The following is a 72,089-nucleotide window of genomic DNA, read 5'->3' as shown; positions in this document are numbered from 1 at the left end:
GACGAAAGTATTGAATTGCTGTGTCAGCTTGTCCGATACATAGCAACTCACTATTTGTTGAATTCTTTGCCTTAATTTCTTCTTTGGATTGGCTGAATTCCTGAACTCGTTTTTTCTTCTAAAAACTTAACCAAACTACATTAATTGATCACTTACGTTGTGGTTCATTGGTTATTTTTTCTTTGGTTGTAGGCTTGTGGTTAAGTTGACCAATTTATTAAGCTTGAGTTCTTTTGTTAACGTTCCCTTTTAATAGTTTTCTTTGTCAAATTAATTATTTTTTAAGGTTTGGAATTCAATTTGTGGTTTTTGATATTTTGAATGTTTTACTTTTCAAGATATAATTAGAAACGAATATAAATTTATGTTAGTAATTAACTTCCAAACTTTTTGAAAAAGATAAATCTATAAAATAAAGAACGAACCCCCATGCCCCTTCTATCCATTTCGTTTGACCGCGCATTGTAAACTACCAAACCATGACTACAACACTGCCCAAGAAAACCGGAAATTATACGTGCGTCACCTTATAAAGGTTAAAAAAAGTGTTATTGATTTTGTTATTGTTTAAATAATAAAATCAGTAAAAAATTACTTAAAAATTTATTTATCTAAATATTATTTTTTTAATATTTTCGTAAAAGTACCAAGAATATAAATCGGTAGTGCATAATAATTTCGATTTTTTTTAGCGGCTAATAATATTCCAGTCATTTTTTTCGAAAATCCGGTTAAAATGTAATAATAAGAAAATTGATAGTGCCTAATATGTTTCCGATCATTTTTACCGGTTTTTTTATTTAAATAATAAAACCAATAATATTTTTTAACTGTATATTAAAATTGTCGCACGTGATCATTCTAAAAAAAATGGCTCAATTCAATTGTCATTGTGTGAAGGCCATCGGCTTTTTCAACCAAGTACATTAATTTTCAAATAATATATTTGAGTGAAAATACCAAACCCTTCGACTTAAATTTTGATTTATAATATATATATAATTATTATAATATTAATTTAAACGTATTTAAATATTTATTGTCTTTAATAATTTAAATATTATTTTTTATTTTCTATAGCCCCACGTGTTTCGATTTGTGTCTTTCATTCTCATGGTCATCTGTAAATACCATAAAAAAGAGCCAAATTATGAGATAACATAAGCACCCAAAAAAACATGGCTCTTTCTTCATCTTCTTCCAAGTCCCTTCCTCCTCCTACTCCACCTCGCCAAACCGCTCTTTTCACTCCAGTAAGTTTATGTTTGTTTCCTTAGAAAAAAAATGGGTACTTTTTCCTTTTTCTTTATTTGGCTGGATCTGATAAAGCTATTTCTTTTGTTTTTTTTCTTTGTTCAACAGATTCAAGAATGTGAAAGGGAGGAACAAGAAGGTGGTGCCCCAAGCTTAAACAAAGACAAAGGGTTGACGCCGAAGCACCTCTCAACACCTCCTAATGACAAAAACATTGGAAAACCCAACGCCATGAAACGTCGGGAATCAGGTGGTGGTTGGGATGGTTCGGTTATTGCAACAATTGCAGGCCAAACTTCTTTTCCATGGCAAGCCCTAACGGATTTTCCACTCCGTTTCATTCTTTAACAAGGAAGAGTCCAAAATCAACTGATATGTGTACAGGCAATGAAGAACACTGGAAATTTGCTGCGTCTGAACTGTCACACAAGCTCATTCAAGCTACAAGAAAGAGAGATGAATAATTGCAGGAAGCTTCAAGGTTAAAATACTCCATGGCTGAGCTTGAGAAGAAGCTTAACAAGCTTGAAGTTTATTGTCACAATCTCAAGTCTAGTCTAGATGAATGCAACATCAACTCTCCTTATAGAATTGACAAAATGCATAGCATTCATCAAGTGAAGAATCAAGATGGAGTTGTTGGAGCTAATGAAAAGTGATTAAACAATTCTTGGTTTCTGTCTCTGAAGCTAGGCTTCAATCAGGCTTTTGAGTAGATCACTGATCACCATGCAATTAAGGCACATGGTACCAAAGTTTACTAGACTGTGTGCTTTATAGCCGTATGACACCAACATATCTCACTCCAACAACCCCAAAAGCCTTCTTATTTACCTCGAAGCTTTGTTGAACAAAGCTTTCTTTGAGGATTTTGAATCAAATGGGTTTCAAAAGAGTGCAGTGACCCTAATATTGAGCCCTATTGATCGTTGTGAAGCTAATATGGCGTCATTCAAATATTTACAAGGTATAACATGGGAGGAGGTTTTGAACAAGGGAACAAGGCATTTCAGTGAGGAGTTTAGTAAGTTCTCTGACAGGAAATGAATGAAATCGTGGGTATGTTGGGGGAACAGAGCTTGGCCTGAGCCATTGTTACAAGCCTTTTTGGTGCGTCAAAGAGTGTGGTTGGTGCACCTATTGGCCAACTCGGTGCACCCTGGCTTACCAACATTCAGGGTAGATAAAGGGGTAAAGTTTGATTCAGTATACATGGAGGAAACGGATGGAGAAAGAGCCAGAAATTTGGTTCCGCGTAGGGTTCGGATCATGATCACACCAGGGTTCTACGTCTATGGCACTGTAGTCAAGTGCAAAGTTATTTGCAGTTACGCCAATAATATGGTTTAATCTCATCTTCTTAGGCTGCGTTTGGTTCACGGAATGGAAGATTACCAGTGGGAATGTAATATTAACAAGAATAAGATTACTGGGAATGTTTATTTGTGTTTGTTGGCTTGCAGGAATGTAAGATTACCGTGTTTGGTTAAAAGAATAAAAGATTATTGTAATGTATATTTGACCAAATTGTCCTTATTATATTTATTTTTTACAAGTTGGAAAATATTATATATTTCTTTAAAAAATTTAAATTCATAAATCATAATTGTTTTTAAAAATTGAAAATGTAAAAAGGTTTAATGAAAGGGTAAAATTTTATTTTAACTTCTGAACTTCATATAAAATTTTAATTATAAATTTTTTTTGTAAATCTAAAATAGTTTAAGGATAAATTTGTAATTTAACATTCGTAGAATTTTATTATTCAATGACAGAAAAAGGATATTTAAAAAATTTAAGGGCATTTTAGTCCAAACGCCGAGAATCCAACAATACCTAAGGAAATGGAGGTAATGACATTCCCGGTAATATACCCCAAAAATTCCACTATTAGTAATCTTACATTACCGGGAATGAGATTCCCGAGCTAACCAAACGGGGGAATGTGGATTCCATTCCCATGGGAATCCCACATTCCCCCATCCAAACACCATCTTAGTGTTTAAATTCAACTAGGTTGCACCTTTGTAAGACTTTTGTGCTAGTTTTTATGTGATGGCCATTTATTAAGATCTATCTTTTCTTTTTTTTTGGGGGTAGGGATGATGTTTTTTCCCCAAACAAGGGGGTCCTTGGATTAAAGTAAGAGAAAATAACATCAGTGACCAAAAATGCTTTATAATATACGAATTTAACCAACTTTGTTTGGATTTTTCAAAATGACCAACAAATTCGCAACGCGAACTCCAATTTCGCAACCCAGTTTCCAATTTCGCAACGCAAATTTGTAAATCGAAATACAGAAGTCAAATTCGCAACGCGATAGCCAAATTCGCAACGCGATAATCAAAATTCGTAACGCGATAGTCAAATACGCAACACGATAGTCAAATTCGCAACACGGAATTTCAAATTCGCAACTGAATTTCAAATTCGCAACATGTTTTAGTTTCGCAACACAATGTTTGGGTAAACAACGCACAACAACTCATACCTAAATCCCTAAATCGCAACTCATTCCATCTCATCTATCTCTCTCCGGCATCCGTTCCTATATCCAACGACATCCTTCCCCGTCTCTATTTTTTACATAATTTATTTCTATATAATTTCAATGATTTTGTCCCAAATTATCAACTATCACTTAATAAAGGTATGTTTTTCTCTAAGTTAGTGATGATATCTAGTTTATAGCTCGTTTGTTTGTAAATTAATTTACAATTTGTAGAATGAAATCATCTAATGTTGATCATGTTTGGATAAATTTGTGTTTTGGAGGGTCATGGGAGAATGTGTTGAGTTAATCGATTGACGAATATGGCCAAGAGGGGGGTGAATTAGCAATTAAAATTTTGGTGGAAGCTTTTGCAGAAAATTGAAAGAAATTTGCACATCGATTTAGAGTGGTTCGACTTTCTCAACCAAAGTCTACGTCCACTACCCTAGCTATCCACACTAAGGATTTTCCATAAATTCACTAATTTTTCTTTCTTTGAGGACAAACAGTAACCTTACAACCCTCAAGAATTATACCCCAAATTCTTGATAACACTCTCTCCAAAGAGAACAATACAAATTTGCAAACTTATGAAATCCTCAAAGGTAGATTGTTTGAAAAGAACACTCAGAATGAACAATTGATCACAATAAGTGTTCTTGAAAGCAAAATGAATATTGAATGAAAAATAGGCTTGAAATGCTCAAACTTGAGGTTGATGCTTTCTCTTTAATTCTCTTTGATTCTAGTTGCTTGATGTTTCTTGTTATGATCAATGGCTTCTAAGCTTGCTTAAATACACCTTGAATCACTTCTGAATGTTGGGGATCATTAATGAAGTTTTTGGAGCGTTTGTGAAAACAATCAATATTTCTGCTTGGAGCGTGAGGGGAATCGGTACCCCTAATGGGGAATCGGTTCCCTAAGTGTAAAATTTAAATATTTCGACCGTTGAACAGTGGGGGGAATCGGTACCCCCTGGGGGGAATCAGTTCCCTCCGAGCATACTGGAATTCTCGGAACCAAACCATTCAGGGGGAATCGGTACCCCCTTGGGGGGGAATCGGTTCCCTCTGAGCAATCTAAATTTTGGCTTTGAAGGTTCGAAATATTTTGTAAAATTGTTTTGAAATTATTTTAAGACTAAAACTTAATTTTACACTTGAGTAAGGATTAAAAATGACATTTGAAATTTGGAATATTTTGATATTCGAATAATTATATCGAATATACTTAGAAAATCTTTTTGGAAAATCTTAAAATTCATTAACTTAATTTGTTATATCGAAGTATCAAAATGTATTCAACAATCTCCCCCTTTTGATATAACAAAACATTTTGGTAATTTTAAGATTTTGAATCAAGTTTTGAAATTACTCTCCTTACTCTAACACTACTCTCTTTAAAACGCTTTTACATTTTTCCCCTTTTGTTAATCAAAAAGACTTTTAAAAGATATTAAACAAGGTTTTGAAATCATTCAGCCAACTGATTATATATATAGTTTAAGCTGCTAACAATCAAGAGAAACGTTAGCCATTAGTTTCATAATCAATATTCATAAACAATGTGACATGGTAAAATTGGTCATATATCTAACATGATGTAAATGATGCAATAATGAAGAAATTTAACCACAAAATATAAGTTCAAACATCCATAATCCATCAAATAAGTTCAAATTCCAACAACAAAAGAAAACAATCCAAAAACATTCAAAATGTTTAGACAATAGCTTTAAGTTCAAAGTACTAAAGCAAACACAGAATCAAGCATCCGTAGGAGGATCGGAGGAGGAAAACGAGCTCGCATAGCGGCCATCTCATGAGTGAGTTTATAATACGAGCGTTGGTTGCTTCATTGTTTGCACGCATCTCCTGGAGAATTCAATTGTTGAGCTCCCATTGTGGAAAATGGGACTCTATAGAAGAAAGCGCGAATCTATGGTAGCATATCAGAAATCGAATGTCTATAAGATTGAAAATATGGAGGCATTTGATTCGTTTGTTGTGCTTGCTCCTCGGGCTGCTCGGCTCATCTTCGGCTTCATCGATGTCTCGCATTAATTGTTCAAGCTCGGATCATCGTCAGCTTCTGGTGGAGCTCGTGAAGAACTAGCTCCCGGAGTATTTTCAGAAGATCGAACCCATTCACCGGTTTCCTTATCTTTATCATCCGCTCTCGTTAAGGAAAAAAATTAATTTGTTTCTTTAGAGGAAAGATACATCTAGACCTACTCTAAGCCCGACTTTAGAAAAAAGATTACTCAAATGCAACCGTAAACTAGAGATGAACAGAGTTTCTTGTTAGGAACAAGATTTACGGTTTCAACGATTTCAGCAAAATAATCTGAGGTAGGTTTATTTTAATATTGTTTTGGAACAATGTAACCACCAAATATCTAAAGCACGAGAGTAGTAACGACCTCCGGATGGTCAAAACCACCAAGAAATCATTAGATGAAGAAAACGCTCATGAAGGTCGACACTCGCACTATCCCTTCTTTTATAACGAGAACTAAACCTTTTTTCATTTGATATACCACATTATCTAATCCTAATGCTTTGGCTATGTAAGCCGAGTCAATATGTAAGAATATTCCTAGGAGTAGGAACGAACTCCTATAGTTTCAGTTTGAGCTCGATTTTTGACACAAACGGCATTAGAATAAAAGATGCGAACAAGTTTATGGTAAACTATAGGTTCAAGGTCACAAATTTTATCAAATTTTCACTCTTGTAAAAGAGGAAGATATTTAAAATCGATATCTATAGCTTGATGAGAAGGGATACGTTCTTCTTAATTTTGTAAGAGTCAAATATTGATAATACCAAAAACGATGATTTCTAGGACCAGAATGATTGAAGCACGAGTTTTGGATAGTCATATTAGGATCAATGGGATTAGGATTAGGATTAGGAATTGGAATTTCATGAATAGGAGGAGGATTGGAGGTGGGTTGGATTGACGGTTTGAGTGACTGGATGATGACCTAGCACGTTAGGATTGGACATGGTTAGGAAATCGAATAGAATGGATACTGTAATTTAGAAAACACATGTATGCAATTCAATCAATCCCAAAACTCAATTGAGTCCTCAATATTTCAAGGTTCTCTAAGCCAATCCTAATGGGCAAAGTTTTTTGAAAACTATTGAAAAATAAGGTTTTGAAAAACAATATATGTATAGTTTTCATAACAACAATATAATTCAATTAAAACACAATAATTTGAAAACAAATTTTTTATTTGAAAATTTCAAAATTTTTGGAAATTCTTGTTTTTTATGAAATTAGTTGTAATATCTAGTTTCTAATCACTAAACAATCAATGCCGATCACTATTTCTATCTAGAACTGATTAAACTAGTCTATGTTCAAAATCAATGAAATAGAGAGTTTAGAAAATTTACCTTGAAAGATGAGATGAGTGGATTTGATGTTGTTGTACGATTTTAATAATGCTAGCTAGTTTAGAAGATGATATTTGAAGAGAATTCCGATTAAAAATGTTGTTTTGAGGTAAAGTGGAGATATGGAGAGAGTAGAAGAGGAGAACGGTAGTAATGAGAGAAGAAGAGGGTTTGAGATTTTTAGGAGTTCTGCCCGTGTTAAAATCCAGAACCCCAGGGGGTATCGATTCCCCTAAGGGGGGAATCGGTTCCCCTTCAAAGGGGAATCGTTCCCTCATGAGGGTATCGATTCCCTCTGCACCAAAATGCTAAAATCCGATTTTAAACAAACAACATGCTAAATTAACTTCTCTAGTGGTATTACAACTCAATATTAAAAATTAATCATGTTCAAACAATCAAATTAATCTTTAAACTATTTTGAACATAAAGTTAATTTTCATCAAGAATCATAAACTCCCCTTAACTAATAGCAATGAATGCAATCAAAAATTACTATTCTAAGCGTTTTTCATTTAGTCTTAAAAGTGCTAAAATTTTTAAACACTAAATGAAGATAGGTTGGTCAAACCTAATTCTCTCCTAAGGTCCAAAATCTTTCATGTCTAAAGGTTTGTAAAGATATCCGCTAATTGGTGCAAAGTATCAACAAATTCTAGAACTACATCTTCCTTAGCGACATGGTCTCTAATGAAGTGATGTCTTATTTCAATGTGCTTAGTTCTAGAGTGTTGGATGAGATTTTTAGTGAGACAAATAGAACTAGTATTGTCACACTTGATAGGAATGGTACCTACTTCAATTCCATAATCAAAAAGTTGTTGTTTCATCCATAAAACTTGTGCACAACAACTACCAGCTGAAATGTATTCGACTTCAGTGGTAGATAATGCAACACAATTTTGTTTCTTTGAAAACCAAGAAATCAACATATTTCCAAGGAATTGGCAAGTACCGGAGGGTTTTTCCTATCTAATTTGCATCCTCCATAATCCGCATCAGAAAAGGCATGCAAGCTAAAGCTAGAGTCTTAGGATACCAAAGTCTTAAACTAGGAGTGTTCTTAAGGTATCTAAAGATTCTTTTAATAGCTAGTAAATGTGATTCCTTAGGGCATGATTGAAATCTAGCACATAAGCAAACACTAAACATAATGTCTGGTCTACTTACAGTTAGATAAAGTAGAGATCCAATCATTAACCTATATAATTTAACATCTACACATTTACCTCCTTCATCCAAGTCAAGCTTTGTAGAAGAGCTCATTGAGTGTCATGAGGTTTCCATTTTCCAGTCCAAACTTCTTGAGCATATCTTTGACGTACTTAGCTTGATGATGAAGATGTCATCTTTTCTTTGCTTGATTTGGAGTCCCACGAAAAATGAGACTCCCCCATCATGCTCATTTCGAATTCGCTTTGCATTAGCTTAGAAAATTCTTGGCAAGAACATCATTAGTAGAACCAATATTATATCATCAACATAAATTTGAATACTAATAAATTTACCTTTATGCTTTAAAAACAATGTAGTGTCAACCTTCCCTTTTGAAAAACCTTTTTCAATTAAAAAATTTGACTGTCTTTCATACCAAGCTCTAGGAGCTTGTTTTAAACCATAAAGTTCTTTGTCAATTTAAGAACATGATCCGGAAATTTGAATCTTCAAAACCTGGAGGTTGTTCCACACACACTTGTTCTTTATAAAACCATTTAAAAATACCTTTTAACATCCATTTGATATAGTTTAATTCATGAAAAAATTCAAATGCTAATAACATTCTAATTGCTTCCATCCTAGTACAGGAGCGTATGTTTCATCATAGTCTATGCCTCTCTTGAGTATACCCTTGAGCAACAAGTCTAGCCTTGTTACTCACTATTACCACTCTCATCAAGCTTATCCTAAATACCCATCTAGTACCTAAAGTAGATTTATTACTAGGCCTTTCAACTAATGTCATACTTTACTTCTCAAATTGATTTAATTCTTCTTGCATAGCCATAATCAATGTTCATCTTTTAATGCTTCTTTAATTCTTAGGCTCTATGCATGAAATAAATGCAACATAATTACAAATATTCTAGAGAAGATCGAGTGTTACCCCTTGGATGGATCACTATGATCTCACATCCTTGACATAGTTGTACTCTCTTGGATAAGATACTTCCCTTTCTTCAATGGTGGATTCTCAAGAGGATCATGAGTTACCTCATCTTTTGTTTCTTTCTTTGATGATGGTTCTTCAAGTCATGTCTAACTTCATTGTATTTATAATACCTACATTATCATTCACACAAAAATCCTTCTCGGAAGGGGATTATCATCGAAAACAACATGTATAGACTCTTCTAAACTAAAGTTCTTTTTAAATACTGATAAGCTTAGAATTTAAGGAATAACCCAGAAAAATTCCTTTATCACTTTTAGCATCAAATTTGCCAAGGTTTTCTTTACCGTTCAAAACAAACATTTACATCCAAAAGGATGAAAATAGCTAATGTTAGGCTTTTTATTTTGAAAATTCATATGGTGTTTTCTTTAAAATTGGCCTAATCATTACTCGATTTACAACATAACAGCAATATTTGTAGCTTCCGCCCAAAAATATTTTGGCAAATTTTTCACAAAGCATGGTTCTAGCCATTTCTTCTAAAGTTCGATTTTCCTCTCAACAACTCATTTTGTTGAGGGGTTCTAGGGCTGAAAAAATAGGCTAATACCATTAGAATTACAAAACTCAATAAATCCAAGATTTTCAAATCCAGTGCATGATACTCTAACACTAGTTATTGAGTAACCTTTTTCATTTTGGATTTTTTGAAAATGTGATGAATGTTCTAATGCTTCATCTTTAGTGCTTAAAAATAGAACCCAAGTATATCTAGATAGTCATCTACCAAGACAAATGCATATTGTTTTCCACCCAAACTAGTAGTCAGTGGCCCAAAAAGATCTATATGGATTAATTGTAATACTCTACTAGTTGTACGTCATTAATGGATTAAGAGAAACTCGTTTTGTTTTCCTTTAGCACAAGCATCAAAGATTTATCATTATCAAATTAAGCTTAGGCAACCCTCAAACTAAATCACCTTGAATTAGCCATTGCAAAACACTCATATAGATGTTAGTCTCCTATGCCATAACAACTATCATGTTCATCCTTAGCAACTAGGCACAAATTAGTCATATCAATAGAATCTAAATGCACCATGTATATGTTTCTTTTCTTGAAACAAGCATAATCCGATTAGATGCAATGTCAATGAATTACAACCATTAATATCAAATATGACATTGAATCCCTTAACACAAAATTGACTAATACTCAATAGATTATGCTTAATTCATTCACATATAAAACATTCTTAATTTGTATGAAGAGGTATTACCAATAATACCAATACTCAATGTGACCTTTGAATCATCACCAAAAGTCACTTCTCCTCCATTTTTGGCGTTAAGCTCAATGAACCGGCTTTTGTCTCCGGTCATGTGTCTTGAGCATCCACTATCAAGGTACATGAATTTGGATTTTTTCCCGTGCTTGTAGCAATGCTCATTTCCTACAAACATAGATTAATTCTAATTTTTGGTACCAAATTCTTTTGGGTCCATATTCATTAGTTTCCAAAATCCTAGTCCCCTTAGGTATCCATTTGTGTAGATCCTATCTTAGTAGTAATGAGCTCTTTAGGAACCCATATACTTCTAACAATTTTTCATAGAGGTTCTTTGGGGACCTTTATGATTGTAGTTTTAAAACTTTTTCTAACAAGTGGATTTTGAATTTCTCCATTTCAAAACGTTTTGTTCCAACTTTATTAAAAGAAGCTTTAAGATTATCAATTTTCTTTTGATGATCATCATTGACCTTTGAAAGTAATTTTGCAAATCCAAATTTCTTTCAAATTCTTCTAGTTTGATTTGCAAATCTTTGATTTTACTTTCAAGTTGTGTTGCTTTGGATATGAGTTTATTTTCATTTTTCAATTTTGAAACATCATTTTTATTTTAAAAAATTTATCATAATCAAAGCCAACCCATTATATTCCTCTAATAGCTCATCATAGGATAAATCATCAAAATCAGATGAGTTAGAGGTTACCTTAGAATCTTCCCGAATGCCATCAAGCACAAGTTTGTACTTCTTGTTCCTCTTCATCGGAACCTTCTTCATCGCTCCATGTAGCCACATGAGACTTGTGCTTATTCTTGATTGACCTTTTCTCTTTAATTATGGGCACTTATTGACATGCCCGACTTTTACATTCATAGAAATGATCAGTCCTTCTCCTTTGGTTCATTTTGAGGCCTTTATTTCGTTGAATTTCTTCCTTGGTAAGGTCTCATCATTTTTCTGATGTTTTTCTTCTTCTCCTTCTCCTTTGGGTGTCTCTTCAATCTTATAAAGGTCCACCTCATCTTCAAGCATCATTTCATGAGTGAGGAGTGAACCGATTAGCTCTTCAAGAGTTAAGGACGTTAGGTCCTTAGACTCGATGATTGCCGTCTTCTTTGATTGCCATGATTTTGGAAGGGAGTAGACTAACTTCCTCATAAGCTTTTCATTTGAAATGATCTTTCCATATGATTTGAGACCATTAACAATCATTGAAAATCTATCCTTCATAGCTTTGATATCTTCATTTGGTTTCATCCTAAAATTTTCATAGTTATGCGTTAGAATACTAATTTTAGATTTCTTTACCTCATCGGTACCTTTGAGTGACTTGAAGTTTGTCCCATATTTCTTTGGCGGTTGTACAAGATGAAACTCTTCCGTATTCGTCTGATCCAAGAGCAAAAAATATGATATGAATGGCTTTGGTGTTGAGGTGGAATATTTTTGTCTCTCATTCACTCCACAATCTTGGATGAGTGAGAGGCTTAATGTATCCTTCTTCTACGACATTCCATGCTCCCATGTCACTTGCTTGAATGAAGTACATCATCCTATTTTTCCAATAGGCATAGTTAGCCCCATTGAAGAAAGGAGGCTTGTTGACAGGCATCGAATCGAGACCGGAGTCGAAGTTTGAAGTAGAGGCCATTGATGACTTTGATCATCGATGTAACTCTTCCCGAATCGACTCAAGAGGCGATTAAACTTTCAAATGAGTTAGGCTCTGATACCAATTATTGAGTTAATCGATTGACGAATATGACCAAGAGAGGGTGAATTGGCAATTAAAATTTTGGTGGAAGCTTTTGCAGAAAATTGAAAGAAATTTGAACAGCGTTTAGAGTGGTTCGACTTTCTCAACTAAAGTCTACGTCCACTACCCTAGCTATCCATACTAAGTATTTTCCACAAATTCACTAATTTGTCTTTTTTTTAGGACAAAGAGTAACCTTACAAACCCTCAAGAATTATACCCCAAATTCTTGAGAACACTCTCTCAAAGAGAATATACAAATTTACAAACTTACAAGGAAATCCTCACAAGGTAGATTGTTTGCACAATTCTAGAACAAAGAAAATAACACTCAAGAATGAATACAATTGAGCACAATAAGTGTTCTTGAAAGCAAAATGAATATTGAATGAAAAATAGGCTTGAAATGCTCAAACTTGAGGTTTGATGCTTTCTATTTGATTCTCTCTTGATTCTAGTTGCTTGATGTTTCTTTGTTATTGATCAATGGCTTCTAAGCTTGCTTAAATACACCTTGAATCACTTCTGAACGTTGGGGATCATTAATGAAGTTTTTGGAGCCGTTTAAGTGTGAAAACAATTAATATTTCTGCTTGGAGCGTGGGGGGAATCGGTACCCCTAATGGGGAATCGGTTCCCTAAGTGTAAAATTCAAATATTTCGACCGTTGAACAGTGAGGGGAATCGATTCCATCCGAGCATACTGGAATTCTCGAAACCAAACCATTCAGGGGGAATCGGTACCCCCTTGGGGGGGGGGAATCGGTTCCCTCTGAGCAATCTGGAAATTTTGGCTTTGAAATGGTTCGAAATATTTTGTAAAATTGTTTTGAAATTATTTTAAGACTAAAACTTAATTTTACACTTGAGTAAGGATTAAAAATGACATTTGAAAGATTTGGAATAATATTTTGATATTCGAATAATTATATCGAATATACTTAGAATTTTTTTTTGGAAAATCTTAAAATTTATTTAACTTAATTTGTTATATCGAAATATCAAAATGTATTCAATAGAATGTTCATGGTGTTTTACAATATGTGCCTTTACCCATGAATCTTCAACTAAAAATGTCATTAAAAAAGTTAACTTATGAAACTCTAATGTTACGTGTTGCAAAGAAATTGAATTTAGAGCCTCTAAGTGGATTTAGGCTATCTTTATCAGATAAAAGATAACGTTTATTTGTTAACCGACAATAAAGATGTTGAACGATTCATTGCTTACATTAGTGTTTCGCAAGAAGATGATGTTACATTGTATGTTGTTGAACCTAGAAGTAGTGAAGTTGGGTCACTAGCGGGTAGTAATCAACTAAGTTCTTCAACCCAAAATTTAATGGTTCCACCATAATTTCATCACTAAGTAAATTTTGTTTCGCCACATTTCCAATACCAAACACAATATCAAACACAATCTCAAAACCCACAACCTTTTCCTAATCCTAATCCTAATAAACTTTCAGCACCAAATTCCAGTTTTTGTATTAACCAGTTAGACGATTATGAGCCAACAGAAAAAATTGTGAGTACTAGTCAGTATTCAAAATTTGATCTTGGTCAATACTCGTACTTTGATCTTGGGGAACACTCCGGATTTTGATGATGTGATGGAAGAAGAAACAGACCCTGCATGTAATAATTTTGATATTGGTCAATACCCGAATTTTGATGATGAAACAGCCGCTACCGAGGAAGATGTTATTGATGATAATGAGGAGGAAGTTATGACTGTGAATGAACATGTTAAACATACATTCTGTAATTCATATAACCCTAAAGAAGAAGAAGAAGAAGAAGTCCCCGAAGAAAAGAAAAAGAAGAAAATGCCACGGGAGTATAACTGGAATATGCCAGAATTACTTCAGATACCGGAAGAAGAGTTGGTAAAGATAGCAGTTGATTGTTACACAAAAGTTATTCGTATCAAGAAAGATGATTGTTTTGATACAAAGGAAGACTTGAAGATAGCTTTGTATACGAAATGTATGGAAGATTACTATCAACTAAAAGTTAACAAATCAAGCAAAGATCGTTTCGAAACAAGGTGTATGATTGACAAAAACTGTACGTGGCGTATGATTGCAAAGAGGATAAAATATTGTGAAATGTTTCAAGTTAGGACTTTTATTGATAAACATACATATTCAAGAACCCAAGTTTTTCCTCACCATAGGCAGGCAAACAAAAAGGTGTTGGGTGGTTTTCTGGCTGAGTTAATGTTTTTGAATGGAAGGGTATATCGGGGACATGAAATTATGACTGACATGAATGCTCGATTCAAGATTAGTATCTCATATTCTCAATCTTGGAGAGCCAAATGTTATGCATTGGAATTGTTGTTGAGGGGTCGCCAGAAGCATCGTTTGCCCAACTGCTGGCTTATTTTCATAATTTAAAGCTGAAAAATCCTGGGGTCGGTAACTCATATCAAAACAGATAGAGATGGACGCTTTGAGTTGTTGTTTATCGCCATTGGTGTTGCGGTTAGTAAATAATTATAATTTTGTTGACTCATTTTTGTTAGTTGCATGCATTTCACATTTAAATGATTATATTTCTTGTGTATATGATATTGTAGATTCGTTCGTTTATTACTTGCTTGTGCCTAGTTATTATAGTTGACGGAGGACATTTAAAAGGTCGATACCTTGGAGTAAACTTATTAGCAGTAGCCATGGATGCTAACAATGGGATACTGCCAATAGCTTATAGGGTTGGCAAATCTGAAACCTCTGATTCATGGACATGGTTTATGGGGCATCTTAGGGATTACATAGGTCCTATTAGTAATCTGACAATCATATCTGATAGGTCAAACTCAATTGGCAATGCTGTTAGAAGGTGTTTCCCAAATGCTTTCATGGACTTTGTGGTGTTCATTTGTACAAAAATCTAAAATCAAGGTCTGCTGGTATAAAAAATACAAATGGACATACTGGAAGGCTGTAAAGCTTATCGGGAAGTGGATTTTAATAACATATAAATTGTTTAAGACCTGTTTTGCCTCATGTGCTCAAACAGTGATCATACTAGGTTGCTTGTGGATCACCAGTGCCATCACAATCATCTTTTCCTCTACCAAAAAATGGATCCTCATCAAAATCCAAAGCTCATGTGGTGCAAGCAAAAGGAAATCAAACTCGCAATCAAAATCAAATCCCAATCACAACGGCTTCACCTTTGAGACTTATTAACTTAGGAGATTTTTAAATGCAAACCGTTGTATTTGGTATTAGTGTGAATGCATACATTTTCAGTTAGACATTCATTAGTAACTTGAGTTTGAACATTGCTATGATCTGTTCAGTGTTATCATGTTGGGATTTTCTCTTGTGTTGATTGCTTGGATAGTTGTTCTTCTCCTTCAAGTGTCCTTAGCTTGTATTTATAGCTTGGAATGTATTGATGTTGTATATAACTTGATGTTGTATGTTGCGATCAACGTGAAAGTTAAATTCGCAACGCGAAAGTCAAATTCGCAACGCGAAAGTCAAATTCGCAACGCGAAATAAGCATTACGATAGTCAAATTTGCAGCGCGAAAGTCAAATTCGCAAACCGAAAATCGCGTTGCGAATTTGGATTTCACATTGCGAATTTGACTTTCGTGTTGCGAATTTAACTTTCAAGTTGTACATTATTTGAACATTATTATGGGTACATTATTTGGGAAAACAATGTTCCAGACTCGTTAGAAATAACCTTTTTTCATCGAATTAATTTCGTTTTTGTGGGTACATTATTTGAACATTGTTATGTATAAATTTGTTGTGTATATATGTTTTTGGTTTGATTATATTGTAAGTATATTTTCATTCAGATGAGATGGGTTGTGTATAACAAACAATCTATCTCTTCCATGTGAGTACTTTATTCCAACCATGTGACAAGTATGACAACCCCATCAACTCACAACTCAGCTTTGAACTCAATTAATATTGTCTTTTAGCTTGATGGTTCATAAAGCATGTTACTTGAACAGTATGAATCAATTATGCAATTTTCATGTTCAATTTAACACTGCATTTCAAATTCATTTCATATGTAATTGTAGTTTGAATTTAAATTTCGATTTGAGTTTGAATTTCAATATAAATTTCGGCTCCACTATAAATATTAGCCCAAGCCAATATGCATGTTATCATTGATTATTCCTAATTTCCATTGTTTTTTTTCAACTTTAAACGCGAGGAAATCCCGACCATCGTAATTTTTGTCAACTTTAAAGCATCAAACGTTTCGGGCATATGATCGGGTGGTATACGAGAAATGCAACAAATGGCAACTAAAAATCCTGATAATTGAGGGCTACAACTTGTAATAATAACAAAAATAATAAGTCCGAAATGCTTCGAGTACCACCCAAATCATGAGTCTGAAATGCTTCCGATGCTCATCAGAATCCAAAGCTCATATGGTGCCAAACAAAAGGAAATCAAAATCAAAATTCATATGGTGCCAAGCAAAAGGAAATCAAAATCTACAACTTGAGTTTGAACATTGCTATGATTTGTTCAATTGTATGTTGGGATTTTCTCTTGTGTTTGATTGCTTGGATAGTTGTTCTTGCTTCTTCAAGTGTCCTTAGCTTGTATTTATAGCTTGGAATGTGTTTGATATTGTATATAACTTGATGTTGTATGTTGCGATCAACGCGAAAGTCAAATTTGCAACGCGAAATAAGCGTTGCGATAGTCAAATTCGCAACGCGAAATAAGCGTTGCGATAGTCAAATTCGCAACGCGAAAGTCAAATTCACAAACCGAAAATCGGGTTGCGAATTTGGCTTTCGCGTTGCGAATTTGTTCCTTCAACATATCTTTTTTGCCTTCAAACATAATGCAGATTGAATTTTTTAGAAACAACAAATCAACTTTTACAAATCAATTAAACAAGCAAAAAATAATCTTATTTACATCAAATTAAACAAATCAACTTTTACAAATCAATTAATCAAAAAAATAAATCTTATTTCCTCATCAATTAAACAAATCAACTTTCAATGTAAAATTCAATTAAACAAAGCAAAAAAAGTGTACCCCAGACTGTTGTTTATGCACAAATACATCAATTTCACACAGCTCACCTCAGGATTAACATGCAGAAACCAAACAATTGCTCAAACAACACTTTCTACACATCTAAAACCAACAAACAACAAATTACTGAATACTAGAAACTCAACCAAATATTTCAAACCAATTAAAGAGTATATATGTTAACACTTGCTCAAACTTACCAATTGTTTATGCACACTTTTAGCTCGCGGATGCAGGTAGGCAGCGTCTCGTATATATCGATCTGGCCATATAATGCCGAAACCACAAGCCTACTGCACCTCTATCTCTATCTGTGGGAGGTAGATACTGTTTACTTCCTGTCGTCAAACGTTCCAAGGACAAGCATATGAGAGGACCACAATCCCCTCTGGCTCCCTGCATTTGTTGTGGCACAGTCTCATCTCTGATTATTGTAATTTTGAACTTCTTTGGCTTCTTGTTTCCATAATTTGTCCAATAATCAATCGCATCCAAGTATTTAGCCAAATGATCGCTCCATCCCTTTGTAATAATATCTCTCAAATCAGACAATGGTATGTAATTCAACATGCTGTCATATACCATTGTCTTTAGGGATGGGAGCTGAAGCTCGACGAAAAGCCAATGACGACGTTCCAAAACAGGGATAAACACCTGCAATCATAAATAATTACGCACATCAAATAAAATTTATGAAACCTTTAAAATATTCAAAAAAATAAATACTAACCTTATCGACCTCCCACCACGCAGGATAAAGTTTAGCTTTTCCATTACCTAACTTATATGAAGCATCTCTCTGATCCTTCAGGTGAGTTGCGTGAAAAGACGTCGGCATAATAGTCCATCGAGTATTTCTTTTCCTCAATTTCCTTATTATTAGAAGACGTGACACATGCATCAATATGTTGTTTTATAAAAAAATAAATATATTAGTGAATTTATTAATAATTTAAAAAAAATTAATCAAAATGCAATATAAGAAGAATATAAGACTTACCACCCCTTCGAGATAGCCATTATCTTCAACCCCTAATAAAATACCCCACCAAGACCGTTCAAAATAAATCAATAGCATCGTCGATTTGGCATAGGTCAGAATAATACCCCTTGCTCCGCTCTTGTAGATAAAAATCAACTACGGTCTTAGCCCAAAGGGTATTATCCGTAATGTTTTCGGTAGTGTTTCCCTCTCTGCTGAGGAATGGTACTGGCCGGTAGCACATACGAAAGCCAACTCGCATCCATCATATCGGGCACGGGAGGGGGTTTATCAATATGACGACTTATGACGCCATGTGAATCGGGCTCTTGAACGGCGGGCAGGACCTCTTGAACGATGACATGGGCCTCTTGAACGGTGGGAGGGGCTTCTTCGATGATGAGAGGGGCCCTTGAACGATAGGAGTCGACTCTTGAATGATGATAGGTGCATCGGGCTTATTCTTACGGAGTCTTGGCACTAGTGGGGTGAACGGAGACGTAATGGCACATGCACGACGTCTGATGCGTGAACCCCGTCGTGCAAGAAAAACCTGACATAAGTATCTACCTTATCGGGCCGCTGAAAATAAATTAATACATAAATCAGTAAATAAATAAATAAATAAATAATGCCGAAAAAATGTTATTTGCATTTTTAGTATAGTATTAAACAAATTTACCTCATTATGTAGAGTATGAACCTCATTCTGCAACAATAAAACAATCTCGCGTAGAGCGACAACCTCATCACATAAAGTAGATACCTCACCGCGTAGTGCACCATTGTCATCGCGTAAAAAATCCACCTCACCACGTAAAGATCAAACATCATCACGCCATGCACCATTATCTTCACGTAAAGTACCGACCTCATGACGCAAAGCACTGACCTCATCACATAATTCCCCTAACTCATCTCGTGGAGGTGGAGAACAGGGAGATAAATGCCGTGGCCTCTTTGTCGGTCGCCTATCATGAGGTGATGGTGGAGAAGAGGCTCGATGATGTGTGAAAATGGTGATGGTAGAGGTAGAGAAGAGGCTCGATCAGGTGATGGCTCCGGGTGTCGAGCTGTAGAATCCCGATCAGGTGATGGCTCTCGAAGTAGGGGGTGCTCATCATCCGTCCCATCAAAAAACGCTTACTAGCGCGCCACCAATCAGTGGCAAGCTAAGCCTCTGTGGGTGTCAGCCTCTGTAATGGATAGTTGGCCTCCTAACAATATAAAAGCTCAAACAAAGTTAAACTTGTACTAGTAATAACTGTTTATATATGGTATTATTTGTGTGTTAACTTACATCATTCATCGTCGTATATGGGAGTAACTCTTCCCAATCCAACATGCGGATCCTCTTCCAGGTAATAGCCCTAGGAATATCATTTGATCTTTTTATCGTATATGTCTGCATGCTGGGGAAAGCCTCAAATATCCAAATCTACAAACAATATAATACACAAACATTAGTAATTGTTAAATAATTAATTATAATTTTGGAAACATTATATAGAAATTCTTACCTTAAAGGCCCAAGTAAAGCCTGTCAAAGTGTATTTAGAACCATCGCCCAGCAAACTTTTTCGGTCCCAAAGGCAGACGAAAACATCTTCCAAGTAGCTTTCCATAGATATGAACCCCACGGAAACATGTTCCATAAATTTAGGTCCTTTACCAATAATATTAGGTCCTCGGAGATAGGTTGTCTGCCCTCTTTGCCTAAAAAGTCGGCATGCAAAAGTAATAAATGGCATACTCGGACAACATCAAGGTCATCCATCCGAGTAAAACCATCTTTATCAAATAATCTCTTCAAGTCATCGACGTGTAAACTCGGCTTCGACTTTGCTAGCTCAGGAAAAACCCGAGATAACCATGAAGGGCGGGCGATATGACTAGTGTACCGACCTATATCATCGTGTTCGAAGCGTAGACCAGTGATTAAGCAAAACTCCTCCCGCCCAAAACAAGTATGTGAACCATATCTCCTCATCACCACGTTGTATCCCCTCGGGTAGATCGTTAGGCATGGTCTGAAGAAACAAATGTGTCAACATAGCATCTCCACCCGTATGTTGCACTTTCAGCCATGACCCGAAGCAAGTATCCTCAAACAAATTTCTTTGTAGAGGTGTAAGCGTCGACGCAATTTTAGTGGCTAGGCTTAATTTATTCCTTAAGGTCAATGCAGCCGAAAAAAATTTCTACAAAAAAAATTAACATACAGTTAGATATACCAAAAACTCCTTATTATACACTATAAACAGACATGATATTAAACAGTGAAAACAAAGCCAAATATGTTTCAAACTAGCACGGTATTCAACCAAGTCATTATTCTATCATAGTTTACAAAATGCATCAGATAACATTCCAGAAGTAAGCACTTATATAAACATTTAAAAGGACAACATATAGGTTTAGTGCAGGTTCAAGGACAACATAAAGAGTAGTAGTTTATTCTTGAAACTTAAATTAGCAACACTGTGAAGTTAGTATTTGTCTTTGTTTTTTGTTGAAGTAATGCAATTCATTCAAGTTTCAATTTGCAGAATAAAAGAAGTTTCTGAAACTTAAATTCGCAACGCAAAAATGAAAATCGCAACGCAAAAATGAAAATCGCAACGCGAAAATGAAAATCGCAACGCGAAACTAAAATCGCGTTGCGATTTTCATTTTCGCGTTGCGATTTTGGTGTTGCAATTTAGGGTTCTTCAACAAAAAGACAAAACAAAGACAAATACTAAGCAGTTTAGCAGTATTGGCAGCAACCGAATGAATTTACTAAGCAATCTCAATGAAATGGTTAATCTATATATATTGAAATTACCAGTAAATTTATTATCAATATAAGAAAAATCTAATAATAATACAAAAATTTCAAAATAAAAATAAGAGATTAAAAAAACTAACCCTCGGTGGTTGATTTTCCATTTCTGTTACTAAGCAATCTCAATGAAATGGTTAATCTATATATATTGAAATTACCAGTAAATTATTATCAATATAAGAAAAATCTAATAATGATACAAAATTCAAAATAAAAATAAGAGATTAAAAAAAACTAACCCTCGGTGGTTGATTTTCCATTTCTGACAGTGAATGGTTGTGAGGGTTGCTCTAGAGATGAGATAGACGGATTTCGTCGGGATGGGACGATGTCGCCGTAGAGAGAGATGAAGATGGGATTGAGTTGTGATTTAGGGTTTTAGGTTAGAGATGATTTGCGATAATACTGTTTACATTTGTGTTGCAAAATTAATATTGTGTTTCGCGTAAAAACATTTGACTTTCGCGTTGCGAATTTGACTATCGCATTGTAAATTTGACTTTTGTGTTGCGATTTACAAATTCGCGTTGCGATTTACAAAATTCGCGTTGCGAATTTGACTTTTGTGTTGCGAATTTGACTATCACGTTGCGAATTTGACTTTGTGTTGCGATTTACAGATTCGCGTTGCGATTATAGATTCGCATTGCAAAATTGGAGTTCGCGTTGCGAATTTGTTGGTCATTTTGGCAAATTCAAAAAAAAAAAAGTTAAATTCATATTATATAAGCATTTTTTGTCACTGAGATTATTTTCTCTAAAGGTAAAGATTTGGCATTTTCTTGTAACATTGTACTTCATTTTAACCATTTTCAATTATTTTAATGTCACTCGCCTGTGTTGAAATGTGGATAAACTATCTTGTGAATGATTTGGATCTCTGATGTTTGGTGGTTTATTATGAAACAATTTGGTGCCAATTCCCTTCTTCCTATGCATCAACTTGATTTAAACACATAATTTATCTATCTTTTTGAGAGGGGAAAAGGCCTAGAGAAGCAACTAATAAGGACAAAGATTGCTGCCATGAGAGCATTAGTTGGGTTATCCCTAGTTAGGATGTGTTTTCGTATTTTGTTCTCTGGCTTTAAGCCTGCGGTTAAACATATAGTTACCCATATTTTACCTCCCTTTAACCTTCCACAATTAATTAATCGAGTAAATACATAAATGACCTATGATTGTAGGACACTACTTTTAGTAGCTCAACTATTGAAAGTTACAAAATAATTCTGTAATTATCAGATAATATTTTGTTGACTTCCTAGACTATTAAAATTTACAAAATAGTATATGATTATTCATATGTTCTAAACTTATTCTTTTTCGTTGAAATATTGGTGATCGTTTGAGTTGGATGATAATCCGGTCACTGAGATGTGATAAAACCTGATTCCAAAATATTGAGTGTATTTTGTGGATCAAGTCTTTGTTTACATTATGTTATCGAACCAATGCTTTAAATATTATATCGTCGAGTCAATGCTTGAAAGCAATGACTTATTTCATATAACATATAGAAGGAAATTGATTTATATAAAAGTAAAAAAGTTTACATAGATTACTATGAATAGATTGAACCGATGACTACTCATTATTCCATAGTTGAATCAATGTTCCAAACGAGAATAATATTATGGTAAACTTCGTTTGAAATTATGTGTAGAAAGCAACGTGAGACTTGAAGGACATGATCAACCATGGATTTCAAAACCTACCACTTTCCATTATGTAGAAATGAATGTGCTTTTTGCTCGACATCTTTTGTTTTATTAATTCGACTTTTTAGTAGACATTATTAAATATGATTTTATCATATTTTAATCGGTAAGTTAATGTTTACTTTAGATGACCATCAATTTTTAATGGAAAAACGATGAGTTTGAAAAATATGAATAGTCATGTGATCATTTTGTAATTGTAATAGTCGGGGAACTCAACAAAACAACTTAATATAATCAATATAAACTATTTTGTATTTTAATATTGAAGCTAAAAATAAACTATTCTCTACAATCGGGGACCTTTGTTACTTTACCCGACGGAAAGATCGCTCCATCGGAGCTGGGGATCTTAATGAGATCTCTGGGTGGGAACCCCACACAATCCCAACTCAAGCTATAGTCTCCGAGAGAAGCTAACGGCAGCTTTCGACTTCCCTCGGTTCTTACAACTGATGGCAAAGCACATGAAAGCGGAGCCGTTTGATAGGCAACTACGCGATGCGTTCAAAGTGCTGGATAAGGAGTCACAGGTTTGTCTCCGTAGCGGATCTCGAGGCATATACTGACTAGCATTGGGAGAGCTGGAACCCTCCGGTTCGACGATGGAGCCGGGAAGGATGTCGGGTCGGATGGGAAGATCCGTTATGAGGATTTTGTTGCCAATGGTTGCTAAGTGAGAAAAGTTCTTTTGAGCTTTTGTTTTCTTATCTTGTGCGTTTCGATGGAATCAGTACAATTAATGCTAACTCTGTTTCTTAGCGAGTTTGATTGGCTTGCGTGCAGCTATGTAATCTTCTTATAAGTATTATAATTATATGTTTGATCTGATTTCACGAGCAAATTTGTGTTATGAACTCAGCTTTTGCTTGCATCTATCTATGGATTTTATAAGGAATAGAAAAACATATATGTATGGAACAATTCAGGCTAAACAGCAACGTAATTCAGGCTAAACAGCAAACGTACATATGATCATTGAGAGCAGAGGCCCGATAGCAATGCCTAAAGTGCTTTCATTGCTGACCCCATTATTTAGGAAATACTAGACCGGATTTATTGCCTAAAGTGGAAATACTCGATGCTGATATAGGTTTGAGAGGCATTGATGTTCCCTTACCTTGTTACAACTCATTAATTTGTACAAAAACTGAGAAAAAATCGTCTTAAGAAATGGACTTAGGCTTACTTATTTACTATAACTATGACAATATTATACCTGAGGATTACTTGGTGGTTTCGGGCATATCAATTACATACACGACTAGAGAGATGAGAGCAGTAAAAATGGACGACATTTTCCAACGAATGTTAAAAATGGGTATAACCAGATCTATGATTACCAGCATGGAGCCAAACGCACGCTTCCTACTCCACGATCAATCTCCAGATCATCCAAAGTTCATTTGGAGTCAGCTGATTCAATTTCTGCAGATTACCAAATACAGAGTTCGGTCAGCTGTTGGAAAATCCTGCAAAGTGTAACCAGATAATCACGGGCCTGCTCAAATCAATACCGTAATAACCGAAGAGGGTCATCGATACTTGTGAACCTAAAACAACTTCCCTGTTCAATTTTCCAGTGAGCTTGTGACACACTCTTAGGATGAATTTGGTTCACAATGTAAAATTACCAGTGGGAATAAAGATTACAGAATAGGATTACTGGGAATGTTGTATTTGTGTTTGGTTGGTTTAGCAAATGTAAGATTACCGTGTTTGGTTGAAGGAATAAAAGATTATTGGAATGTATTGATCAAATTGTCCTTATTATATATTTGTATATACAAATTGTAAAATATTTATATTTTCTTTAAAAAAAATTAAATTCATAATATTTATATAATTTTTTTTATAAAATTAAAAATATAAAAAAGGTTTAATGAAAGGGTAAAAAAAATTTAACCCCTGAACTTCTATAAAATTTTAATTATAGATTTTTTTGTAAATCTACAATAATTTAAGGATAAATTTATAATTTAACTTCGTAGAATTTTTATTATTCAATGCAGAAGAAGGATATTTTTGAAAAAAAAAAATAAAATTTAAGGGCTTTTAGTCCAAACGTCGGTGTTACAATACCTAAGGAAGGGACAATGACATTCCGATAATATACCCCAAAAATCTACTATTGGTAATAAAACATTACCGGGAATGAGATTCTCGGCCAACCAAACATGGGAATGTCCCACATTTCTTGAACCAAACACCCCCTTAACTGTACGTAAAAGGATAATTTTAGGAGAAGGTATTAGAAATGTCTATCATCATAAAGTTTCATGGCCTTGGATCAGGAGATCATAAATTTTTCATACCTCGGATCTTGTAGCTCCACCAACTATAAACACAAAAATGCGTTTGCCCATCTTTTTGAAATCACTAGATGTGTGTCTTAGTACCGAGTCACTGAGATGACAAAGGAAAACAAACATTAAAATGAAATTCACAGAGAAAGAGCATTAAGGATAAGAAAGCACAGGGGTTCTGACAGCGGCATTGTCGAATGAGACGGCAATGCATCTTGCTTATAGGAGTACTGGGGGGGAAAGGAGAATGGCTAATAAGGTAATTGCTAGGTATGCATAATCAGGACCTTGACTACCCATCTTCTGAACCGCGAGGCCTACCCCATGTCGGTGTCCTCCTTGATCTCATGGAATGAGCAACCGGGGCATCATGTATGATGGATACAGCTGGAGATGTGCTATGGCAACTTGGACTAGGATCATTCATGCAAGGATAATCATCTTTGGATAGTTCTCCTAAGCTAAGTTTTTCGACAAGCTCCTGAAAATGGAAAGTATTCATTTGAAGTAATACATTTTGCCATGAACTCCTAATATAAGATGCAAAGTTGCAACACTTCTTTTACTCATTAGAAGAAGTTTTTGAAAGATGTATGAGCCTGTTATGCAACAAGAAAATTGCAATAATAATCTCTCATTAAAGTTCAGTTATTATCAATGAATTACGGCTAAAAGCTTTGGAAACAAACTAATCATAATAAACTTGTTTGGGAAAAAATTGGAATTAGAACATAAATAGAATTGAGTTGAGATATATTAGTTGATTTATGTAATATTTTGGAGGTAACTAAATACATTGGAAAATCATACCACAGAGAGAAGTTTAGATCTTTCTCATAAACAAAAGCATACATAGAAAATTATAGATTTACAACCGATGCCTCCAAAACATTAACTTCGGCAAAAATAACAAAACATATCATTTTATGAAGGAAAAAAACAATTTATAACATTTAAGTTATTCTAAAGTGGAAAACAAAAAATAGAAGTTACTTGAAAGTGCAAAGACAGTGCAGCTAGTCACATATAATAAGAAAAGGAACCCAAAGAATGAACCAAAGTCTAAACACACCTCTATTATAGGGTAAAAGCGTGATAATTGCCATGTTTCTTGCTCACTATTGCGGTCTTTCCTAGCTGCACGCTTCTGGCAATTCATAAGCAAATGAGCAAGCAAAGAAGGATAAGAACAAATATTAACAAGAAAATAGATATTTCTATTTATTATTTAGAGATTTATTATCATCTAAATATTATTTATATAAGTATTTTTTATTAATAATATATTAAACAATAATTTTAATTATATACATTGTTAATGAAATAGATATTAATAAATTATAAAATTTATTTTTAAATAAATTTAATTTAACATCAAATATATTCCATTATATAATTTAAACATCCCAAAAAAATATAAATTTTCCTTAAATTTAAGAATGGGTACATGGCCTAAATCCGACGAGTCTTGATTTGACTCGATTCTACTAAGTTAGAATGTTTTCTAAAATTTAAATTCAGGTCAATCAAGTTTGATTCGAGTTTAGGGTGAAAAATATATTTTATCTTATATTTAAGAATAATTGCAATATATATTTCACTATATTATTTTTTTAAAATAGATTTTTATTTTGTTAAATAAAATTAGCCCGATGCCGTCTACAACGACTTACATACCGCAACCATATGTGATGCCGCCACCGCCATTCCCTTACCTGATGCCGTCGTCGCCACCGTTACAGAGTTTTATGACCCCTCCTGGAGGATATTATGGGTCTATGTTTGCATATCCGACTTGGGGTCCATATGCCCACATTTTGGCGGGTCTAACTTCATCACCCATGGCCGCAGCACAGACACCTCCTGTACAGTTTTACACTCAGCGATGTCTGGGTTTTATGAGTTTTTCTAGTTTTCGCAGGTCGGTGGGATAGTCAGTCATACACCTCCAGGGTCCTTATTCTATGGAGGTGCTTCATCGTCATCAGCTCTTCATCAACCTAATGTAGTTGCTCACGACGATGACAACGACGACGATGATGATGACAGCGAGGAGTCACAACTAGTGATACGAAGAAATCCTCCTCGAAACCGACAGCCACCGTCATGCGGAACACATTCGCGTTGCAGACATCGATAGATTTGTTTTTTTTTATTATTTGTATTTAGTTGTTTATTGGACTTTTTTTTATTGTAATGTTTTTATTATTTATCATTTAATACTTACTTTATTTCATTAATTTGGTTGGATTTATTTTTAATTTATTTTGTTAAATTTGTTGGACTTTTTGTTAATGTATTTTGGTTAATTTTGTTTATTACCATTTAATATCATTTATTGTAATTTGTTTATCATTTGTCATTTAATACTTATTGTAAGTTTGTTGTATTTAAAATTATATTCAAATACCAAATTGTTATTAGTTTGATAAAATTTAATAATTGTGTTCGATAACTTTCTTCAGTTTTTCACTTATTATCTTTTTTATTATAATCACATATAACGCCAACGTCCAATCTCATATTCTTGTATCGTTTTTTAATCTTCATCAGCGGTTATCGAATGACATTAACTTGAAGTAAATGCAAATTAAAGTACAAGAATTCTTATTTGATAAACAACTACATCAGTTCATCATCAATTGTTACTTGATGACAGCAGAAGTGGACATGTTTTTCTAGTGTGTCCTGGGTTTCTACAATGCCCACATCTTCTGTCTTGTCTAGATCTTTCTCAAATATCTATATCACAATGAATTCGATTGGATTTTGGATGACCACGCTCCCTCAATAAAGTTGGATTTGGTACAATCAGAAGCCAATCCTGAACCTCATCAGGGTCTTTGTCATTACCTATGGGGGGAACTCAAATTCATATACCTTAAAAACTTCAAATAGTAGGTATATGGGATCCACAAAGCAGATATAGTCTTGACGTGTATGCGAGCAAGCTGCTATCACATGAGAGCATGGATACTTTAGAGCTTGAAAAACCCACAGTCACACGTTCTGTCCCGTAGATTTACTCTTAACGACACAGCTTCAATCCCTTAAAGAGGTCGCGGCAACTCTGTGACACGAAACATTTCATGTCTTCTAGAGAAGCTTGTTACAGATATTCCATTTGATGCATCAATTTTTTTTGTAGAACTGCAACTAATCTAGGGTGATAGACATGACCGCCTTGCATCCAAGTTTGAGCTTGTCCCCTGAGCTTCGCAAAAAGCGCCCCCAAACAAAAATATGTAGTTTTTACCAAAGCCGCTACAGGTAAGTGACGTGCACCCTTTAAGGTTGAATTGATTGCCTCAGCTAAGTTGGTTGTCATGTGTCTATATTGATATCCACCATCATATGCGTTCATCCACATTTCTTTATCGATGAGGCTGATGTAATCATATCCTTCCTCATTTTTCACCCGCAAATCTTGAAGCATTGATTCAAACGTTTGAGGAAGTAGTTCGTAACCTGATAAAAAATGTATAACTTACTAACTTGCTTTCTTTGCAAAATTAAAATGATCGAAAGAAAACAAACTACATCAGTTTCACTTACCCATGCGCACAATTAATTGACACTCATCATTCTTCTTCTACCTTCCATGGTAGTTCGCAGCAATGTGTCGAAGACAATACCTATGTTGGACAAAGGGTGGTTGCCACATTGGACCCAAAGACTCCATTGCTGCTTTGATCCCAGCTCCGCGATCTAAAATGACACAGATTTTTTCCCTCGTGATAACATATGCACGTAAGTTTCGGAGGAAAAAAGCCCAAGAATCTGTATCTTCTCCTTCAACAAGAGAAAAAGCAACAGGAAGAATGTTGCGATTGCCATCTTGGATAACTGCCAATAATAAACTTGATTGTATTTTCCATACAAGAAAGTCTCGTCGATCTGGACCAGAAGCTTACAATATTTGACAACATTAACGCATTGTGGGTAAGTCTAAAAAACCCGTAGAATTGGCATCGATCGCGAAGAACTCGATCATTATGGTATGAATAGGAGGTTTCGGAGTCCACAATTATCCCAGGATTCAACCTCCGCACCAGCCTGAAAGTTCTTTGTAAGATGCATCTCATTCGCCATGAAGTTTGACAATGACATTTTGTTTTGCCAACCAAACTTTTTTATAGAGACAGTGTACCCATACTACAATTGTATAGCTGAAATCAACATAGCAATAGCTATATGAGAGCTTGCTTTTACCATGGGCATGATGGCTTGGCCCCTCCAGCACAACATGTGTGAGGACCGTTGTATAATGTTAGTTCCCATCTGTTGTTTTTCCTATTCCTCTTTGATACGCGAACCATCCAATTGCATCCGTTTTCGCGTCGGGCACAGTAGCATACATATTTTTCTGTCGTAGATCGGTCGACTCTCGATTGAACATAATTACATATATTTTAATTTTTTATAGCCACCATCGCTTTTCTTTGCTTGAAAACTCCATGCCTAAAGATAACTCACCATTATTTATTGATGAGTAATATCCATAGTTATCGAGATGAGGTATATCCGCAAATTCTGGCACATACATTGCACTATAATCAGCTTCATAAATGTGTGCTGGAGGGTCACCTTGTGCCACATTTGAGGGAACTTCATCTACATCATCATCGGAGTTAAATTGCGGTGATTCTGGGTGAATGAATAGCCCAGTCTCAGCACCATCCGTACCATGCTCACGAAGCGGTTCTTCTGGTGGAGATGATGGTTCCTCCATGCTCTCCACATTTACTTCGAAGAACCTACTACTTGCACGTCTTCCCCTTGAACTAGAAGGCATATCAACATTGAGATCGAAAAAGCTCGCAGTTAAATGTCTCCCCCTGGAGCTTGAAGCCATCGTGTCAAATGGAAACTGCACAGATTGTTGCGTCGATGACATCTCCATATTAAGGTCAAAGAAATTTGTGGATAAATGCCTTCCCCTTGAACTGGACGCGATGTTGCCATATGGATTATTCGTGGACCCATCTCGTTACATATCGTAAGGAGTTGCGGATGAATGTCTCCCTATTGAAGTTGATGTGACGACACCATGATGCGGATTTCCCATTATGGCATTAAAATCATTACACATTACTGTAGTCGGGCTGTCAACTTGTTCAGCTAGCCCATAGTGGGAGCTTAATGACTGACCCCGAACAGTACGCACTTGAACAAACTTTGCATACATCTCAATATCGGCGTCTGAATAATTACTTTGAGAATCAACCATCATTTCAACATCATCATTGTTCGATACTTCGAACGCTGAATAAGTTAATGACAACAATGATGTTGGAAATCTGTACTGCAACGATGACATTCTTCTACTACTTCCAACATGAACCTTCCTCGAAATCTTCGTTATCAGCTCCTCAAGAGTTATGTTTCTCTTGAATGATATTTTAACATGCTCATTTGATACGAAAACAACGCCAGTTTCATCTTCTCGAATTTCTCCATCATAATAAACAATAGCTGAAAGTCGCGCCATTCTTAGAGTTTAAAAGTGCGTCATTCTTAGAGTTTAAAAGTGCGACAATATTATATCTGCAAAAAAAAACTGAAACAAACATGCTTAAATAATAATATATGAACGAAAATATAACACAATAAAATTTTTACACATAAACGTAAATAATTTAAATAATATAATTTTATATTATTACCTGTATCGCAAAAATATTTCGACGTATGCTCCCACTTTAGACAATTAGTTGAAAACAATTAGTATAATATTTTTTCAAATAATTATAATAAACAATAAGTATATAAAAAATTATAACAAAATTACCTTATAACGAAAGATCGAACGAACTTATGAATCAAATATAAGAGGATTGTCGGGTGTTATTTACTGGTTGAAAGGATTGTTGTATTAATTTCTCAGTTGAGAGGGAATTGTGAGAGAGTTTACAGGGAGATGGATATTTATACCCGAGAGATGATGCTTTAAAGCCGAGAAGTTCGGGTAAATTATACAAGGCGTGGTCCCTGCACCACGCCTTGCATTATGCATGTCTCATAATTGAGCATGTGATAATTGAAATGTGCTATAGCCCTACGTGGCGTAAGGCGCACCCCAGCGACCGCGCTTTAGACACATGTGTCCATGTCAGCATAAGGCGCGCTGCAGGGGGCGTACCTTACCCCACGTGGTGCCAGATCACCGTAAAGAGCGCTGTAGGGGCGCCTTACTGCAAAGGGTGTTAGATCAGAAAAAATAGTATGAATGGTGCCTGACAGGTAATATATAGGGTATAGGTGATATATCAGGAAAAATGTCCTTAAAAACAGTCTTTCCTTGACGATATTTTAAGTATTTTAGGATTCAAAGTAATAAGCCAAGCAAATAATAACATTCCTCATCATCTTTTCCTAGTATCATCAGAGACAGAGAGAATCCCGTGTGCATTTATCACCCGACGTTGCTTCATCATTTTATCATCGAAGCAAAAGATCCAAGGGAGAAATGAGAGGAAAAAAAGGAAGGCATAGGAAGAGGCACGATAGATCTCTTCATATGGTTGTTTTCTTTTTTCATCCTCGTTGCCCTCATCGTTATCCTCGTATTCAAGGTCAATCCCCTCTTCTGATCTTTCTTATTTTCTGGGTATTGCTATTGGTTTGGTGGGTAATGAGTTTTTAGTTGATTCTTCATTTTATTTTCGGGTGAATCACTTATTAAATGCTAATAAATGTCTTTGTGTTGAGAGAAAAGATAATGAATAGTAGCTTTGGTGTACATTTATCTGGGGATGTTGAATTTTGTTGTAAAAATGGTGTGTTGTTTATTACTGCTTTTGTAATTATCTAAGAATTTGGGGTTGAAGTTTTGATTCTGGGTATTATACTTGTTGATGTGCTTTGTCGTTGCCCGTTGGTGGTTCAACCCTTCTATTTGGACGGAGAGCCACAGGCGGTGCTAGAAAATCGTTAGCCTGTAATTATCTGTGAAAGGAAGAGAAATGTCATGTGGGGGAGAAGATGAATAATGTTGAGCCCCATCAAGTTTGTCTGATGGGCTTTTATGCTGGCCTTTTGATGGTTGGTGTCAGGTCTAAGATCATCATTCCTGTTAATAGGCTGACAGACTCTACACATGTCAACTATCATATTTGACTCTTTCAAAGGTCATGTCAAATACTGAGAAGCATGGATTTTAGAGTGGTTCCAAAGATGGTTGTTTCGGGGGGTGGGGGCTTCTGGAGTCTCTGCTCTGCTTAGAGGGTGTAGTCCTCCGAGGTCTTTGTTGGCGGAGATTTGGTAGCTTTCGGAGGGTTTTCTCTGGAGGGTTAACAATATCACGTCCCTTTGATTCGGGTAACTAGGTTATTGAGATTTTGTTTTGGATTTGAAATATAAATAAAACTCAAGAAATTAGAAAACTAAAATCTATGTGTTTTAGCTCATTAGTGATAAGTTCTTGTTATATTGAGAACTGGAAATGGAAATTTAACAGCTTGATGATTTTGCCGCAGCTCATATGCTTGGTTGATTTAGAGTCAGATTACATCAATCCCTATGACTCTTCATCGCAGATAAACAAATCGGTCTTGCCAGAATTTATCCTCCAAGGGTTTCTATGTTTATTCTATCTCCTAACGGGGCTTGGGTTATGTCACTGTTATGTGCTCCATATTTATGCTACAATGCGAGACTGTAAGTTTTTTTCTCCCTTTTCTTATTCCAAATTTTATCATCAGTGTAGTTCTTTTCGAGGAAAAGTAGCTTTGGTTCAGTGTTATATTCAAATTTCTTCACTGCAACTTCCTTTATATGTTGAGCTTGCGAGCTATGTCAATTGTCAAGTAGGATTTAAGCCCCTGTCTGGTTTATCAATTTTATCTAGTTCCGACTTTGAGAGCTTGTTTTATAATATGAATGATGAGTTTTGCGCCTTGTGGCTCTTAAGAATAACTTCTAATCTGTCCAAAGACATTCATCAATGGATATTTAAATAACTTAATATATGTAGCATTGAAACTTTATGAAAATTGAAATCTTTTATATGCCTATATGTTGCATGAAACTCATTGCAGTTAATACACACATTCATCAATTGGAGCTTGTTTGTTGAAATCGTGTGTGCTTTGTGTTGTTTCCCTAACTTTCTCTTATCATCAGTTACACTCGAAAACAACACCTGGTCGATGTTACAGATATATTTAACTTTCTTCATGAGGAGAAGAAGCAACACATTTTTAAACTCGCCTATGTCGTTGTCCTCATCTTCTTTGCCTTATTCTGGTATTTTTACTCTTTTCCCTACAGTATATGAGATGCTGCCTGTAAACTATAGTTGCTTTTTATATTTAGTAGCCTACTAACATGGGAACTCCCATATGTGTTTGTTAGGATAATCTACAATGCATTAGAAGATGTAGATGATTAACGGAAGATGCCAGCTTCTTTTTTTATCTTCAAACTGTTTGTTGATCTAAATTGTTTGCATTGACATTTGGTTGTTTATAATTTTTTAAATTTGGTTTTGTTGTAACTGATATACAACATTAATTCACGGTTGTACGGTTGTGAGCACGAATCAAGTGACTTCAGTGGTTAAGGAATTTTTTATTATTCATTGAAATCTAGAGTTTCAGCATTATGTATGTCAGGAGTATGAGTGTTCAATGTAACTGATTGAGAATTTTTGAACAAATATTATCTTGTGCTCACCCGATATTAATAAAAAAAATGGGTAAATTATAGGACTGACCACTTTCATTTAATATTTGTACACTTTTGCTCACTAAATTCAAAAAACATGAGTTTTATTCACTTACGTTATTGTTTTATTAAAATTTGATCACTGAAACATTAGTTTCCGTTAGTTTGATTATATGAAACCTTAGTACAAATGTTTAATTTTTATTTTAACCCCTGAGCTTTAAATAAAATACTAATCATAGTTTTTTTATAAAACCAAAATAGTTTAACCCTATAATCGGATGATCATTTTGTAATTTCTAATAGTAGGGGACTTAGCAAAGTAATATTCTATAGTCAATGATCATTTGTGTACTTACCCAAAAATATATGTATCAAATTATAAAAGTATCCTATAATCCTTTGACGGTCGATGTGGAGAGCTTTTCAGCAATGCCCTATACTCCATGAAACTTTAGTTTATTCATATCATGGCCTTTCACAATGGATCCTAACTCATCAGCATAAAATTGAAAACCAGCAGCTTTGACTGCTTCTGAGGAACAACATAATCACTAGGCTGTACACCTGCAAAACAAAGATTCAATTATATATGTTCATAGGGTTAACAAAGTTGAATTTGCAGTAAATATCTCACCAAAGATAAACTGAAAGGCAACTTTTAAAATCAGTACAACAAATCTCAAAATTTCCTGTAATTTGCCATGATAATAAAAATAATAATATATACAATACTTTATTTGAATAGCGAAACCAATAAATAAAACTAAGAAGAAGAAGTAGGTATGTTGATTTTTTAATTTTGGTTAATGACTAAGGGACTAGAGAACTGACTGATAACATAAGGAATTAAAATCATTCTTTTTTTGAACTGGTGACCAAAATTGGTTAAGTAAAAAAATAAGGGACCATCCGTATAGTTTATCCATCTTTATATATTACTTTCCGAATAAAGCTCAATGGTAGTGTTGAAGCCCCACAAAAACAATGTCAATCTCGCTCAAAGCAGATATTCATCATCCCTCTCTTAGGTTCTCATTCTTCTATGTATTATACGTATACGGTGTATTTTTATACATATATAACATATGTATTTTGTATTTTCTTCTCTCCAGTTGTGGGACTAAGCTTTACTCTGGGTTGAAGCTTCAGTCTCCCTGTATGCTCGTTTCGTCAACTCTCTAGTCTAATTAATCGCATTTTATATACCCTCTAAATTTTGAACTTTTTCCCCTAATTTTTCATCTTTCAAAGGTTTGTTTGCAACTGGGAAACCGAATTTGAGTGCAGACTTTTATAGCAGAGTTAATAAAAGTCTCCAATACGGGTAATTGTTTGTTTATACTCTTACTCTGTAATTTGGGTTATTATTATCTGTTACTATTAGCAACTTTACAGTTAATAAGTTTGAATTGTGGATTTTACAGTGTGCTTGTTGCAAGTACAAGCTGGATGTAACTTCTTTGAATTTTATTTCTTGTTTTCAAGGGAAAAAAAGGTGGGGGGCATCTTTTGATTGTTATATTTGATAATTCTTGGTTCAAAGCTTGCTCCTTTGAGCAGTTTAGCATGTTTGATGAGTATTGTGTATCTGCTACACCTGCCTGATTGTGTTCATGCCACGAGTGTTGTTGTATCTTATTTATTTCTTTCTCATGAAAAAAAAAAGGAGGTTTGACCTGTATAGTCTCAACTCTCAATATATAATACATGAAACCCCTAAGTTCAAGTTTCCAGTTATTTCTTTTTGAACCTCTTGATGATTATGAATTTGTATCTGCAGAACTCGAAATTGCAAACCATCAAGGTCACGAGTTGGAATGATACCTATAGGAACTCCAAAAGTTCCCTATAGTGTTCCTGGTGAAGGAACTTGGCAATGGGTTGATTTATGGAATGCACTGGTGAGTAATCATTACTAATTTTACATTATAAGAATGGAGATCCTAGTTAAAAACCAGACTTCAACATGCATAACTGCTTTGGGTCGTGTTATGTTGGAGATGATTCCAATATTTCACTCTCTCTACTCTTGCAAACTTTATTTTACTGCCATGCAGTTATGTTGATCATTTTCTGTTTTCAGAAGTGATTTGACAATCTGGTTATCAATATATTCTTGATGCCTGTACTAGATTTTGAATATTGCATAAATATTTTGTTTTCTTTTTTAAGCCTGATTTAAATTCTATTATGCACCTTCTAGAGGCTAATGACTTACATTGGATGCAGTACCGAGAGCGTGTTATCTTCATCGGACAACATATAGAAGAGGAATTTAGCAACCAAATATTGGCAACAATGTTATACCTTGATAGTATTGATGATAATAAAAGGCTTTACTTTTACATCAATGGTCCTGGTGGAGATGTAAGGTTTTTTGTTTAAAGCTTTTGCTGATGTGTATTTCTATTTCTAGTTTGTTATCCCTGGTCACTATCTGATTTGGAACTGTTATCTGTTTACATCTTACTCCTAGCTTGGCGATCTATGATACCATGCAAAGCTTGAAAAGCCCTGTAGGCACCCATTGTGCAGGCTATGCCTACAATCTAGCAGGCTTCCTTCTTGAGGCTGGGGAAAAGGTAATGTTTTCCTTCTTTTCTATCTAAATCTGTGAACTTTGTGGTGTTATTATTGCAAGAGAATGCTATAAATTTTTGTGGAATAATGCATGAAGTAGTCCCTCAAAATTTAAGAGTTTTACCAAGTTTATATATTATGCTGACTATGTAGCAATCCCTAGAATTTTCATTTATGCCAGCCCGTCCTCCAGTCTACTACTAGATTGTGAAAATTTTGAAAACATTCTCTTCTTGCTTTCTGTAATATGAAGGGTAATCGTTTTGCGATGCCTCTTTCAAGAATTGCTCTTCAGTCTCCAGCTGGTGCAGCTCGTGGTCAGGTATGACTGCATGCTATCATGCGGTGAATACTGTTTCAGTTTTCAATGTTATGATTCTGGTGATATTGAAATTGTTAAATCCTGACAGGCTGATGATATCCAAAATGAAGCAAATGAGCTTCTTAGAATCAGAGATTGCCTTTTCAATGAGCTTGCTAAGAACACAGGCCAGTCTGTTGAGACGGTATGTTAACAGCTCAAGCTCAAAAGTGAATTACTATAAATGTCTTTCTGTTTGTTTCATGTGAGTGTCGCCAGCTTCCCCTCTTGCGCTTTAGCTCTAAACAGCTAATCAGTACTGGATAACTGGAAACACATGAAGTCTTCATTTCAATTTGTTTTCTCTTACTGCAAAAAGTTATTTTATTTTTTTTATTTTCGGTTTAATGATGAATTTCACCCCTCTATAGAAACTGCAAAGTTAGTCCCTCTAATTTGCAAGAATTAAGAAGTTAGTCCAGTTGTTGGTAAGCAGTGAACTGTTTTATTTTGCTAATTTATTGCATATAAATTTCTGAACTGCTAATTTTCAGGTCAAGGGTCTAATGTTAAGGTTTGGCCTGGTTACCCATTTGGACTAATTTCTCAGATTTTGTAGAATGATGAAATTCATAATTAGACCACCTTTTTCCTTTATTGTTGATATGTTTATTGTTTTATTTATCGAATCATGGTAACAACGAATGTGCACATGCAGATTAACAAGGACTTAAGTAGGATGAAACGCTTCAATGCTCAAGAGGCTCTTGAATATGGACTCATCGACCGTATAGTCAGACCTCCTCGCATCAAAGCAGATGCGGCTCTCAAGGATGCGGAACAAGCCTTGGTTAGTGTTCTTTATTATTTCCCCATGACATGGGCTGATAACCGTAATAATCTTTTGTATCTTATTAAGCTTATTCACACTTTTAGATTTAGTCATTTGATTTCTTATATATTTGAGCAAGCTGTTATGTCAAAAGCTACATAAACAAGCCATTAGCAATGAAATTGGGATGTTTGAAAATCAAAATCCACTATCGTTCTGAATAAAAGCCAACTCTCAGCAAATGTTACATTCGAAATATTCTACATGACATAACAGCTGCAGGCTATCTAATCAGCTGACCAAACTAAACTAGTGGTGAAAAATAATGGATGGGTAAATAAACTAGGTGAAAATGAGCATGATGGTACTTGTGAGAAGTCGATAAGCTTACATGGGAAACAACGAGTGAGAATTGATAGTCATCAATTGTGCTTTGATTGCCAGAGGTCAGTATTAGGAACTATCGGCATGTTTAGATTAACTTCCAGGCAAAGATACATTAGTGTCAGTAGGTTTATTCCTTGTATCTGAAGGCAACGGGGACCAACTATCACTGCAGAAGGATGTAGTGATGTTTGATTTCGGATCAGCACTAGAAACGGGAATAGCAGCCACAGGTGTGACAACCGAAAATGACTTGTGCTTCTGTTTCTTAGGCTTCTGCTCATGCTGGTTCCCTGCTAGAAAACTGCCCACTACAACCTGGTTCACAAACAACAAAAGTATGAAATTTAGAGGTTCATTCTTCTCTTAATCATTCACTTAAAAGAAAGTTGTGGGAAACAACAGAGGGAGATAGAACATAAACAGACACCGGCAAAACAGATATCAAACCTGCACAGGGCTGGTAGCTACTAGGAGACCAGCAACTCCACCACCTACGACACGGTCATCCGGACTTAAAAATGAAACACTCATCCCACCAGATCTGCTTTTTGTCCCACCAGTGTCATTGGGCATGAATGAACCAGACAAGGACAGTATCTCAAATCGACCCTGCAAGAAATTTGAGATGAGATTGAGATGTTTGCTGATGAAACAATGTAAACTGCAGACATAGGCCGACTAAGGAAGTAGATAGACGAGGTTAACGACGAGCATAAATCAACATTGAACAAAGCAACAAATGGTTTCTACGTCTCTGATTTTGCTTGCTTTTTGCTATAAAAAATATAAGGATCAAGCAATTCATTTTCAAGCTGTATATCGACAGGGAGCAGTAGCAGATGAAGTTATTTTTCATTCTTGTAAATTCTACATTTCTAGGTAAGCAGTAAAAATCAAACACCAATTTGCAGAGATATAAAGAGACTTAGTATCCATGCTAAGAACCTAATTACCTCATATGTCAGTGTACCCCCGGAGGAATCAGGTTGACGAAGAGTAACACTTGAGATCACCCCATTTGCAGACAGAATGCATATAGCTCGAGATCCTTGTTGAGAAAATGATATAATCTTCATCGTCACATCCTATAACAAAAAAAAAAGTAAAGTATTTAAATGGTCTCTGATTATAGGATACTAGGATATTATTTGTTGTGTTTCCCAACTATTAAAAGTTACAAAATAATCCTTCGACTATAGATAATTGTTTTATTAAGTCTCGACTTTAAAATTTACAAAATGATCATCCAACTATTCTTTATGTTCCAAATTTGTCATTGTCTATAAAAAATTAACGATAGTCTAAGCTGAATGTTAAATTACTAACTAAGATATGATAAAATATGATTTTATAATTTCAAACGACTATTATATCTTAGTTAGAATGTTATCATTTAGCTCATACGGCCATTAATTTTTTAAAGAAAAATGATGAGTTTCAAACATAATGAATAATCGAATGATCATTTTATAACTTTTAATAGTCGAAAGACTCAATAAAATAACTCTCTATAATTGATGGATTTAACAAAATAATATTTTATAATCGGAGATTATTTGTATATTTAAAAAAAATGAATTACCAATGTACTAGATAACAAGTTTTTCTTTAATATTGGAAGACAACTCTCAATCCATATTTTTTTCAGCAATGAAAAGAAAAAAAATGGAATTTTCCAAGTTATCCCAAATAGAAATTCCTGCAACCCTCACGAAGATTATAAGTTAACTTCAGCATACCTCACCAGCGTTAACAGTGATGACATGTGGTGTAAAATAAGCCCCAACAGTTTCAAAAAAAAAACCCTTCACCTACAAGAAAACACGACACACAAAAGTGAAACAACCATCACCTTAAACACAGAATCCATGTTCTAGACATGGAAACAAACCACCACCAAAGCAACTGCAACTCAAAAAGGGTATCCGCCGAATGGTTAATTGTTTCTTACCCAAATTCTCCACCTCGTACTTGGGCTTCGAAAACGACGTCGGAAAATTCGCTTTCCCTCTCTTCTCGGCTGAAAAATCGATCACCGGAGTTGGCGCAGCTGAAGATATAGGCTTTGGGGAGAGCGCCATAGTGATTGAACCATCCGGTCCATATTTCCTAGGTCTTCCCCTCTTCTTCTTCAGCTGCATCCCCGCCACAGCAACCTGCTGGGGGACTGGTTGCGACGCCGGTTGTGGAGGAATCTGAGGCGGAGCTGATCCAGGATTTTGGGTCGAGTTTGGAGCTATGTGGTAGTCTGATGGAGCGTCGGACCCTACCACCGTCGACCCAGTAGTAGTATCTGTAGCTGTGGTATTAGATGCAGCTTCTCTTGACTCCATGGTTAAAGCTCAAATTTGCTGAGATTTTATCAGAAACGCATTAGGATTTTAAGCTCAACCAACTAAAAACAAGGTTAAATTTTTAAGAAACTAAAAACCCAAAACAAACGATGTTGAAAAACAGTCACTTTTAACTTCAGAATCAGGGAAAAAAGATTGAGTTTTTGGTACTAAGACAAGGTTTTGAAATTGATTTTGGAGCTAAAACGAGTTCTGTTTTTTCAGTTAAACACAACAGAGACCATGGAGGATGGAGGGTTATCATTTTTTATTTTTTATTTAAAATATTCCAGTAAACTATTTTTGTAGAATAGATGAGATTTCAGAAAGAAAAGAAAAAGGGAAATGATGAAATATAATAAAGAAATGTTTTTTTAACTTTTCTTAGGCATGTAAGATTAATAAAATAATGGAGATGGAAATATTCAATAATGGTGGCTTTAATGAAATATTATTATTTGTAATCATTAAGTATTTCAATATATTAAGATATTGATATTAGTATTTGATTGAAATCTGATAAATAAAAATTTAATTAAAAAAGAAAGATATGAAAGTGGGTAGATAATTTTTCTTTTCTTCTAATTTTTTAAGGGACAATCAAAGTGGGGATATATATTATATTATTTTATTTTTGAGTGAATGACAAGTAAAATTAGGTTGCCAAAGCTTGAAGAAATTGTCAAAAACTAAAAGGTGGGATAAATCTAGCAATGACGTGACTTTTTTTTTAATATAATGTTTTTGTTCTATTTTAGTCACTGTCACAAGTAAATTTATAGAAGGTATAAATTTTGTTGAATTACCAGTTTAATGGTCAGTGATCAATACATTATAAAAACATAACATTAATGACTAAACAAAAATTTTAATAGTTAGATGACCAAAATAAAAATATGATAGTAGTTGAGTGACTAAATAGCTAATTTTACCCAAAATAAAACATAAAATGAATGAGTATTCGAATAATCAACTGAGACCCCGCCACCATCTGTGAAGTAATATTCCAAATGCTGGGGAACTTAGAAAAGGAGGATGATCCTCTTCTGGGGTTTCAGGCGGGGCAGGTTTCCAACCTGGTTTTTCGTCCCAATACATGTCGTAATATATGTGTCCGGGAGTGTGGTTCTCAACGCAGCACCATATACCGACATACCGCTTCATCCGGTTCCTGAATTTCTCCTCTCTTGCCTGACCGTACATGAACATTCAGCATATCAGTACATCTCAACTCAAATGTGTAAAAACAACAAAGAAAGTCAATAATGGTACATGGGATCTTGGAGCTTGATGAAAAGGCTTGCCTTGTCGGCGAAACCGAGAAAAGCGTTTTGCATTAATGAGAATTGGATGACTTTGACATCCTTGAATGAAGAGAACACTGTTGTGAACTGCATTTTGCATTATAACTAAGAGTATTAAACTATTTGAGTATTAAGCCATTTGTAAATGTTTTACATAAGTGAAAAATCGGACATAACGTTTCTTCGGTGCTGTTTCTTAAAAGACCTGGTCGACTTGAGTTACTTGATGCATGGAAATCTTCAGTTCCTTCTTGGCAAAGTTGAACATCAAGCCATGAGTCTTTTACCTGAAACAACACTGAAAGTTAAAGTTTCCTGGAAATAATAGAAAAGAAACGATTTAATCTATACCACTAATATTCATTTACTTGTTGGGGTAATAATGGATTGTTGAGAAAAGAAAACTCTGATGTTAATTGCAGAACCAAACTCCTCCTCTGGAAGGTCTTTCAACATGACATTTACCTACAATTGTGAAAGTTATATTCCCCAGAATTAGAACATCTTGTGCTAAAGATAAAAGCATCTACAAAATCCATGCATTATGTTGTACTCATAAAAGAGGCTAAATGCCCTAACATAGAAATTATTTGGTTTCATGGTTGCGCGGATAAAAGGGAGGGAAAAATAAGTGCCGCAACATGAGAACGATTCTTACAGAAGAAACAAGAAAAAGATCAAATGGTTCTTATGATCAACTAAAATTTACCTCAAAAACATGGTCCAAAGGGCAGAGAAAAGGTTGCCTGGTCATTGACCCCTGCAGAACTCCAGGATGTGAAAACCAGAGTCTGTCAAACCTGCACTATAATGGAGGCATAACCTGAAATCGACATAGTGAGGAGGGAAATGGATGATTACATAAACTTATCCAAATACAATACCACAAATCTACATTTGAAATAAATTAGATAACTTTCCCCACACAGTGTCCACTTGCACCATTGCGTACATATTTCACCAGCTCTTTAGTAAGATGAATTTTCAATTTATAGATGTTTTTTCTATTACTTTGCTACCACCAGGCACAAGAAATTCATGTTAAAGCTCATACTTTTAAGGGTGTAAGCCAAGAGTCTTATAATAACTATTTTAATCTCTTAGTTCAATTTCCATCACAAAGAAATTATATTCACAACACCCATTAGAATAGTAAACAAAAAATTTGAAGATAATCATGTTAACTGATCATAGAATACACACCAGTGTACAGTTCAACAATGAAGCAATAACAAATGCCGACCTTATTTGTTTCATCTGAACAAAAACATCAAAGAGAAAAAAAATATGAGAATAGATACAGAAGATTAAAACAGCAAAGGCTTGTGCTTCGAAATTATCACACATACTTGGTAATTAATAAGAGAGAAGTGTGATTCTAGATTATGCAGCCCATCCAGTAACAGGCTCTTTGGAATAGAAGGTTTAAATGACAAGAATCCTCCTGCATAATTCCTTCAATAAGTTCTGGCAACACAAAACATGCTGTGAATGATCATTAAAGTAAGTATTAATATCTAAAATTCAATTGACTTGGATCTTCCTCGCTAGATTAATTGATAGCCCCTTCGTTAAAGGTAAAGGTTTAAAAAATGTGTTTTTTTTCACTACAAAACTAGAAGTTTCCTTGATAAACTTGGATAGTAGATTTCAGACTTTCTTGCATCCCATCCTAACCAAAACAAGCATAAAACATGATAGGAGGGAACTGTAACCAAACTGCATGTTACATGTACCATTCAAGTCATCCCAAAATACCTACATTGCATATGTATGATGCCATAATCCATTTAAGATATGACCCCTCCACCTCTACATGAATGAGAAAAACTTACGGAAACTTTAGCATGTTCATGTCAGATCAATAAATATATCTGAAACTTAGAAGGATGCAGAAACTGTTTTAAATTGCATTTTGGTGAGATAATGTGGATCCTAAAATCAAATCTATAGAAATACTTGATACTTCATAGTTGGAACAGAACATTTGTAATCAATTAATCATGATATAACTCCTAACATCACATCTGGAAAATAAAAGGCACAAAATTACCCGGTGCATCATAGTACTCTGGTGGATCATAGAAAACCATGGCCTCCCGTAGTCAATGACACTTCCCTTCAGTACCGCCATATTGGAATGTGGTGTGATAAGTGTGCCCACTACAAAATATACTTTCTGGAGAATTCCCAGCTTGAGATTTCCATCAAAAACATAAAAACTTCCACTCTCATCATCAATGGCTGGCCCTGTCTGCTTGCGTACAAGTTCATTAAATCCATTCTGACCCCATATCTTACCATCAGATAAAAGCATACCTTTCCATTCTTTGCCAGTTTTATGGCGGGCTCGGTTGGCCGCCAGTGGAAAATTCCTATATTGTAGGCAGCACCAACTGTTCAAGGAAAAGAAAGAATCAATTGACAGGAGTCACAAGAATGGTAAAACGAGTTAAAAGAAGAAAATGATAAATGTCTTAGTTTATTGTGCCATAGGAATACAAAGTGTAGACAAGACAACAAATGGAAAAACAAGCTTAAAGCTGTAATATGAACTGGGGAGTCGCTGCACCATAAATGAAGACTTTAACACTTACAACATAGAAGGCAAAAATAATCTAAGGGAAGCGTAGGACATGCTAAATTTAAAATACCAAATCAGAACCCACACCCCCTGCCCTTCTCCTACAAAGGAGGAGGGCAGGTCTCCACCAACAATACCGCTACAGCCACAACTTGAAAACAAGATCAGTAGATGAAAGGAAATACCTTCAGAAACATCTTTTACCTTGTTTCCAATCAGCTAATCTGTCATCAACAACTGGTGGCACAACTAGGTCACTTGAAGTTAAAATGTCAGCATCAGGGTACCGGGCAAGATATGGAAGTGGATTCTGGGAAAGGAACATGGCATATGAATTATGGTTTTAATGTAAATCTTCAGAAGTGACCACAAAGGGTCATGAGGTAAAACTACAATGAAATGATGGCATCAGAGAAAGAAGCATTACACAAGCGGATATATTAAATTTGAAGGAGCACAACCCCCAGGAAAAGTTAGTATTTATCACTAGAATTTTAGTTAATATAGCATCAAAGGAATGAATATTGTTCCACGGTATAATAACATTCAAATAAAATAAAACTTATCAAATTCAGGGGAAAAAGAAGTTAACCATTAACTATAGCTTAGTATAAAAGCTTCATCTGGGAAGGAAAAGAAGTACCTTGAGCCACACCATGTTCGTATCACACATCAATAGCTCATAACCAAAAGGAAATATAGAAAGGTAGGGGAGCCCCAACCAACATCTATTGTGCTCATATGGCTGCCCTTATCAAAGACTGGAACACCTTTCCAATACAAAGTTTCCAACAGTTTGGTGTCCATAGCACCTAAATCACAACGATTCCAATTCATTGTCCACTTTTAAGCACAGTTTCTTCTTATGTAACCGATAGAAGATTTAACAGCTTACCAACAAGAAAATTAGATACACCAAGATCCGCCAAGTGTTTAACCCAAGTCAGGATAAAATCCATAAAAGCAAAGTTACCAAAGGTGACTATAATGACATTATCTTTCGCCCTTTCTCCAACCAATTCTTTTGTTAGTCTAAAGGACTCCAAAGGTGGCATTTTTGAAGTAATAGGTGGAGCCACCAAAATAGGTCTCCACTGGTTGCTTCCAGGTTGTAATGCTTTTCCTGTTGGTTGAGAAATGCTGTTGCTTGAATGAGATACACCATTCTTCCATATTGAGTTGAGGACATTAGTTAATAGAATCATGTAATGGACTAATGGTAACAGGAAATGCTAAAAGAGTGAAATTGATGCAGTTTAGAAGAACATCATGATAGGCATAAACAATGTCTTAAAAAATACAACCAAATAGGCATTTGGATAGGAGTGAGCAAATAAACAATTAAATCTAATTAATCGAATAAATGAGACTGATTTATCCAAAAAAAAATTCAGTCCTTTTTGTTCCTTACCGTTTTGGAAATCCGAACCAATTAAATCGAATAAGATATTTCAGATAATAAATTACATGTATATGTTTAATTAATTTAATCTAAATATGAAATTAAATACATATCTATGAATCAACTCAATTCAATTATTTAAATAATGGCATATAAATAATGCAAATTACAAACGAAAACTTTTTATTTTATAAACAAATCTTAAAGGAAAAAGTAAAAATATATGTAAACCGATTGACAATAGAATCAGTTATTCAATTATTTCGATTTGACAATAGAATCAGTGCAGTTTATTCCGTTTTAATGGTTTAATCAATTAATTCATACATTGATATATATATATATATATATATATATATATAGACCGATCTGATCTGATCGACACCATTCTACATTTGGGAAAAACTTTGCAAGATAATTCCATACAAAGCTAAGGGAAGAAAAGGTCTAACATACAAGCAAAAAGTCAAACTAACAAAAACCCAGTAGAAATGCTTCATTTACTGGGCAGTTCTAATAATATAAGCTTTATTAAAGAAAAGAAAAGGCAGCGTACCTTGGGAGAGAGGAGTGGAGGAAAGCCAAGAAGTAGAGATGGAGTGAGTAGTGGAAGCGGATGGAGAGTAAAAGGGGGAGAACACATAAAATGAAGACACCACTATCCCCACGATAACGGTGGCGTGTATGGTGACGAATAGCTGTTTGGAAGCAGCGGCTTCCTGAACGGAGTTCCTCCATCCCCCCATCTAAGCTGTGACTTCAACTTGATCACTTTTGCCGCTGAATTTTTCAGGATGGAATGCAGAGCATGACTTCAACTTTCCCAGCTGTGTCTTTATTCGATTAGACTATGTATCACAAATCAGGAAATCACTATATTTTTTTTATTTACGTGTTATATATATTATTGGAGAAAATATTATTAATTTAAGAAAAAATAACTTCAGTAACCAAAAATCTCATATAATATACGATTTTGATCAATTTTTTTAGATTTGCGAAAATGACCAACAAAATCGCAATGCGATATCTAATTCGCATTGCGATCTCCACTATCTTAAATTCGCGTTGCATTTCGCGTTGCGATAGTTGAAAATCGCGTTTCGATTTTCCAGTTCGCGTTTCGATTTTTCATTCTCGTTGCGATTTTCCATTTCGCGTTGCGATTTTTCATTTCGCGTTGCGATAGTCTACAATGTCGTTGCGATTTTCCAAATTCGTTGCGATAGTCTACAGTTGTTGTTGCGAAAGTCTACAGTTGTCGTTGCGATTTTCCAAATTCGTTGCGATAGTTAAAAAAAAAGATTTTGTTTCTTAAGAATTTTCTCTAAAAAGATAGTATCAGCGCGGACGTGTCGAAGACACGTATTATCATTACCACGACCACGACCACGACCCGACCCGAGACGAGACAGACGGCGGCGGCGGCGGCGCGCGAGTGTTCTCTATCACTCAACAAGGAAGTGGGAAAGCCAAGCCTTAAATATCATTCTCAATAGTGTTTCCAATACTATGTGGGATTGAGCATTACCAACACTTGTTTTCAATACAATGTGATTATTCAGGAAACAATTAACAATCATGCACATTAAAACAACTGAATCAGCAACAAATTGCATTAGTATTATACGATTAAATATGTCATAATTAAAAGTCAATCTACAATCAATCGCGATTATTGCAATTTTAAGCAAAACATTCAAAAATAATGTCACTATTTAAGGCTCAATCCCACATAGTATTAGGAACAAGTGTTGGTAATGCTCAAATCCCACATAGTATTGAAAACACTATTGGGAATGGTATTTAAGGCTTGGCTTTCCCACTTCCTTGTTGAGTGATAGAGAACACTCGCGCGCCGCCGCCGCCGTCCGTCTCGTCTCGGGTCGGGTCGGGTCGGGTCGTGGTCGTGGTCGTGGTCGTGGTAATGGTAATACGTGTCTTCGACACGTCCGCGCTGATACTATCTTTTTAGAGAAAATTCTTAAGAAACAAAATCTTTTTTTTTAACTATCGCAACAATTTGGAAAATCGCAACGACAACTGTAGACTTTCGCAACAACAACTGTAGACTATCGCAACGAATTTGGAAAATCGCAACGACATTGTAGACTATCGCAACGCGAAATGAAAAATCGTAACGCGAAATGGAAAATTGCAACGCGATTTTCAACTATCGCAACGCGAAATGCAATGCGAATTTGCGATAGTGGAGATCGCAATGCGAATTAAATATCGCATTGCGATTTTGTTGGTCATTTTCGCAAATCCAAAAAAAAATTGGTCAAAATCGTATATTATCTGGGATTTTTGGTCACTGAGATTATTTTCTCTTAATTTAATACCTTTATAGAAAAGTGCGGATGATATCCACACTTTACACTAATGTGGCGTTACGTGAGATAATCATTCATGCTTTTTTTGAATGGGTATTAAATTTGTAATTTTTTTAAAACATTATCTAACAGATAATTAATTTTTATTAGAGTAATATTTATGTTAAAACGTCAACTTTCTTTCATAATTTTTTGTGTGCAAAAAACATTCTGCATTAAAATCTTTAAATATATTTTTGTAAACTATTTTATAATTCGATAAATTTTAATTTTTTCATAAAATTACATAATATAGTTATATCTATAAAATATAACTCGGAATTCTCCCACGGAAGCTGATCTCAACCTGGTGTTGGGGGCAGCCTACTATCATACATCCCTTACCCCATTACATATGGGAAAAACGGTCATCTAATTTATCAAATATCATTTGACACTTTCTAATGTTTTTTGACTTTTTCAAAATCCTATACGTATAGTCTAGTTTAGGAAGACTTTGAGGGTAAGTAATTTAAAATATAAATAATTTTATAACTAGTACTTTTTTTTCAAAATGATGATGATGATAATAATAATAAGAAATATTTTATAATTTAAAAAATTATAAATTTCAGTTTGAAAAAATTCTTAACTTTTAAAATTAATTGTTTAAAAATATAAAAATTATTAAAATAAAACTTTAATTACAATTGAGGGATCAAATGAATTATTATTTATTAATTATTAGTTTAATTATTATTTTTAGCAACAGTTAATAATGTGTATTCATTTTTAATAAAATTAGAATTTAATATTTATTTTATATTTTTTAAAATTAATATTAGAAAGAATATTTTAAATATATAAGTGATATTTTTTAGCTTTACCTTTTTTTTATTATTGAATTTTGTTACAAGTTAATGGAGTATATATATGAGTTATAATTCAAATTAATCATTTATTCTGCTATTATTCAAATTAATTAAAACAATTGTGGTAAAATGTTTCTAAAAGAAAAATATAAATACATATAGGAAAATCTAAAGATTTTTCTTTGTTTTGTGTTACTCTCTAAACTTGTAACAAAATTCAATAAAAAAGAAGAATGTAAAGCTAAAAACTATCACTTATATATTTAAAATATTATTTCTAATATTAATTTTAAAAAATATCAAATAAATATTAAATTCTAATTTTATTAAAAATGAATACACATTATTGTTTTTTATTAAAAATAATAATTAATGAATAATAATTTATTTGATCCCTCAATTGTAATTAAAATTTTATTTTAATATTTTTTATATTTTTAAACAATTAATTTTAAAATTTAAGAAATTTATCAAAAATATATGAAATTTATAATTTGAAAAGTATATTTAAAGATTTTAATGCAGAAAATTTTTTGTACACAAAATTATGAAAGAAAGTCAATAAATCAATTATTAATTAGGTACCGTTTCAAATTTTTTTACAGATCTAACACCCATCTTACCTACGCGACGCCACGTCAGCGTAAAGCGCAGATCATCATTCGCACTTTTCTACAAAAGGTGCTAGATCGATAATATTTTCTCTTATGGTGTTTGAAACGTAAATAAAAAATTGGGTAATTTTTCGGTACATACGCCACAAATTAGTCACAACCTTCAATTTCAAAATCATTTTCTCTCTTCTTCTTAAATCGAAGGTGATTTTCCCGAAAAATCACCCTAAGGAACTTTAATTCTCTGTCAAGCACCGTTCAGACTATATTTCCCGATCTAACACCCTTTGCAGAAAGGTGCACCGCTTACGCTGATCTGACGCCACGTGGGGTAAGGCGCCCCCTGAAGAACGTTTTATGTTGAGTTGGATACACGTGGCTAAAGCACGGCCCCTGGGGCGCGCCTTACCTTTAATTCTGACACGCGTCAGAAAGGCGCGCCCCCTGTAGCGCCCCTTAGCTTTAATGACCTATCTACCCCGGCCGTTCACACCCCCATCCCTCCCTATAAATACCCCCAACCTCAATCACTTTCATCACACCAAATCCTCTCAACTTCTCTCAAATACTCTTATATTCTCTTATAATTGTTTAATGTATATTTTATTATATTTAGTATTTTGTTAGTAATTTATTTAAATTTAAATTTTTTAATATTTGATTTAATTAATTTTTTGCAGATATAAAATGGAAGGCGGTTACTTCGTTTGGATGGAAATCATATATCTCGATATTTTACTGATACGGTAACATTTTAATGTTTTAATATAATTTAAATTATTAGTAATAATTTATTTATATATTTAATGCATGATTATTAGTTTAAAAATTAATTTTTGTAATTATTTATATTTTGGGAGATGAACCGTATATTAAATCATTTTATTAGGAACCTTAAATTATCGATACCTACCGGTGTCTGACCATATTTAGCAGAGGCTGGATTCAGTCACATAGGTAGATATGAAGGTCACTGTAAGATAGAACCAGACCTTATTTCTGCCTTAGTGGAGCGGTGGAGGCCGGAGACCCACACATTTCATATTTCGTGCGGAGAGTGCACGATTACACTTGAGGATGTTTCTATGCACCTAGGGCTTTCGGTGGATGGAGGTGTGATATTAGGGATTACGCACGGTTCCTGACTACTTTTTGTCGGGAAAATCTAGGACGTGTCCCGGAAAAATTTAACGGTGGTCGGATACCGTTAAATTGGTTAGATGTCAATTTTCGGGAGTTAAACGCAAACGCCTCTAAAGATGAAGTTAAAATGTATGTACGGGCATACATTCTGCAGTTGATAGGAGGGTTGCTGATGCCAGACAAATCACGCAGCCAAGTTCACTGTATGTGGTTGCAACATCATGACGACTTTCATATGACCAGATCACTCAGTTGGGGCTCGGCAGTTTTGGCTTTCTTGTAAGGGAGATGTGTCGAGCGACTGACTACAGGAAAATGCTATCGGCGGATGTCTCCTTCTGTTGCAGTCATGGGCATGGTATCGATTGTCCTTTTTATGTCCCGTTGTGAAAACCTCATTCGTATTTCTGCTACTATTGAGGTAATTATAAAACTGATTTCATATATTAATCATTTTATACATTTATAATAATTTCTTTTCCTTGAATATGTGGTTTACTGATAGGAAAAATCATCAGGAGCTACCTGATGATTTAGAAAAAATTAGAGTGTTAATCGATTAGAAGGCTGGCACACATGTATGCATTTTAATTTTTATAAATCGATTTTAGATTATAGTTATATAATTAGATTATTATTTTGATAAAAATTATATATATTTGTTTTAGTTTGAATCGGTGTCATATTCTAATGATGATGTGAGGATGACGATCTCACCTGAGTTTAGGGACCTATCAGATGTTTGGACGGCGATGGTCCCTTTGATCTGTTATGCGATCGTTGAGTGGCACTTCACTGATCGCGTGCTCTGGAAATTTGGTTATTTTCAACCAATTCCGGAAGCATCTCGCAATATGAATGAGTTGCATAGCATAGATCGACGCGACAAGTCGGATACAGATTGGTTGGTGAAGCATCATGAGTGGGTCGTACTATGAGAGGATCGACATCGACGCCTTCCCCGTAGAGAGCTCCTTTATGTTGACCACTTGATGGTTGGTGATGATTATTATGAGTGGTTCAACAGTAACGAGAAACTGTTTCTACTTTCCGAGGATGCACGAGGGCGGACCTTTCAGCGACGTCGACAGAGACGTTCACCGTCACAGCACCATCGTCCTCTGACTCGTGGACGGAGAGCAGGTGCTTCCGGTTCGTCCTCAGCTACACCAGCAGGACCTTCACAGTAGCCATCGTCTCCAGCGACTTACATACCGCATCCATATATAATGTCGCCACCGCCTTTCCCTTACCAGATACCGCCACCGCCTTTCCCTTACCAGATGCCACCATCGCCGCCTTCACCTGGTTTAATGACCCCGCTGTCGCGACCGTCATAGAGTTTTATGACTCCTCATGGAGGATATTATAGGTCTATGTTTGTAGATTTGCCTTAGGGTTCATATGCTGGTTATTTGGAGGGTGCAGCCTCATCACCCATGGCCGCAGCACAGACACCTCATGTACAGTTTTCACACTCAACGATGTCTGGGTTTTATGAGTTTTCCCAGTTTTTGTAGGTCGGTGAGATAGTCAGTCATACACCTCCAGGGTCCTTATTCTATGGAGGTGCTACATCGTCATCAGCTCCTCATCAACAAAATGTATCTGCTCATGACGACGACGACAACGATGATGATGATGATGAGAGCGAGGACTCAAAACCAGTTATACGAAGAAATCCTCCTCGGGACCGACAGTCACTGCCTTGCGGAACACATTCATACCACATACATCGATAAATTTTGTTTTTTTATTATATTTGTATTTAGTTGTTTATTGGACATTTTTATTGTAATTTTTTTTATTTATCATTAAATACTTACTTTATTTTGTTAATTTGGTTGGATTTTTTTTAAAAATTTTTTGTTTATTTTGTTGGATTTTTTCTCAATTTATTTTGATAATTTTGTTTATTATTTACCAATTAATATTTATTTTAAGTTTGTTGTATTTAGAATTATATTCAAATATCAAATTACTATTAGTTTGATAAAATTAATAATTGTGTTCGATACCAATTAATAATTATTAGTTTGATAAAATTAATCACATATAACGCCAACATCTAATTAAAGTACATGCAAATTATAACGTACAATTATAACGTCAGCGGTTATCAAATGACATTAACTTTAATTAAATGTAAATTAAAGTACAAGAATTATTATTTGATAAACAAGTACATCAGTTCCTCATCAATTACTTGATGACAACAGAAGTGGACATGTTCTCCTAGTGTGTCCTGAGTTTCTACAATGCCCACATTTTTTTGTTGTGTCTACTTGTTTCTCAAATATCCATATCACAATGACTTCGAGTGGATTTTGGACGACCACGCTCCCTCAATAAACTCGAATTTGGTACAATCGGAAGCCAATTCTGAACCTCATTAGGGTCTTTGTCATTACCTATGGGGGGAACTCAAATTTGTATACCTTAAAAACTTCTGATAGTAGGTATACGAGATCCATAAAACCATTATAGTCTTGACGGGTATGCGAGCAAGCTGCTATCACATGAGAGCATAGATACTTTAGAGCTTGAAAAAATCCTCAGTCGCACGTTCTGTCCCGTAGATTTACTCTTAAAGACACAACTTCAATCCCTTGAAGAGGTCGCAGCAGCTCTGTGACACGAAACAATGCATGTGTTCTAGAGAAGCTTGTTACAGAAATTTCATTTGATTCAACAATTTTTTTTTGTAGATCTGCAACTAATCTAGGGTGATAGACATGACCGTCTTGCATCCAGGTTTGAGTTTGTCCCCCGAGCTTCGCAAAAAGTACCCCCAAACGACAATATGTAGTTTTTACCAAAGCTGTTACAAGTAAGTGACGTGCACCCTTTAAGGTCGAATTGATTGTCTCAACCAAGTTTGTCGTCATATCTCCATATCGATATCCACTATCATATGCGTTTGTCCATATTTCTTTATCGATGAGGCTGATGTAATCGTATCCTTCCTCGTTCTTCGCCCGCAATTCTTGAAGCATGGATTCAAATATTCGAGAAAGTAGTTTGTAACCTGATAAAAAAATGTAGAACTTACTAACTTTGTTTCTTTGCAAAATTAAAATGATCGAAAGAAAACAACTTGAAGATGTTTCACTTACCCATGCGCACAAGTAATTGACGCTCATCATTCTTCTTGTACCTTCCATGGTAGTTCGCAACAATGTGTCGGGTACAATACCTATGTTGGACAAAGGGTGGTTGCCATATTGGACCCAAAGACTCCATTGTTGCTTTGATCCTAGCTCTGCGATCTGAAATGACACAGATTTTTTCCCTCGTGATAACATGTACACGTAAGTTTCGGAGGAAAAAAGCCCAAGAATATGTATCTTCTCCTTTAACAAGAGCAAAAGCAACTGAAAGAATGTTGTGATTACCATCTTGGACAACTGCCAATAATAAAACTTGCTTGAATTTACCATACAAGAAAGTCACGTCGATCTGGACCACAGGCTTGCAGTTTTTGACATCATTAATGCACTGTGGGTAAGTCCAAAAAACCCAGTAGAATTGGCATCGATCGCGAAGAACTCGATTATTATGGTATGCATAGGAGGTTTCGAAGTCCACAATTGTCCTAGGATTCAACCTCCGCACCAACCTAAACCAACTTGGAAGTTCTTTGTAAGATGCATCCCATTAGCCATGAAGTTTGACAATGGCATTTTGTTTTGCCAACCAAGCTTTTTTATAGGAGATAATATACTCATACTGCGATTGTATAGCTGAAATCAACATAGCAATAACTATATGGGAGCTTGCTTTTACCATGGGCATGATGGCTTGGCAGATCACTTCAGAGTCCAAGTTAGGATGATCTTGGTTAATCCCTCCAGCACAACATGTGTGAGGATCGTTGTATGCTGTTAGTTCTCATCTATTGTTTTTACTCTTCCTCTTCGATACGCAAACAATCCAATTGCATCCGTTTTCGCGTCGGGCACAGTGACATACATATTTTTCTGTCGTAGAGCGGTCGACTCTGGATTGAATAGAATTACATATATTGAAATTTTTTATAGCCATCATCGCTTCTTCTTTGCTTTAAAACTCCATGCCTAAAGATAACTCACCATTATTTATTGATGAGTAATATCCATAGTCACCGAGATTAGACATATCCACAAATTCTGACCCGTACATTGCACCATAATCAGCTTCATATATGTGTGCTGGAGGGTCATTTTGTGTCATATTTGAGGGAACTTCGTCTACATCATCATCATCATCGGAGTTGAATTGTGGTGATTCTGGGTGCATGAATAGTCCAGTCTCAGCGTCATCCACACCAGCTCACGAAGCGATTCTTCTGGTGGAGATGATGGTTCCTCCATGCTCTCCACATTTAGGTCGAAGAACCTACTGCTTGCATGCCTTTCCCTTGAATTAGAAGGCATATCGACATTGATATCGAAAAAGCTCGCAGTCAAATACCTCCTCCTGGAGCTTGAAGCCATTGTGTCAAATGGAAGCTGCATAGATTGTTGCGTCGATGGCATCTCCATATTAAGGTCAAATAAATTTGCAGATGAATGTCTTCCCCTTGAATTGGACACGATGTTGCCATATGGATTGTTCGTGAACCAACCTCGGTACATATCGTAAGGAGTTGCTGATGAATGTCTCCCCATTGAAGTTGATGTGACGACACCATGATGCGGATTTCCTATTATGGCATTAAAATCATTACACATTACTGTAGTCGGGCTGTCAACTTGATCAACTTGTTCAGCTAGCCCATAGTGGGAGCTTAATGACTGACCCCGACTAGCACGTACTTGAACAAACTTTGCATATATCTGAATATCGCCGTCTGAATAATTACTTTGAGAATCAACCATCATTTCAACATCATCATTGTTTGATAGTTTGAACGCTGTATAAGTTAATGGCAATAATGATGTTGGAAATCTGTATTGCAACGACGCCATTCTTCTACTACTTTCAACATGAACCTTCATCGAAATCTTCGTTATCAGCTCCTGAAGAGTTATGTTTCTCTTTAATGATATTTTCACACGCTTATTTGATACGAAAACAACGCCAGTTTCATCTTCTCGAATTTCTCCATCATAATAAACAATAGCTGAAAGTCACGTCATTCTTAGAGTTTAAAAGTGCGACAATATTTTATCTGCAAAAAAACATCTGAAACAAACCTAATTAAATAAATAATATATGAACGAAAATATAACACAATAAAACTTTTACGCATAAACGTAAATAATTTAAATAATATAATTTAATATTATTATCTGCACCGTAAAAATATTTCGACGTATGCTCTCGCTTTCCAATTTTACAAACACATAAATTAATTGAAAACAATTAGTATAATATTTTTTTCAAATAATAATATATAATTATAAAAAAATATTATAACAAAATTACCTTATAATGAAAGATCGAATGAACTTATGAATCTAATATAAGAGGATTGTCATGTGTTATTTACTGGTTGAAAGGATTATTATATTAATTTCTCGGTTGAGAGTGAGTTGTGAGAGAGTTCACGGGGAGGGGGCTATTTATAGGCGAGAGACAATGCATAAAAACCGAGAAGTTTGGGTAAATTATGCAAGGCGCGGTCCTTGCACCGCGCCTTGCATTATGCATGTGTGATAATTGAAAAGTGCGGCCCTTGCCCAGCACTATATCCCTACGTGGAGTAAGGCACGCCCAGGGGTTGCGCTTTAGCCAGTGTATCCAAATCAGCATAAGGTGCGCTTCAGGGGGCGCGCCTTACCCCACGTGGCGCCAGATCAACGTAAAGCGCGCCGCAAGGGGCGCGTCTTTTTGCAAAAGGTGTTAGATCGGGAAATAATCTGAACGGTGCCTGACATGGAATTAAAGTTCCCTAGGGTGATTTTTCGGGAAAATCACCTAAATCGAAATCATTTTCTCTCTTTATCCCAACTCCTCCTAGTAAAATTTAAGGTAAATTACATCGATGACCTCTTTTATTTTATATATGCCTTATTTTAGTCATTATTTTTGAAAAAAGTAATATTTAGGTCACTTACATTATATATAATCAATAGACTATTAACTTCAATTAGTTTGATGGTGAAAGCAACTGACTGTGACAAGAGATGATGATGAGTGGTTGTTGATAGCGAGGATTTTGATTGGACTTATTAATCAAATTGATATTTTATCTAAACTAGGTTAAATTAATACCTTATTTAAAATTTAATGTCAAATTAATATTTTATGGTATAAGTGTCTCTTTTGCCTATGTAGTAGACACAATTTATCATTTTCGCATCAATTTAGCCCTCTAAGTTGCTCAATTGCATCATTATATACCCTATTTTTCACTTAAAATCTTAAATTGAGGGTTTAAGTCGAAGATTAAAGTTTAAAGTTTAGAGTTTAAAGGTTATGGGGTTACGTTTTAACGCTTAGGGTTATCAATTTAGTGTTTTAAGTTATGGGTAAAGTATAGAGTGATGAAATTAAACAACTTTGAGAGTTAAATTGATACGAAAATACGATAGAGACAAAAATGATAAATTCACTTAATTATTTAACCATTTTACTTTTATTACCGATCTTACAATTTTAACAATCAAACCACTTAACTATTTAATTGTTTTCAATCAAACCACCTAACTATTTAATTGTTGTCATTTAAGTTACTAATCGTTACCATTTAACAGATTAATTGATGTAACAATTAAATATTTTAATATAATTATATATTTGATCTATATTATTTACATATTCTTTCAATTTAGTCTTATTTTTAATAAACCAAAATAAATTTAATCCTCAAATTAAATGGTGTCATATGTTACCATTCGATTGAAGAATTAAATTTATTTTATTTACACATTTGATTCTTGTTATTTTCATATTCTTTTACTTTAATCTTATTTTATCCTCAAATTAACTGGAAATGTTACTTTATATTTTAATTTACATCATATCATTCAAGTACCCTTCATCTCATAAAATTAACCAGCTTTTTCAACTACTGCAAAAATTTACCTTTTTCTTTCTAAATTTTCAAATGTACAATACATTTATCCTCATTTTAAATTAAAATGCACCCACACTGAAATAAGGGAAATTGAGCCAAAACAACTATAATACAGAGATACGGTTGTCTTACCTCTTGTGTTTTCAATGTAATTTGGTGAAATATAAAATGGAGTTATGGTGAAAAAAATAGAGAATTCAACGTTCAGACAAGATTGTACAAAGAAATTCGAATGGCATACCATTTGATTGACAGATTTTGTAGTAAACGATCAAATAATCCAAGCAACGGAATGCAGGAAAATATATACAAAAAAGCAGATGACAATGAAAAATTATTATCCCATGAAAAAACCCCTTCCAAAGTCCACAAATGCAAAACAGAAAGAGTATTCACCTTCAGTTGCGCACCATCCATTGCATTATATCCTTTCTAATAACTCCTCCACCTCTTGTGTTGTTCAACCTCAGTGTGTGAGGTCCATCGATGCTCAAATGCCTGTACTGAGTCATGTTTCCAGCAGCCTTTGGTGGCTGCATCATCATTGTAATCGTAGGGAGTGATTTTGACAGCATAAATGTTGATGAGCTAAACAGACGTCTATCAGCTTCGCCGTTTCGTGGTGTCTGCAAGCTTCTAGGAGTTTTCAACGAGGATGAGTTATTCACCTGCTTTGGGGTGTTCATGTTTGCATTGCCAGCATCATGATGGGGTTTCTGGTGGCTATGAGGTCGGATCTGGGCTGAAGGTTTCATTTTGTCAAGCAAGCGGAGGATCCAGTTACCAATACTTCGACCAACTTCTATGTCTCTCTGCTGTATATTCTGGTGAGCCTTGAGTGCTACATCAAATACGGCTCGTGTTCGTCTGGTGACAGAAGAGATACACAGGTTCCAATTTAAAAAGGAAACAAACAGAAAAATTTAGAGAGAACTTTGAAGCATCAAACATTTGATATTTAGAATTACACTAATCTATACATTTAAAATATCCAGGTGTAAACGCAACGGAGCAACATTGATGAACCTCTGAAGAATAAACCAACAATTACAAGAGTTGGTTCATGTGCTTCACCATATTTCTAGTCTTACAAGCAGCGAACTTTGGGATATTTTTAAATCGTACAGTCAGGAAACATACGGAACCTTATACAGGCATCCCACACAGTAACTAAATAACCAAGTCACTGAAGCAGTGCAGCATGTATAGATCTTAATAGTAAAGTACATAAACAAGGAATACTTCGACACTATAACAACTTAAAAGAAAAACCTGACCCTTTCGTACATAAAATTGACACAAATCTTCATTTCCACCAAAAAAAACCCTAAGTATCCAATGGTAACTGTTAGCTAAACACAGTTTATGAGGAAACTGTGGCTTCTTCATATGGCACATCATAGGCTCAATTAAAAACCACATCCATGTCTTCAGCGAAAAAATTGTTAGAAACACTTGGAATTCAAGGTATATTTACATAATTATCTCAAACCACTTCTCAACACTAAAAAGTTGGTTAGAGAGGTTTGCTTTGCTAGCACATAAAATTCGTTAAAAGTTGGGACCTACGGTTGAACAGAATGCATCTATGATTCAACTCATTAGAAAAGAAAAAAAGTTGAAAACTAGATTCAGAGTTTCATAGTGTAATCAAACACAAACTAATGAAAGGAAATAGGTATTGCCCATATAAGGTAGTATTTCATAATCTTTCAATCAACTGCTCAAACCTAGGACATCAAAAGAGAACAAAACTCCCTTTAACCACTGTAGCCACTCGATAGGTTCAAATGCAGGCACCATTAGTGCAGATCCCATACGTATCAATCTCTCCCAAGCCAGAAGCATGAGCTTGGCTATAAAAAAAATTTAAGTTAATAAATATTCTGTGCATCTGAATGTACCCTTTGCATTTCCAATGAAAAAAATGGGAACAGAATAGACCCTAATTTAACAAGAATGATCAGTTCTTACATGCCAAGACTCGAGACCCTAATTTTCCGCATTTTTTTTTGAAGACATTAAAGTAACCTTAATTCATAACCCCTGTAAGTAAATCACCAAAAGCACTTCAATCGGATCCTTTGGAAAATGAAAGATTTATCGAGGCACTTCATCACAATCTAATACACATTCATGTCCATGCATTCGTTTCAATTCCTTAAGCCCATTGATAGATACTACTACGACAGTTGAATCAAAATACAACCTTCATAGTGATATTAGATCAACCAACAGAAAAAAAAACGATCCAAAGCAACCACACCGATGAAAAACCGAAAGAAATAGAGCAATAAATAAAAACATAGTTACTAAAAAGAAATAAATTTTTACCTGTGAGCAAATTGCCGAATTCTAGGACGTTTAGAGCTAATAATCCGTCGCTGAATTTTCAAAGCAAGCTTGTAGGCTCGTTTAAGCCCTAAGAAATAAGCCGTCCCCAATGCGATTTCCCACAGCACCATTTTTCACTCACTCTTTATCTATCTTCAAATATAAATGAATTATTCTTATAATCTTTCTTTTGGGTTTCTATTACTTTTTCATTGAATTCGTTTCTTTTGGATCAAGTTAGAAGATGGTTTGTGATTCGTTTTCCTTTCTGGGGACCCGCCAGAATTCCAATATCGCTTTGTTGACATTTTCTTCTCGAGAACCCAACACCGATCTCAGCCGTTAAGATCATTCTAGATGATTTCCACTAACTTCTACGTGGTTCATGGCCTGTGCATAGTTGACAAATTGTTTGGGCTTTTGCTTAAGACATTATCCTATAAGGGGATTAACTGGAGGGGAAAGGTTTGTAAATGTATTATTGGGCTTTGAGAAGAGACCAATGGCTGCTGATCATGGGAGAGATGGGAATCGCGTTCGTGCTTTTACTTAGACGCGGGTAGGAATGAGTGTTTAATCGATTGAAATCGACTCAAAAAAATTGAGTTATTTAAGTCATTAGAACTTCCTTCTCATATAGGTTATAGTTATACCAAGACAAAACCAAAGACAATGAAAGAAAAAAAAAGTATCTAAAAATAAATATATTAGTTAAATTATAAATAATTTTATAATATAAATGATGTAAAAAATTAACATTATTAATCGAAAGTAATATTATCATATTTCATAACTTGAAGTTCTACAATATACTCGTCAAGATCAATGGGATATTTAAATTTCTAAAGCTAATCTTAGATACAAATCAAAGCTTCAACCATCGTTGAAGTTAATGAACTTCTAGAACCATCTATAATACATTACTGTACACTTTCATAAGCAAACTGTCAAGATAGAAATTGAGAAAATATTTTGAGCCAATTGTATAAGAATATTGTATCTTAGACTATTCACTCTCTATTACAACAATAAATCAAACGAACTCGAGTTATTTTCAACCTTTCTCAGCCAAATTTTTATATAACATAGAATTTTGTTTCAAATCAACTTGTTACTTCTTCAACATATATGGTTGCATCAAACTCATCTTTAATTGATGTAATTTCATAAGCATAGAAACTTTTTTCAGAATACTTAATTGATCTTCATGGACCATAATTCTCCCGACAATAAAAAAATATTCATAAAAAAACAATTTTTTATCAATCATCTTCATAACTTTACTAGAAACATTAAGAGAAAAATAAATATACCCTAAACTTCACAAAACTCATTTTATCGCATTATTGTAATAGTCACTTTAGATCATAAAATAATTTTCTTTACAACATATTCAAACAATATTTTTCACCATAATATTCAGACAAATTTAGCCATTAAAATACTAACCATAAAATCTTTATATATTTATTGCACGTGCATTAAGAACACTGTAAAAGAAATACAAAGGACAATAATATCAAAATACTAAAAATAAATGGAGAAAAAGCGATGGCGACGACAGAGGACGCTGGTTTTTAGACTCCTCGAAAAAAGAAAAATACTGATTTATTTTTTTGTATTTTAGTTGGTTTTGTGTGTGTGTAACGTTTGGGATTAAATGCCCTTCCCAGGGAATATTCTCTCTCCTCATACACTTTGAAACGCAGAAGAAAGGGAAAGGGTGAAGGAGAGAGAGGGAAAGGGGAAGGGGAAGAAGTGTCCTAAAAGGCTTTTATTTCTCTCCCTTTTTTTATTTTTCTCTATTTCTTTTAGCGGAAGTACATAGAGCAGAGAGAACAGAGGGAGAAAGGGATTTAAAACCAAAAGTGAGAAATGGAAGGGAGAGAAGAGATTAACGGATCCAAACCCAGTTTTCTTTTGACCTTTTGGGAGGTCGCAGTGGCTTCAACGGTGGTGATGGCGTTTGTTTTGGGGCTTACATGCGTTTATTTAACAATGCCCGCCTCTGATTACAGCTTCCTCAAATTACCCAGGAATCTTGAAGATCTTCAAATCCTCAGGTTCGTCGTTCTTATCCCGTTTATTTGTTTTTTTTGTTGATATACTGTATTTTCTAGGTTATTAAAAAATATACAACCAGAATTTTGGATTCCGTGCCAATGCATTATTTGAGATTGCATGAAATCTACCGAGTCAATTTTTATTTCTATTAAAAGGATTTCTCTTGGATTCTGTGGCTAATGCGTTATTTGAGATTGCATGCAATCTACCTAGCCAATTTTGATTTCTATCTGATCTTTGATTCCTATATGTTCTGGTTTCCCTGTAATTTAACAAGTTATGGGATCGATCTTGTTTTTGCTCTTGTTGTAAAGAATTTGCAGCAGAAAGGAATGCATTTTTATTGGTGGAAATGAAAGATGTGGTCATTTTGGACTACATGCATTGTATTTTTTCCTATCAGGATAAAATAAGTTCTTGTTCAAGGGAGATTACTTAGAAAAATGGCCCCTTTTTTCTCTCAAAAAGATGAGCCGTGAGATCTAAAGAAGCTAAGAAGTGGACCAGTTTGGCTGTAATGAATTGTTCTGGATGGGGCATTGAAAAAAGATTGTGATTTGTTACATTGGTAAGAATTGTTCAAAGTAGAACATTTGTGGCCAAGAATTGTTCAAAGGGGAACATCTATTCTAGTCTGAAAGAATCAGATTAGATGTTGCTTTAATTGCCCTTGAGATACCTGTATACATTATGAAGCTGTAATTGGTGATTCTGATTAATTCCGGTGCAAATTATGTGAGGAATACTTGTACACTTTTCCCCTTCTGTTTAGTTCTTAAAAAGGGGTTTTAGATGTTCTATTTTCAGTTGACAGAAAGAACAATTGTTTTTAGGAGACTTACTGTGAACAAGCTTGCAATTATCCTTTCTGTTTTCGGGGTTCATAATCAAATAAGTTCTCATATGATTCCTTGACGTGATAATCTATGTGTTGTCTCTACTTCGAGGTGTCTTTTCTGTTCCTTTACTATATATTGATTGTTTTCTGTATGATGTATCATGCAGAGATAACCTCGAAACCTACACAGCTGAGTACACCTTACAAGTCTTGGTGGGGTATTGTGTAGTCTATATTTTCATGCAAACTTTCATGATTCCGGGAACTGTTTTCATGTCATTGCTTGCTGGAGCACTGTTTGGAGTTTTGAAAGGTGTAGCTCTTGTTGTGGTAACTGCCACTGCTGGTGCTTCTTCTTGCTACTTCCTGTCAAAATTGATTGGGCGACCTCTCGTCGTATCCCTTTGGCCTGACAAGCTGAGCTTCTTCCAAGCCCAGGTGATTTTCAGTTCCTTACTGAAGCCATCTCGGCTTATGTTGAGCTAAACAAAAAATGAATTGAGTTTTAACTTTGTGCATGCAGATAGCTCAAAGGAGGGAGCGGCTATTGAACTATATGCTTTTCCTAAGGCTTACTCCAACTTTACCAAATACATTCATTAATGTTGCTTCACCTATCGTCGACGTGCCCTATCATATTTTCTTCTTGGCAACTTTTATTGGACTCATTCCTGCTGCTTACATAACTGTCAGGGTATATTGCGCAATAAAACTAGTCTATTCTCTCTTAAGTTTGACATGGAAATGAAAAGCACATAAATGCCACACTTGATGCTTTAATAATGCATGTTTATCTGTTTCTTCTGCAGGCTGGAATAGCTTTGGGAGAGTTGCAATCGTTAGGGGATCTTTATGACTTTAACTCGATTGCCATTCTTTTCCTTATAGGGGCCGTCTCCATCACACCTACGCTAATGAAGCCAAACCATAGCGTTTAGCTTGCTTGCGTGTGGTGCTTTGAGCCATTTGGGTTGCTACGACCTTGTGTACAGACTATCATCAAATAAATGCAAATGTGCTGCTGCTGCTGTTTTTATGGTTAATGTAATTCAGACAAAGTCCTACTGATATTGAAGATGATGATCTGGGAAGGTGTTAAAATCATCTACTTTGCCATGCATTCGTATTTGCTTTAACCCTTCTCACTGTATCAGTAGAGGAACATGGGAAAAGATGGGTGAAGGCTGTGTTATTTGTTTCAGTTTCGGATTTAATATCCAAATATAGCGTGTGTATCAATTCTCTTTAGTTTGTTCAATATGGAAAGAAAGCACCTCCTATGTCAGCGTGTTGTACTCTCATCTCATTATTAAGTTATACAACTCATTTCTGGTAAAGAAAACTATGAGGAAAAAAATCATGGGATGAAGGTTAATATGTAGTAATGGCAATAAGACTGTTATATTCCTTACTTTTTTTTAATTTTATTTTGATAGGTTAAAATAGTATACAATTGATAATATTATACTGTTTCATTATGCGGCATAAGAAACGTCATCTAGTTTAAACAATGTTAATAGCAGCAGCTAATTTTATTAAAAATAAAAATATCTAAATAACAATAAAAGTTATGATTAAAAATATCGTAAACTCAGCGAAAGGATATTTTTCTACAATCATTATCGTAAGAAAATTGAAAAGGTTAAAAACTTAACTAAATAAATTTAAACTAAAGGTAGATATGAATAGATTTGAATACATTAACAAACGAAATACAAAAGTCGATTAAGTTATTGAAAGACCACTGAAAACCCACAAATCAAAGTACAAAAGTGGATTAAGTTATTGAAAGACCAATGAAAACCTACAAGTCAAAGTCGAACAACTTAAAAAAACTACAACAAACACAAATTTTATATCCAAGTCCAATCTGAATGTCCAAAGGAGGGAAGATCATCAAGACAATAAATAAATGTCATCTTGATAATTCATGTCCAGATCTAACTTTGAGAAAAATGATAAATGGAAACAACGACCAAATGGACAAAAACGTGTCATAACGACAGAAAAACACTTACCACAAAGACATTAGAAAATATGCCATAAAAATAGAGTTATTATAAATTTAAAAACAATAACAAAAAAAAAATAAAGATACACTCTAATAAAATAAAGTAAAAACAATGAATGGTATCTGTCACCATTTACAAAGATGAAGGAAAAAAGAGACTAATGGTGATCAAAGAAAATAGAATATGTTAGTAAATTATTTAATTATGGTGCCTTGAGTCGGAGAAATAAGCCCAATTGGATTGGGCTGACAATTATTGGGCCATTTTCTTTGTCCACTCAAAAAAGAAAGTCAAGGTCAGACTATGACTTTTAGTTTATGCCACTTTAATATTTGAGAAGAGACGTCTTGGATTCACAATTGCAGACAATATTGACCTTAGAATTGGTGAAAGGAAAAGATTTTAAGATTAAACTATTCTTCTTCCGCAAGTGAATATCTTGCAATTCACAATTTCCAATTGTTTATACATTCTTTTGAGGTTTAGGTTTCACAAACCTTTATAGAATTGTTACAATCAAGACTAATCATCTTTAGCAAAATTAAAGAGGAAAGAAAAAGAAAAGCATTCACTTAATTTACTGTACATTTACCTACATTAAAAACAATATATAATGACAAAATTGCTCCCGATTCTCTTGGTTCATATTCTTTATTTTTTTTAAGTATTTTGACCACTATTTTGAGGTAAAATATCTCTAGATGAAAATTATTAATTGACTAATTCTCAATAATTCCTGCTCATTAAACATGTCCACGTGAACTAAAATACTAATGTGGTATGTCCATGCGTGACGTCACATCAAAAATAAATATATATTTAAATTAATTAATTATAAATAATTATTTTTATTAGAGTAGTTAGCCGCCATCTGATTGATTTAAAAAAGAGAGAAGGAAAGCAAACCAAACAATAAAGGTCGGATGAGGTGGTCGTTGGATGGCTTAACACCTAACCGCCAAACCAACCTATTTGATTGGTACATTTTGATCAATAACGGTGTTTAGAGTATATGGCAATTGTAAATAAGTACATATATAGTTGAAAATATATTGATTATAATACAAATTAAATTGATTTATATTTATATTTGCAGTATAAATGTTGAATTATTTTTATTTTAAATAATTAACTGAAATAATCATTTATAATTGATTAACTCAAATATAATTTTTTTTGTTGACGTGACATCACATGTGGACATGTCACTTCTACATTTCAATCCACGAGAACATGCTTAGTCAATAGGAAGTGCTGATCATTAGTTAATTAACGGTTTCATCTAATTATGACATATTTTACAATGAAAATAAAACTTGAGGGTAAAAAATGCTTAAAAAAGGAAAAGAATCAATTTAGCTTATCTATCACATCATTAGTCATGTTACCAGCCAATGTGGATTGCCATATTAATATCGTAACGATCAACGACAAAAACAGTTAGTCAAAGGGCCAAACTGGGTGAAAAAAATACGAGGACCATATTAGTTTATTTTGAAAAGTACAAGGACCTCATGTACCCTTTTTGCCTAATATTTTTTTCATTTATTTTAAATCCTTTACTATCCATTTATCCAAGAATCCAAAATAAAGATGAAAATTCTCACTTAAATCCAATGGCCATAATTAGTTGCTTATAATAGCTCTCACAAATATTTAGACCAAATATTCATTAAAGAGTGTTGTTTTCACTTTACAGATGCGTAAAGTTTTTCTTTTAATTTAGCCCCTGATCTTCCAAAAACTAAATCGTAGGCATGCTTGTTTAACAACACTAACCCTTAATGAAACCATTGTGGAAATGAGCAGTGAGATCCGACATTTTCAGCAATACAGGGGAGTAAATCTTATAGGCCACATTGCATAGATTGATCGGTCTGAAGTCAGAGGTGCGATTTGAGTGTTGACATTTCGATGCTAAAGAGATGAGGTTGCGATTTAGCTGGTTTATGGTAGCCAAACACGTGTTTATTCCGCCGCGGTAGACCATTTCTGGTATTTTTAATTTTAGAAACCAAAGCAAACGCTGGAGAACTTTTTCTAGTTTGTAGTGGTACTATTACCATACCACCTCTAGTCATATATTAAACAAATTTGTGAGACAGCTGGTAACATGAAAAGGAAATTAGGTCAGAAGATATCATAGAGGGTTTTGAAATTAATTTAATCCACAAAACAAGCAATTACCATAGTCAATAAAGAATATTGAAATTGAGGTATAATTGATTCTCTGTCTTGTGTAGTTGTACATCACCATCATTATTTTGTTGTTGTTGATTCTGATGAACTAATAGTACTAGTAATGTAAGCTCTATTTCACCTGCTATGAAAACTTCAGCCTGTAAAATACCATTGCAACACTATTTTATAAAAGCTCCGATTATATGCAAAAAAATCATTATATGCCAAAGTTAAAGATTGCTTACCGTGCTGAACTGATTGCATGCTTCTAAGATCAAAATTCCCATATCTTGAAGCTGCAAAACCATATGACCCCACAACAGCAGCAACCACACCCAGCACCAGAGAAAAGAGCTGGAAGTTAGCAATTAACTGACCTCGAACTTCACTATCTGCTGGATGGCAACGAATTTCATCATTCTTGAGTCGACATCCGTCCGGCATCATGGGGCCGTAGAGGGTGAAAGCGGTTTGGTAGAACCAGAGGCCTTGGAGAGTTACTGCAATTCCACTACACAAATCAACTGGGAAGCTATTCGGCAAGATAGCTCCTGCAAGTGTGGTCAAAATGCAAAGTCCTACTAGAAGGACAAGGACAAGATGGTAGTATCCTTCAAGGCCCTTGTGAGTGGTTGAGTGAAAGTAGAACAGCAGATACTCTGCGGTGAATGCTGCGGCCGCAATAAGACAAAGGGATCCTTGTGGTAAGGAAACAAAACTGACCAACAACAGATTAAAACCAAGATGTTTGTAAAATTAGCCATACATATTTCAGACATAGAAGTCATAATTAGAGATGAACTTTATTGTTTTGTAATAGTGCACTTGGTATACAATCATTCCCCAAAACAACAAAGGAAGACAAAGCAGTTGATGCAATATCTGCAGCTTATAAAACCTTTATAACTTCCTCCCTCCTATCCCCTACCGCTCTATGCCTTTCAAAAACACCTTGTTTGCCAGACCAAGAGAAATTGTGGATTAGTTCATTATGAAATATCCCATGAAAAAGTCTATTATTGTTATGTAAAGTAAACAAGGGCAGAGACCACCTAGTTCACACATGTTCTGTCAAAAGCATGATTATATCAGTTTAATGAAGGTTCCAAGATCTTTTTGATCTAGCAGTAAAAAGAAAAAAAATGCTATTTTCCATGTGTTTTCCTGAAAAAAAAGAGGGGGGGTGGAACTGCAAAGTGAGGGCAAACAAAAGTGACTTGGCAACAACTTCATTACAGGCACTGTTAAACTATTCATAAAACAAAAAGTGAGATCAAGAGAAAGATTTGTTCCTAAAAGCAATTTCTTTAATTGTTGTCTTGATTCTCTAAATTAAAAGCAGGTTTTCTATGCTTTCACATATTGTTCAACAAAAACGAATCTTGTATGTCGGTTATTCCAAAGTAAACAAAAACAAAGGCAAAAGTCCATTGATGATTGATCCTCTCCCCTCTTCTTCTTCTTCCCATTTCATTCATATTTTTACACAAAAAACATAAAAATCATTATCAAATAACAAAGAAAGTATACGAACTGATTAAAACACCTTGACTAACCTCGTTTTCTCCGAAAGCAAAGCGATGGAACCTAAGAGGAAAAACATGAGAAGCATCCCTGAATGCTCAAAATCATTCAAGTGCGATGGATTCAGGCCTCCATTGACAATAAACTTGAGGTGGGTTGAATACAAAAGCTCAATGCACAGATCAATGAAAGCACCAATGGCTACAACATAAAGCTCCAAGTGCTTCAACTTCCCATTAAAACCAGGAACTGGGTTCCACACCCTGACCTCAAAAGACTTGGGGTTTGACACATACCGGACCAGGGAACTCCATATGTGCCATACACCTACAACAAAGAATAAAGTCCCTGGCAAAGCATGACCCTTGAAAGATCCCATCTCTTTGTTGCTATATCTGACCAAATACAATCAACCAAAATCTCAGCAATCTCCTCTTCTTTCTTCTTTCTTCTTCTTCTTCTTCTTCTTCTTCTTGTGTCAAGAAATGAACTTTTCTGCTTCAAAGGGCAAAACAGTTTTGTTGTTCATACATTGAATTTGATTAATTCTTTTGAAGACTATAGAGTATAGATGAATGATAAATCTTTGAACAAGTTGATTGAACAGACCTTTTGACAGCAAAGAAAGTTTGTCTTCTTGTGATATTCTGGGTCAACTTTGTTTAGCTGACGAGAAATACATTAAAAAAAAGTGAAAAAAGGCTTTTTTTTAATTAAAAACTGCAAACAAGAGGAAAAGAAATCTGAGAAATTGGTTCTGCATCAAAAGTGGTGGGTCGAAAGAAAAGTTGATGTTTTGATGTAATCAATATTAGTTTTTTTTCAAAGAGAAATCATTACTGAAGGGAAATCATTAGAAAATACCATTGAACTCGTAAGAGGTTTCTTCAAAGAGGGAAAAAGGGCACATAAAAGTAAGTTTTTATGGGTAATCGATTGAAACGAAAAGAAATACAATAAAAAAAGTTAAAGAAGAGAGTACTTACGAGAGATCATGATTGTTTTCCAAAGCTCATGCACTGAAATTAAGAAACCAAAAGAACACCGGGGGGAAGAGAGAGAGGTATGGGGAAGAAGATCACAACAAGATATCAATCATAAGGGTGGAAACACGTGACGATGTTTTTTTTTTCCATGTGTCTTATTGCATGGAACTAAAACCATCATTTCGTTTAGGTTTTAGGGATTGGGTAAAAGGCTGACTGTGATGGCAAATGCCAATCACCGTCGAAATGATACCCGTTGGATCGTGGGATGAAACACGTGTGGATCTTTCGGTGGAAATAAATATCTTGTCTCAGTAGAGGGTGGTCGAAATTTTTGGAAAAATTATAAATTTGGCAGATTTAAAACTTAAAATTTTTCATCAGAAATGATTATGTAAATACAAAGAAGTAGGAAAATTGACTTGGTTTATAAAGCAGTATAACATATAAATAGGAAAATTGACTGAAGTTTTGGAAGTTAGTTATAGAAGGCTGTGGGTATTGTAATTTGAGTTGTAGACCTATTCTGCCTTTTCCATCATTATATTGTTACGTATAAGCTTTTTAAGATAAGTTGCATTCTAAGAACAGAACGTCAAATCAAAACATTGAATAGAAGCTCTCATGTCTTTCATCCCTCGACGTTTAAATATAGTCGTCAAATTAAAATAGGGTGAACCACAATTCATCCTCAGCGAAATTGGTCAATTAATCCAGGGGTGGATTAATTTGGCCCTATAATAGGTCACATAGACTTTTAATTTGTGATCTATGGTAAATATAACAGTGTTCAAGAACTTATTACGTCGGGTGATGAGTTTCATGAGATAAAATTTTTAATGGGCCGTGTTAGGTGGGTCTCGCAGTCCGAATAATTTTAATATATCTTCCGGGACTCGTCATAACTGCGTGATGAGTTCCAATAAAAAATATTATTTTTTGAAAATTTTAAAAGAAATGTAAAAAAATAATATTTTAATGTCCGTGGAACTCGTCACGCCGGCCGTGTTAGGTGGGTCCCACAGTCCGAATAATTTTAATATATCTTCCGGGACTCGTCATAACTGCGTGATGAGTTCTAATAAATAAATATTCTTTTATGAAAATTTTAAAAGAAATGTAAAAAAAATAATATTTTAATGTCCATGGAACTCGCAACGAAAAAAAATTATTTTCCCTTTAAGTTGTAAACATCATCTTTCATCTCTTACACAACACACTCCTTTCATCTCTTACACAACACACTCTTTTCACTTCAATCTCTTACACAACAAACTCCTTTCATCTAACCAAAAACATTTCAAACAATGAGTAACAAATTCTTCACAGTTGTTCATTATAATGGAGAAATTCTACAAATTGATGTTAGTGTTGTGTTTAAGTCACACAGGCCCATCAATATGATGTTCCCTGTAGATGTATCTCATCGCCAAATGAAGCAAAAAATTGAGAGAAAACTTGGAGCTTCTATTTCATGTTTAAGTTATCGGCATCTGATCTCCTCAAATCCAATGACAAATGGAAAAGTTCAGCTTGATGACGATGACGATGTTGTTATTATGATTGGACTTCATCAATCATCAAATAATAATATGGTGGAGATGTACGTCAAAACCACAAATACAACTGATATTCTGACGTCATCAGTACCAGCTCGAAGAACCCTCTAAACCACATGCAAGTTATGGTGATGATAACCTTGTTGGACGGTTCGATGAAAGCCTTGCTGAATTTAGCGAGGATGATGAAGATATTGTTCCGTTGGTAGAGGATGACGACACACCATTAGTTGATGAGTAAGATTTTTTTGAGGTTGCTTCAGAGGGACAAGGTTTGAATGTTGAGGCTGATGTATGAGAGACAGCTGTTTCACGATGTCAAGGATTGCAGAATGCTCCAAATGTTCGGCCAATGACATACCCTCAACCTGAAATGCCTCACCATAATTTGCCTCAGTACATCATGCAGTTGCAATGCATGACATTAACTACGATGCTATGCGGAATCCTGGAATATTTGATATGCCAGAGTTATGTGCTGCCCACTATGGTTATTCAGACGAGCGATCATCTGAGTTGGCTATTGGGTCTCAATTTGAAAAAAAGATAGACATAACTAGCAATCAAGGAGTATTGCATCAAAGCTCATCTTCAATTCTATGTCTCGGAGTTGGATCAAAATACTTATTTTGTGAGGTGTATACACCATGATGTTGGTTGTAAATGGAGGATACGAGTATCATACCTACAACGAAAGATGTTGTAGGAAGTCACAAGGTTCAATGCAGAGCACATATGTACAATGACCTCCTTGACACAAGACCACAGACATTTAGATTCGGATGTCATATGCTCTTATGTGAAGCTGTTGGTGGAAAAAATCCAAGAGTGTCTGTTTATGTGTTAGTGGCATCCATTCGGAATACATTTGGTTATATTTCGACTTATTACAAGGCATGGATGGCTAAACAGAAAGCAATGACAAGTTCTATGGACATTAAAATATTTTTTTTATATTTCTTTGAAAAATTTCAAAAAAAATATTTTTTATTGGGACTCGTCACGCGGGTATGACTAGTCCTTGAGGATATATTCAAATTATTTGG

General features: G+C 34.8%; 5 protein-coding genes and 4 pseudogenes across 5 annotated transcripts; 5 read left to right on the top strand and 4 right to left on the bottom strand.

The window, feature by feature from the left end:
* Nucleotides 1-1,178: 1,178 nt before the first annotated feature.
* On the top strand, nt 1,179-2,671 carry LOC120139970 (annotated as a pseudogene).
* Nucleotides 2,672-22,915: 20,244 nt separating this feature from the next.
* LOC120139969 lies at nt 22,916-23,680 on the top strand (annotated as a pseudogene).
* Nucleotides 23,681-31,434: 7,754 nt separating this feature from the next.
* On the top strand, nt 31,435-33,597 carry LOC120139968 (annotated as a pseudogene).
* Nucleotides 33,598-34,859: 1,262 nt separating this feature from the next.
* LOC120139967 (ATP-dependent Clp protease proteolytic subunit-related protein 2, chloroplastic-like) lies at nt 34,860-37,750 on the top strand. The gene is made up of 9 exons (XM_039155059.1): nt 34,860-34,903; nt 34,988-35,031; nt 35,127-35,199; nt 35,656-35,776; nt 36,105-36,240; nt 36,339-36,457; nt 36,709-36,777; nt 36,866-36,961; nt 37,475-37,750. The coding sequence occupies exons 1-9, from the start codon at nt 34,860-34,862 to the stop codon at nt 37,748-37,750; spliced, it is 978 nt and encodes a 325-aa protein (XP_039010990.1).
* Nucleotides 37,751-37,801: 51 nt separating this feature from the next.
* LOC120139869 (AT-hook motif nuclear-localized protein 1-like) lies at nt 37,802-40,513 on the bottom strand. Its single transcript, XM_039154981.1, has 5 exons — nt 39,881-40,513; nt 39,715-39,763; nt 38,929-39,060; nt 38,423-38,584; nt 37,802-38,290 (listed from the first exon to the last, which is right to left on the bottom strand). Exons 1-5 carry the CDS (start codon nt 40,306-40,308, stop codon nt 38,066-38,068), a joined length of 996 nt encoding a protein of 331 aa, XP_039010912.1. The 5' UTR covers nt 40,309-40,513; the 3' UTR covers nt 37,802-38,065.
* Nucleotides 40,514-41,229: 716 nt separating this feature from the next.
* Nucleotides 41,230-46,359, bottom strand: LOC120139868 (annotated as a pseudogene).
* Nucleotides 46,360-57,870: 11,511 nt separating this feature from the next.
* On the bottom strand, nt 57,871-60,114 carry LOC120139917. The gene is made up of 2 exons (XM_039155014.1): nt 59,880-60,114; nt 57,871-58,412 (listed from the first exon to the last, which is right to left on the bottom strand). The coding sequence occupies exons 1-2, from the start codon at nt 60,008-60,010 to the stop codon at nt 57,944-57,946; spliced, it is 600 nt and encodes a 199-aa protein (XP_039010945.1). The 5' UTR covers nt 60,011-60,114; the 3' UTR covers nt 57,871-57,943.
* A 1,520-nt stretch (nt 60,115-61,634) lies between these two features.
* Nucleotides 61,635-63,917, top strand: LOC120140040 (uncharacterized membrane protein At4g09580-like). Its single transcript, XM_039155099.1, has 4 exons — nt 61,635-61,942; nt 62,949-63,219; nt 63,305-63,475; nt 63,591-63,917. Exons 1-4 carry the CDS (start codon nt 61,755-61,757, stop codon nt 63,717-63,719), a joined length of 759 nt encoding a protein of 252 aa, XP_039011030.1. The 5' UTR covers nt 61,635-61,754; the 3' UTR covers nt 63,720-63,917.
* A 3,087-nt stretch (nt 63,918-67,004) lies between these two features.
* Nucleotides 67,005-69,575, bottom strand: LOC120139894 (transmembrane protein 45A-like). The gene is made up of 5 exons (XM_039154994.1): nt 69,485-69,575; nt 69,108-69,164; nt 68,531-68,993; nt 67,220-67,692; nt 67,005-67,132 (listed from the first exon to the last, which is right to left on the bottom strand). The coding sequence occupies exons 3-5, from the start codon at nt 68,875-68,877 to the stop codon at nt 67,128-67,130; spliced, it is 825 nt and encodes a 274-aa protein (XP_039010925.1). The 5' UTR covers nt 68,878-68,993; nt 69,108-69,164; nt 69,485-69,575; the 3' UTR covers nt 67,005-67,127.
* Nucleotides 69,576-72,089: the final 2,514 nt, after the last annotated feature.

This window comes from Hibiscus syriacus, unplaced genomic scaffold (assembly GCF_006381635.1).
Source record: "Hibiscus syriacus cultivar Baekdansim isolate YM2019G1 unplaced genomic scaffold, ASM638163v2 tig00110777_pilon, whole genome shotgun sequence".
NCBI lineage: Eukaryota > Viridiplantae > Streptophyta > Magnoliopsida > Malvales > Malvaceae > Hibiscus > Hibiscus syriacus.
The sequence above is the reverse complement of the archived record's forward strand: the minus strand, read 5'-3'. Positions and strand labels throughout refer to the sequence as shown.

What these genes read in the sequence shown, in the direction of transcription:
- LOC120140040 (XM_039155099.1), top strand. Translation starts at nt 61,755, where the DNA reads ATGGAAGGGAGAGAAGAGATTAACGGATCCAAACCCAGTTTTCTTTTG. An exon ending in GAAGATCTTCAAATCCTCAG is followed by an intron (nt 61,943 to 62,948) that starts GTTCGTCGTTCT and finishes TGTATCATGCAG; the next exon opens with AGATAACCTCGAAACCTACA. An exon ending in TGAGCTTCTTCCAAGCCCAG is followed by an intron (nt 63,220 to 63,304) that starts GTGATTTTCAGT and finishes TTGTGCATGCAG; the next exon opens with ATAGCTCAAAGGAGGGAGCG.
- LOC120139967 (XM_039155059.1), top strand. Translation starts at nt 34,860, where the DNA reads ATGTCAATCTCGCTCAAAGCAGATATTCATCATCCCTCTCTTAG. An exon ending in ATTCATCATCCCTCTCTTAG is followed by an intron (nt 34,904 to 34,987) that starts GTTCTCATTCTT and finishes TCTTCTCTCCAG; the next exon opens with TTGTGGGACTAAGCTTTACT. An exon ending in CAGGCCAGTCTGTTGAGACG is followed by an intron (nt 36,962 to 37,474) that starts GTATGTTAACAG and finishes GTGCACATGCAG; the next exon opens with ATTAACAAGGACTTAAGTAG.
- LOC120139894 (XM_039154994.1), bottom strand. Translation starts at nt 68,877, where the DNA reads ATGGGATCTTTCAAGGGTCATGCTTTGCCAGGGACTTTATTCTTTGTT. An exon ending in TTGCTTTCGGAGAAAACGAG is followed by an intron (nt 67,693 to 68,530) that starts GTTAGTCAAGGT and finishes GTTGTTGGTCAG; the next exon opens with TTTTGTTTCCTTACCACAAG.
- LOC120139917 (XM_039155014.1), bottom strand. Translation starts at nt 60,010, where the DNA reads ATGGTGCTGTGGGAAATCGCATTGGGGACGGCTTATTTCTTAGGGCTT. An exon ending in ATTCGGCAATTTGCTCACAG is followed by an intron (nt 58,413 to 59,879) that starts GTAAAAATTTAT and finishes TTCTGTCACCAG; the next exon opens with ACGAACACGAGCCGTATTTG.
- LOC120139869 (XM_039154981.1), bottom strand. Translation starts at nt 40,308, where the DNA reads ATGGAGTCAAGAGAAGCTGCATCTAATACCACAGCTACAGATACTACT. An exon ending in TCACTGTTAACGCTGGTGAG is followed by an intron (nt 39,061 to 39,714) that starts GTATGCTGAAGT and finishes TTTTTGTTATAG; the next exon opens with GATGTGACGATGAAGATTAT. An exon ending in TAGCTACCAGCCCTGTGCAG is followed by an intron (nt 38,291 to 38,422) that starts GTTTGATATCTG and finishes TTTGTGAACCAG; the next exon opens with GTTGTAGTGGGCAGTTTTCT.